Raw genomic sequence first — 68,623 nt, 5'->3', positions numbered from 1 at the left:
AGCAACACCATCTTCCTTACAGGTATCGTAATAACTCAAACAAATTTTCATCTAATGGAAGAGGTTTTCAGGCACAACAAACCCGAGATGAAGGACAAAACCACAATGTTGATACTCCACAACAACGACGTCCTCCTCCATTAGGAGAGCGTCGTATGACTCTAGTGGAAAGAAACCTCTACCGTAATGAAAAATGCCAATATTGTGGCTCCACAGGTCATATTGCCAAAATTTGCTGGTGGGTGCCCAAAAAGTCTACAAAACTTGATGATATCCCACAAGCCCTTGCTGCACTCACTCTTGATAACACGGTAGCAGAAACTAAATGGACATCAGACACAGGAGCATCAAATCACATGACAGGTCAACCAGGTATGTTGTCCAATATTCGCGAATATTATGGCACAGACTATGTTATTATAGGAAATGGCTCTTCCCTACCAATTCTTGGTATCGATGATACTCTTGTTAAACAAAGGAATATTGCTTTGCCTCTCAAGAATGTTTTGTTTGTCCCAGACTTGAAAAAAAATCTGTTGTCAGTAAGTCAACTAACTACTCAATTTCCTGTTAATTGTGAGTTTTCTGATGTTGATTTTTGTGTTAAGGAACGAGCAACTGGACAACCAGTAATCACAGGACGACGCAAGGGTGACCTTTATGTTCTGCACAACTCACCAGAGCTATATTTTTCCCATCGTTTTAAATCTGGATCAGCAGACATTTGGCATCAACGTTTAGGACACCCTCAATTTTCAACTTTGCAGTTATTAAAAAATAAAGGATTGATTGATGTCATAGGAGCAATGAAAACTGAACATCTCTGTGATAGTTGTCAGTTAGGAAAACTCAGTAGATTACCTTTTTCTAGTTCTGAACACTCAAGTACTGATATTTTTGAAAAAGTTCATTGTGATTTATGGGGACCTGCCCCTGTTTTATCCATTGGAAAATTTAGATATTATGCTTGCTTTGTTGATGACTTCTCTAAGTATACATGGATAATCCCTCTCAAACTTAAATCTGAATTTACGAATATATACTTAGCGTTTGAACAATATGCTTAAAGACAATTCAACAAACAAATCAAAGTTTTTCATTCAGATGGAGGTGGGGAGTTTGTCAACTCAAAACTCTCCTCTCATTTTCTCTCCACAGGAGTTATCCATCAGGTATCATGTCCGTATACTCCTGAAAAAACAGGTATGGTCGAACGACGCCATCGTGTCATACGAGAGCTAGGTATGACCATGCTATTTCATAGTTGTGCACCCTTATTTCTATGGGTAGAAGCATTTACTACTGCTGTTTATCTCATTAATAGATTGCCCTCATCATCAATTAATTTTGAAACTCCATATTTTAAGCTACATCATACTCATCCTGATTATTCTTCACTACGTATCTTTGGCTCCAAATGTTTTCCCTACACTTGGGACACACGAGTCAATAAATTTGATCCCAAAACTGTTCCTTGCATCTTTGTAGGATATAGCATTACTCATAACGGATATAAATGTTTCCATCCAAAGAGTAAAAGGTTTTTTATTTCACGACATGTGGTCTTTGATGAATTACTTTTTCCATATAAACCTGTCAGTAATTATGCTTCTACTCCTCCTTCATAACTTGCTCTTAGCATATATGATGCATGGTTGCCTTGTACTAACATTTCTGCAGAATCACTTGAGCCAGCTGCAACACCACCATGTCAGAGCTCATTGCCCACTGTTGACACATCTATACCAGCAACCTTTGGTGAAACAGCTTCATCTCTTGCTCCTTTAGCTCTCCCCACTGATGGCACCACACATAACTATGTGCAGGAAGAGGAAAATGTTTCTCCCAAAACCAATGCAACATCTGCATCCTCTACTTCTTTAGTTCCTGCCATTGTGTGCACAACACAACCCGACAGTTTTGTTGAACACACAATCACACCTATTGATTGCACAATACAGCAGACCGTGAGGCTTGCAGATACTCATCCTTCAGGATTTGAATCACAGATACAAGATCAAAAACAGCAACACCTGCAATCAGTGGCCTATCATCCCCCACCTGTTGTGCCTCATGAGGAAAGTCAATTTGTTCTGCCTGAATCACAAGCATTGACAGCTCCTATGCCTATGCTTCACCCAAATAAGCATACCAGTTTACATCCACATCAAACTGCTCTCACTGATGACTCACCTAGTCCAAATCAGTCTCCTCAGGTCTCTATCCCTTCATCCATGACCACACGCTCACACCATGGGATTGTTAAGCCAAATCCCAAGTATGCTCTGTCCATCATATACTCTCCTTCTATCCCATGAGAGCCTCGGACTACACAGGCAACATTAGCTCATCCAGGCTGGCGAGCAGCAATGACTGAAGAATTAACTGCTCTGCACCAAAACCAGACATGGATACTGGTTCCTCGCACTCCTGATATGCATGTTATCGGATCCAAATGGGTACTCAAGACAAAGCTCAAACCTGATGGCTCTCTAGACCGACTGAAAGCAAGGGTTGTTGCCAAAGGCTTTCATCAAATTGATGGCATTGACTTTACTGAAACGTTCTCTCCTGTTGTCAAACCAAGCACCATTCACATGGTCATTACAATAGTCCTTGTTCAGCAGTGGTCCATTCGACAACTTGATGTAAAAAATGCTTTCCTATATGGCTTCCTCTCCGAAGATATATTTATGGAACAACCACCTGGAATGTCAGATTCCCAATATCCACAGCATGTCTGCAAGCTTCAACGTGCTCTATATGGCCTTAAACAAGCACCCCGTGCTTGGTTTGATCGGTTCAACACCTTTTTGCTTAAATATGGTTTCTTGTGCAGTCTAGCAGATCCTTCTTTATTCACATATCATGCTGATCATGGCTCACTAATTCTTCTCCTCTATGTTGATGACATATTACTCACAGGTTCAAATGCACCACTTGTTACAGATTTTATACAAATCCTCAGCAGTGAGTTTGCCATGAAAGATTTGGGACATGTTCATCATTTCCTTGGGATTGAGATATCACAATCACCGGATGGACTTCACCTCTCACAGTCTCACTATGCCCTTACCATCCTTGAACGTGCGAACATGGTCGACTGTAAACCCATGAGCATGCCCCTTGAAGCAAAGACTAAGACCTCATCAGCTGACACTCCTTTGGACGATCCAAGCTATTTTCGAGGCCTTGTTGGCTCTCTACAATACCTTACTCTCACACGTCCAGATCTTTCGTATAGTGTTAATTTCGTATCTCAATTTATGCATGCCCCAAATACCACACATTTAAAAATGGTCCATCGTATCTTACATTTTGTGAAAGGCACATTATACTCTAGGCTACATTTTACTTCACATACTACACTTGATCTCTCTGCTTTTTCAGATGCTGATTGGGCAGGTTGTCCTTCCACCAGACGCTCTACTACTGGTTACTGCATTTTTCTTGGCAAAAATCTTATCTCTTGGTGTTCAAAGAAACAACATACAATCTCTCGCTCAAGCACTGAAGCTGAGTATCACTCCATGGCTAACACAACAGCTGAAATTACTTGGTTGACATTTCTTCTCAAAGATCTGCACACCCCACTCACTACCCCTCCAGTCCTATACTGTGACAATCTGAGTGCACTACACATGACAATTAATCCAGTGTTTCATGCTCGCAGTAAACATATTGAGTTGGACTATCATTTTGTGCGAGAACGAGTTGCTATTAGACATCTTATCACCCGACATATAAACTCCAGTAATCAGATCGCTGACATCTTTACCAAACCTGTTTCAAAAGCTGCCCTCAATTATTTTCAGCCCAAACTTTGCCTCTTGCCCCGGCCAAGTTTGCGGGAGGATGTTAGCACAACACAATCTGACAGCAAGCATTGTGAGAATTCAATGGAGAGATAAGGTTGAAAAAGCTACTGGAGTAATAAGGCAGAACTCTCCTACGATGCTGCTAGTGGATGCCTACAAAATTGGCACCTTTTGCTGGAGAAAAGTTAGGGATAAAGATGCTTCAATGACAACAAATTCAAGTCAGAATGGTATTCTAACAAGATAAAGAAACTGCTGTGATTCTCCTGAAACTAAAAGGATTCTATGATGATAAATCCGGATGCCACTCTATACCTTTATCCATGCAGAACAAGATGATTGCTATCAAACTGTATAGAAGATAATCCCTATTCATTAGCTCTTAGAATCCTTGTAAATGTCATCTTCAGTACTCTTTAAATACCCTCCTACCATCACTGTAAATAGTGTAGAGATCTATTGCTGTAAAACCTATCAAGCATTGTATGCTCACGTTCTTCATAAATAAAAAGAGCAAAACAGAGAAAGTCTCCACTTACATCTACAATTTTCTTCTAGGACAACGTTCGAACTTTCTCGTGAAGACATACAGAAGCTTCGGAAAACGATAAACTCTCAACTTGATAAGCTTGGATCTAAAGAGGAAGCAAATCAAACAAAGCCAATATATTTGTCGACTTACGTGCTTGTATATGCATATACAATGGTTTGCATGCTTGAAGCAAAAGGCATAAATAGCAATGATAAGATTAAGATTGTGATTCCGGTAGACTGTAGAGCCCGTTTAAACCCTCCATTACCTAAGAATTATAATGGTAATTGTGTTAGCTCCTTTGATGTGGTTGTGGAACGAGAAGATCTCATGAAAGAGAATGGGGTTGCGTATGTTGCGAAGAGGCTTACTGAGATGATAAAAGGATTAGAGAATAGATCAGTTCTCGTGGGAGCAAAGGAGAGGATACCATACACTGATTGGGAGAAATTTACTCAAACGGTTCGAGCTGTTGGGACAAACCGATTTGGGATGTATGGGGCAGATTTTGGATGGGGGAAGCCAAGCAATGTGGAGGTCACAGCAATAGCTAGAACTGGTGCCTTTTCTATTATGGAGAGCAAAGATGAAGGTGATGGAGTTGAAGTTGGTTTAGTCTTGAAGGAGCATGAGATGAAACTATTCGGTTCTCTATTTACCAGAGTTAAGATTTCTCAGTCTACATGTTAGACAGTTGTCAGTGGTTTCTTACCGCTTAGTCAATAAATCCCTATTGCTAAGGGATGATTGTTTCATTGAATCAGTCGTACCATGATAGCCAAGTTTGTTCAATAGAATAAGATATATTTTAATTTTTAGTTTTTTTAAAAAACAATAATGTATTATTTGTGGATATTATTTCAAATAAATTTTTGGTTTAAGTTTTAATTAAATTGTGCTTCTTTGTAATGATATTAAACATGTTTAGTTTTTAAAAAGATAAGTATGATTTATTTATAGTTTTTTTTTATTTTATATAGATTAAAATTTTTTGAAGATTAATTTGTTTATAAAATTTTTAATATGTGTTACCTTACTTTTTTTTTTGTTTTTTTAATTATTGTTTAATAAATTTAATTTGTTATATGCAATCATGTATTGTATTGTTTTTTTTATATAATTATTATTCAAAAAAATTATATATTATATATAGGCATGTATTGTTTTTGTTTATAATTATTATTCAATAAATTTTATATGAATTTTAGAGGATGGTTAAATAATTTATATTATCTGTGAATCTATACACAACAAAGACGCTTGCCATCTATCTAGTTTTTATAACTTAATAAAGTTGATGAATAGTACACTCTGGTTGTTGTACAAACAATGTCGCTTAATAATGATTGCGACGGATTGGTGAAAAAAAGCATGGATTGATCAATTTTCACAAAATAATCAATTACCTGTAAGTACAAATCAAATGCATGCGCATCGTGGCATTAAAAGTTGAGAAATTTCACTACACCATTAACCAGTTTTACTGACGGACTAATTCCATTGATGTCAGCAATGAAATCCGTCGATGAAATAATTACCATCGGGCTCACCGATGGAACACGTCCGTCGGTATACCAGTCGTCAGTAACTCCTATTTACATCGCTAAGTCTGTCGCAAATAAAAAAAACACCTACCGACGTAACACCGACGGTCTTACAGACAGATACGCAAGCGCTAAAAAAAAAGTTTCCCGCGGGAACATTACCGACGGAATAAATCCGTCTGCAATTTCAACGGTAATGACCGACGGACTTACCGACGGAAATTCCGTCCGTAATTATGATATGGCTGGTAATTGTTTTGCAACTCTCTGTGAAATACCGACGGATATTATCCGTTGGTAAATCCAACATATATTCCGTCGGTGATCCCGTCGGTAATTATGGCATGGCTGGTAATTGTTTGGAAACTCTATGTGAAATACCGACGGATATTATTCGTCGGTATATCTGTCGGTAGGTATTTAAAATATATAAAAAATAATAATTTATTAATAGTAAAAAACCTTAATAAACAAATAAAAATGGATTAAACATTAAAAATATAAAAGTAATGTTAAATAATATTCATTACAAATTTAATGTGTTTAAAAAACAAAATTAAACTAGAATAGCGGCGAAGCTGGAGGAGGAGGAGGAGGCTGGTTGTTCTCGGAACCATACGGCCAAAAAGAAGTTGCACAAGTTTCGTCACCCATCTTTGATCTCATCTCCATGACTATTTGACGGAGCTTATCATAATGCGTCGAGAGTTGTTGATATTGTTGTTTCAATGCAATGAACTCCTCAGACTGGGTGTTCGATACTGATGGAGAGCTTCCAACAGTTGAGACACTACGAGCCGAACACAAATTTTCAGCCGTAGTGTTGGAGAGCCCGTATACCTGATTTTTATTGGGTCCACCAGACGATCCTGCCTCCATCCACAAATCTGGATCGAAATCTGGATGGGTCGACGGATTGTCCCCATATCTCTCCCTCAACCGGCTATTATAGGTCTCCTGAAAATTCCGTCGGTAAAAAAATCACGAAGTGCTGAGCACGGTTGTCCACGAACTATTGCACCCCCTTTTGGCGGTCTTGACTCCGCACATGCGTCTCTACGAACAGCTCCATTGGACTTGGTTCACGTCCAAGAGACGCAGCCTGTAAGGAAAAAATGGGTTGAAAGTTAAATATATTATAAGGAACGACAAATTAATTAACGATATATTTCATTAAAATTAATCTTACCATCCGCTTTGCGTGTGCGCTGAATGAGACAGATCCGCCAGTGTGCGTGGCCACCGAACCATGAATTTGCCGGTTCCGTTTGTTGGTGCCGGACTGTGAGCGCTGTGAGAACCGCTCTGAGGTCACGTGCTCAATATATGCCGTCCATATTTCCCTCGAGATGAATGGCGGTTTGAATTCCTGCCAAATCGCCACCTCATTCCATCCTTCAAGACCGTTATCCCTCGCATGTCTTTTTGATTTTTTTTGGGTTTCATACCAAAAATCACGCAACCTACTTCCATAGTAACAAATTAGAAAATAAAATTATATAAAAAAAATAAATATTATTTTCGATGTTACCTAGTTGCCGCGTGATTCTCCCATACCCTCCTCACAACACTATTGTCTGCCCTATCCCACTCAAATCTGTTCTGTGTATATAAATAATTCATATAAAATAAAAATAGTACAAGATATAAAATTATAAAAATCATTTATTAAAAATAAGCTAGAAATTAAAAATTAACACCAACCTGAAATCGCTTAAACCATGCAGCGATATTAGGTTTCCACTCAGGATGTCTGGAAACCTGGCTCCATTGAAACAATGGAATCTCCATCGACGATTTAAACGCCAATGTTATAATCCTTACAGCCTCAATGTTTGTGAACCTGAAATTAAATAAAAATAGTAATATTAATTAGTTGTTCACAAATTATGTTATAAGTATATAAAAAAAAACTAAAACCTAAACAAACTTACATTGAGAGGTCATCCTTCCATTATGCTTGGTACTTGCGGGTGAATTGACCCCGCTGTGAAGGCACACCGCTTCTGCGCTGTGAAACCGCGCTAGAAGAGGCAGCATCATTGGCGTAGATTCCTCGCCGTGATCAGCACCTAAGGATACATCCTCCTCGCTGTTAGAAGAACTAGTTGCAACCGTCTTCTGACGACGTACTATAGATTTCATTCTACGCATCTACACAAATTTATACGAATAATTACATAATTAACTTCGATTATTTTAAAAAAAATTCGACAGAGTCTCCCCTGTACTGGGGGGTCCCAAGTTGTCGACAAAATCATATTACACTTTCAATTTTATTTCACATCCCGATCCAATCATCCTGGATCTCAACCCAACTCATCATCATCAACACAACATTTTATTCAATAACATCATATAGAATTACAACTATGAACATTAATTGTTAAATTGGTACTTAGAGTTACAAACATTAGATTAAAGTCATACATTCAAATTTACGGATTAATATTACATTTCAAGTTTTAGGAGACAATACTCTTAATTTATAAATAATTACATGGTCAAAAGCAAAAGATAACTAAATCAATATCATTCCTAACACGATCGACCCTAATGGACCTCAAAATAGAAATTAACGTGTACACATAAATATAAAAATGTAATAACAAGCAATAACAATGACATGGAAACAATAATATCCTAAATTAAGATAAACTAATTAAATGTAATTCTATATAAATAAATTAACATTTTTAACATAAATTCAACAATAACAATTATAGCAATACAAACAATAATATCCTAAATTAAGATAAACTAATTAAATGTAATTCTATATATATAAATTAACATTTTTAAAATAAATCGACAATAACAATTATATATATAAATTAACATTTTTAACATCAATTCAACAATAACAATTATATATATAAATTAACATTTTTAAAATAAATCAACAATAACAATTATATATATAAATTAACATTTTTAACATAAATTCAACAATAACAATTATATATATAAATTAACATTTTTAACATAAATTCAACAATAACAATTATAGCAATACAAACAATAATATCATAAAATTAATAAATAAAATTAAAAAACTAAAAAACACTACACAAAACAACATAAACAAACAAACAATACACAAAACTAAAAAACAATATATCAATTCAAAATAAATTTGGGAATAAAAAATGCTTACCTTAATAGAGTGTTGAATTTAAGATTTTATCTACAAACAATACACAAAACAAAGAACACCAAAAAAATAATCATAATTAAAATAAAAAAAATACAAAGATAAAGAAAAAAGAATACATACCTTTTAAAACTACCACCAAAACAATAAAATCCCTTCTAAAAGCTAAATATAAACGATAGAAGAAGAGAAAGGGAGAAGAGAAGAAGAGAAAGGGAGAAGAGGGGAAAATGAACCAAGTGGGGGGATGGGGCGGTATATATAGCAATTTTTCCGACGGTATTACCGACGGAAATTAATTGTTGTCGGTGGCATTAAATTTCGTCGGTAATTCCGTCGGATATTAATTGACATGCGCACCAAAAAAAGTTTGAAAATCCCGCCAAACTTTTTGACCCGTCAGAAAATCCGTTGGTATTCGTGTAGACGGACACGTGTCAAACATGCGTGCGCTTCGGGATGTGTGTAAATCCATCGGTGATTCCGTCAGTATTGGACGTCGGAAAATCCATCGGTATGCTTGCAGATGGTCGCGTGTCAGACATGCGTGCGCTTCGAGATGTGCGTAAATACGTCGGTGATTCCATCGGTATTTGACGTTGGACAATCCGTTGGTAAGCCCGTCGGTGAATGTGGCACAATCCCGTAATTGTTTTGCAACTCTCTGTGAAATACCGACGGGTTATAGTCCTTCAGCAAACCTGTCGGTGATTGTGGCACAATCCTGTAATTTTTTTGCAACTCTCCGTGAAATACCGACGGGTTATATTCCGTCGGTATACCCGTCGGTGATTATGGCACAATCCCGTAATTTTTTTACAACTCTCTGTGAAATACCAACGGGTTATATTCCGTCGGTATACCCGTCGGTGAAACCGTAAATTTTTCTTATTTTTTTTATGTAACCATGTTAAAAAATCTTGAATTGCAATCTTACAGCACACACAACACAATAACAAGGGTTGACCATTAAAGAAGAATAAATATTTCATGTTTCAAATTATTACATTATAAAATAAGGCTTTATAACATGTTTAGTTAGTCGCAATTTTCATCTTCGTCCTGTATTGAATTGTTATCATCAGCTTCATCACACTCTTCAATTTCGTTATCATCTTCTTCAATAACATTCTTTTTTCCACTAGTAGATCTCAGAACAACATTCAACTCCTCTGCGTCAACATCAACAAGACTATTGTTGAAAACATGAAAATTCAAATTTTCTTCTAAGTCAATTGACGGAGCAACTCGGTATGGTTCAATCAACTCACTAGCTTGAAAGACTTCATCTATCACACTTGTATCTTCGTTTTTGTCCCGAACAACCTCGACACGACCTTTGGGTTTTGTTTTTAAAACGGATAACCAATCAACTCTTGATCGGTCCTTTCTAAAGGAAGGGGTGTATGTGTAATAAACTTGTTAGTATTGCTTTGCGAAAACAAAAATGTCGTTTACGTTGCGGTGTCTAGCTTTTGAGTTGATTTCAACGAGACCATAGTGAGGATCTACTCTGATTCCTCTATCAGTTGTGTCATACCAATAACATTTGAATAAAAACACTCTATTTTGCTCGCTATGATATTGCAGTTCGATGACCTCTTCCAATCTACTATAGTAGTCAACTTCAAACTCACTAGAAGTCGATCCCTTAATACAAACACCGCTATTGTATGTCTTTCTTCCATGCTCGTATTGTTTAGTATGAAAGACATATCCATTGACAAAATACCCATTATAGCACTTGACTTTTCTTTTAGGGCCCAGACATAGTAAAGACAGTGAAATAGCAGCACTACCTCCCATTTGATAAACCTAGCTTGTAAATTAAATACAACAATAATCAATAAACAGATATTATATAACATTGACTACAATTAATTACATTGCAAGAGATAATGAGTTTGTGATAGGACTTACATGTGTTTTAAACCATGTGGCAAATTGTTCATCTTGTAATTGAAAGATCTGGGATTCGTTCAGCTGTGAGTTATTGGACAGTAAGTATCGTCGATGTTGCCTGCAAGGTTGTTCCAAATTATATGAGTGTATGGTATCACAAAACATAAATAGTATACTCTTGACAAAGTTTAAGTCGAACATCTACTTACTTAATAAAAGGTCTCAGCTCATCACAGTTAAATAGGACATAATTGTGTGCTTGTCTGAACTCTATTTCAGACAAATATCTTCCCCTCACAACATTTTTAGGTGTGGGTCGTCCAGGATTGGAGAATATTGACAAGTTCCCACTTGAATGCACTTCACCACCATCATCATGTCATGGAACATGGTTTATCCTCGTTCTCAAATGAGGTTCGAAATAGTATGAGATAAATGTTGAGATCTCCTCAACAATAGACGCCTCATATATTGACGCCTCAACATGCGCCTTGTTCTTAACCTTTTTTTTAAGATTGAACAAGTACCTGCATATATATATATTAATAAAAAATTATCAATTAAAAACATTAAAATAAAAATAAAAACATTTAATTATAAATGTCATAGCAACTGTAATATCTAACCTCTCGAATGGATACATCCATCTGTACTGGACCGGTCCTCCAACTTTTACCTCAAACGGTAAATGTACGGGTAGATGTTCCATTGAGTCAAAAAATGATGGAGGGAATATCATCTCAAGTTTGTATATTGTCTCGACGATATTCTTTTCAAGCCTTTCAATGTGATCAACATTCAACTTGCTGGAGCATATATCTCTGAAGAAATGACTAATCTCCGTTAGTGCATCCCATATCCCCTTTGGCAACAAATCACGAAAAGCTAATGGGATGAGTGTTTGCATAAACACATGGCAGTCATGACTCTTCATTCCATATAATCTGCATTCCTCCATATTAACCAGCCTTGATATGTTCGAGGCATGTCCATCGGGGAAACGCAAACTCTTAAGCCATTTGTAGACTAGTAGTTGTGCGTTCTTCTCTAGCACGAAGCTTGCTCTTGGTTTTGCGACCCGTGACCCATCACAAACCAACTCTATATTTTTACGGTTACAGAACAGCGCTACATCCAATCTAGCCTTGATGTTGTCCTTTGTCTTCCCCTTCACATCCATGACAGTGTTAAAAATGTTATCAAACACGTTCTTTTCAATGTGCATTACGTCAAGGTTATGGCGAAGAAGATTGGTCTTCCAATAAGGAAGCTCCCAAAACATACTTCGCTTCACCCAATTATGGGTCAAACCAAAACCAGGAAACTTCTACTTACCTGATTGGAGACCAAACACAATTTCACCATACTCTGACACAACATCAAACAATTCTTCACGGGAAAGACGCGGGGGTGCAACATCATTTTCAACTCTGCCAAAAAAGAAATCCTTTTTGTTCTTCCTGTACTTGTGGTTATGTGGCAAGAAACGACTGTGACAGTAAAAAAAAAAGCTTTACCCCTATTTGTTAGCGTGAATGCCTTATTGTTCTCCATACAGTATGGACATGCTAGCTTTCCATGCGTGCTCCAACCAGAAACCATTCCATAAGCTGGGAAATCATTGATAGTCCACATCAAAGCCGCTCTCATAACAAAATTTTGTTTTCTTGAGATGTCATAAGTCAAAGCTCCAGAGGACCACAATTGCGTCAACTCATCAATCAACAGACGAAGACAAACATCTATATTCCGCCCTGGACTGTTCGGACCTGGTATGACCATAGATAAAAACATGAACTCCGGCCTCATACACATCCCCGGTGGCAAGTTATAAACCGTCAGTATGACCAGCCAACAAGAATAAGGAGCAGCAAATGACCCGAATGGGTTGAATCCGTCTATACACAACCTAATACGCACGTTCCTTGATTAAGCTAAAAAGTGAGGATGTATACTGTTAAAGTGTGTCGCACGTGTGTGGCGTCGCGGCGAAATAATATGATTCTCACTTTAAATCTAAAATGTAAATCTATTTGGCAAATATGGGGAGACAAGAAATTCTTGTCTTTTATCGGTGGAAAATGGAATGGGAGTCGCCACCTAGTATTTTGGTCACTAGGAACCCTAACTGGTCTCAAAGATCGGGTACGGGGACTGGTTGCGTAATGGGAAGGTATTAGCACCCCAAATACGTCTTACCTAAGGTAAGCTGCATTGTTTGATTGTCTGATAAAAAGCTAAGGTGTTATCGTATTTCTAGTTGTTGGTCTGTCTATGGTTTAAGAAAAGTCCTCCTCAGTAAGGAGGTCCTTATCTTATCGAGTAATTATTTTATCGGGTAAAACCTAACCGTTCTAACGTCTATATAAAAAATATATATATATTAATATTAGGAATACATTTTATGTATAAATTCGTAATTCCCAATACCAAAAGGAAGACAAAAAGATTTTTTAGAATTTTTGAAATATTGGCCTAGTTCTCGTGGTTCTAACAAACTTGTTGTTAAAGCTAAAGTGCATGCTAATACATATATATATTTTTTGTTAATATTGGCCTAATTCTCGTGGTTCTAACAGACTAGGCCGTATGCATTAAAACAAAAACATCCTTTTATATATATATATATATATATATTTTGATGTCTTGACGAAAATCGGGTATTTTAATACTGGATTTGTATCTTTACGGTATAAAAATACAAACCAATATTAAACCATTTTGATGAAAATATGTAGGAAAATCAACAATATTTTCAAGGATTTTTCAGGATTTTTTTTTAAAGCAAAACATTTTTTATTTACAATTTTTCGATGTTTTTTGACGAAAATTGGGTATTTTAATACTGGATTTGTATCTTTACGGTATAAAAATACAAACCAATATTTCAATGATTTTTCAGGATTTTTTTTAATTTTTTTTTGATATATATCTATATATAAATAATGTATAAAACATTATAATAAAAAATAAATAATGTTAGGTGGGTTGGGCTGGGCCGACCCAACTAACTGGGCTGGACTCAGCCCAAAAAAAGGGTTGGGCTGATCTCGGCCCATCAGGGATTTGGGCTAATCTCGGCCCAACAAAGTCTCCTATTTCCGTCTGACTCTGGCCCACAAACACATCAGAACTGGGCCAGAACCAGCCTGCCCCAGTGAAGGGAACCCATCAGTGCTGGGCCAGAACCGGCCTGGCCCAACATTGGAAAACCAACCAGTGGGGGGAATTATTTCCCCCCCATCCTCCTGCATGCAGAACGTTCGTTGTGCATGCAGGAAGAAAACGCAGACAACCAAAAGAAATAAATGGGGCAGAAAAGTGTACCTAATGCGGAGGAGGCGGTGCCCTGCTGGTTGAACTGCTTCGCTGGCGGCGCTGTGGTGGCTTCACTGGTGGCGGTGTGGTGGAGGCTGGTGGCAGTGTCGTGGCTCATGGACGGCAGCTCCAAGCAATAACTTTACTGTTTCGAGCGGTGGAGAAAGCGGCTCCTGTTCTTCCCCTCTCCTCCGTTCTCCTCCTCTTGTTCTCCTGCGTTTCCTTTTCCCTTTGTTCTGGTTTGGGTGATGTTTCTTTCCAAGACCCGACCTCGTCAGTACCTTTTTTTTTTAACCCTCACGGTCCACTCTCCTTTACCTCTAACTGTCCCTCTCGGTCGGTTCTTTCTTTTCCCTTTCGGTTCGTTTTCCCTCTCCTCTAACCCTCACAGTCCCTCTCTTGTTTATGGCTTTCCCGGTTTTCTTTCCTTTTTTGGTCCATTTTCCTCTCTTCGGTTTGTGCCCTTCTCTCTTTTCCTTTGTTATTTCTTTCTGCCTATCCCCTTTTTTTCCCACCCCTGCGTGCTGGCGTTGTGGTGGAGTATTTATAGGGCAAAAGGAGCGGGGGCTCTTTATTGCTGTGCATGGGGAGCAGGGCAGCGCCGGGTTGGCCGGCCAGTGAGCGTGGCTGGCAAGGTGCAGCGCCCCTGACTTCTCATCATCAAGGCTTGGAGTTCGAGACTTCTGCAGGGCTTGCGGCTCGCAGGAATTAATGAAGAAAGAGGAAGAAAATTGTCTACCTTCCCCTGCTGCACGTCTAGGGGAAAGAGAAAGAAGAACAGTGTCGCTCAAAACGACACTGTTCTGCCTTTTTTTTTTTTAACATGAAACGGCGTCGTTTTATACAAAACGCGTCGTTTCACTTAAATGTGGCGCCATCAAATGTTTTCCAAATGAGTCCTTAATTTATCCTTTGTTCTTTTAAGTCCTCACAATGTAATTTGGATTTTAAGAATTAATTCAATTGCATCCCTGCCAATTTCAATAGCCGCCCCTAAAGTTGGCCGCCTTTTTTATTTTGGTCCTTGGTCTCTAATTTATGCAATTTGACCCTCAATTGACCAATAAACTTCTAATTTTTTCAATTTGGCCCCTAATTGGGTTAATTACAGCCCCTCTATTTATACGCCTTTTCCAATTTGGTCCTTGGTTTCAGATTTCCTCAATTAAGTCCCTAATTGGCCATTAAACTTCCATATTTATGCAATTAAGCCCCTAATTTGACCAAATCAACTCTTAAAAATTATAATTTGACCCCAGAACTTTAATTTCTTCCAATTAAAGCTCAAATTGACTTAAAAATCAATTTTTCTTGCAATCAAACCCTCTATAAATTTAATTAAACCTTCAATAAAATCCAATTAAGTCCATAAACATCCAATTTTGGACTTTTCTCTTCAAATTAAATTTTCTTTTCCTACAAGGCTCTCATCATTCAAGTATATACTGTAAAAAATTTCAATCCTTGTATTTTGAACCTCCTTAATCATTTTTTCTAATCCTTTTCTGAGCGCTCCAACCTCCTACTATTTTTCTAATTTCTTCTGGCTATATATTTATATATTTATTTTTATTTTTGTGTGGGGACCCAAAAATGAGTTACAACAAAGTGTTTCCAGGCTTCACCGTCAGAAGGATGAACCATCACTCCATCAACCGCATGGTGTGATTGGTGCCATGTCATGTGCTCAGCAGTCCTTGGTGACATGAATAACCTCTGCAGTCTAGGTGTGATTGGGAAGTATCTAAATTTTTTATATGCCACGAGAGTCTTCCCTCTACCAGTTCTGGGTTTGTAACGGGAATGCCAGCATGTCATGCACTCGGTCATCTCAACATTTTCAAGGTAGTATAACATGCAGAAGTTAGGGCATATATCAATTTTCTAGTATCCTAAACCGAGGGGTTTCATCATGGACTTGGCAGCATAGAAGTTCTCTTTCAGCCTGTTCCCTTTAGGTAAAATGCTTATCGCCCATTCAATAATCTTTTCATAACCGGCCTCACTCAACCTGTGATCTGACTTGATGGTGAACACCTGTGCTACGGCTGATAATTTACTGTGGTTTGTGCAGCCATCCCATAATGGTTCGTCAGAATCTCTCAACAGATCAAAAAACCTTGCTACATCTGCATTAGGTTCTTCTTCTACGATTGGACATTCCCTGACATTACCTTCACTCATTCTCATTGCATCCATAACCATATTCCTTTAAGGATTAATGTTCTCATTTCCAACTTCATGCACGTTGCTAGCACTAGGAGTTGACCCAACCACCTGTTACAAGCTCAGAAACCCGCCAGAAAGGAGCTTGAAACCATAGATTCAGGCAATGAAAAAAATAAGAGAAAAATTAAAGATATGGATGACATGATTGCTAAATCTAGAGAAGGAGAGAATCATGTCCAAATATTGAAGGAATTGTCTTGAAAGAAGTATAAGTTGAGGTTAAACCACAAAGTGTTCATTCGGGTTGAAATCTGGGAAGTTGTTGGGATTTATGATGAGTGACAAAGGGATAGAAGTGGATCCCGACAAAGTAAAGGCTATTCAATCTATGCCACCTCCCAAGACTGAGAAGGATGTGAGAGGTTTCTTAGGAAAGTTGAATTACATTGCTCGGTTTATATCCCAATTAACCACGACTTGTGACCTGATCTTTCGTTTGTTAAGGAAGAAGAACCCTGGAATTTGGAATGGAAAGTGCGAAGAGGCTTTTGAGAAAATCAAGCAGTACTTGTTGAATCCACCCCTGCTTGTTCCTCCTGTACCAGAAAGGCCATTGATATTGTACCTAACAGTAACAGAAACAACAATGGGATGTGTGCTTGGGCAACACGATGAAACCGGAAGGAAGGAAAGGATCATTTATTACCTAAGCAAGAAGTTCACGGAATGTGAGTCTAGGTATACTGTGATTGAGAAGCTGTGTCGCGCACTGACATGGGCTGCAAAGAGATTACGTCAGTATATGTTGTATCACACTACGTGGTTAATTTCCAAATTAGACCCGTTGAGGTACATTTGTGAAAAGCCCTATTTATCGAGCCGAATTGCAAGATGGCAAGTTCTATTGGCTGAGTATGACATAGTATATATGACAAGGAAAGCTGTAAAAGGGAGTATCATTGCCGATCACCTGGCTGACCATGCTATGGAAGATTATGAGTCATTAGACTTTGACTTTTCTGATGAAGATGTGCTTGCAATCGAGGAAGAGAAATCAGATTGGTGGGTTATGTACTTTGATGGTGCTGTAAATGTATGTGGTAACGGAGCGGGTGCAGTGATAATCTCCCCTGATAAGAAGCAGTATCCGATTTCAATTAAGCTGCAGTTCGGGTGCACCAACAACACAATTGAGTATGAAGCTTGCATTCTCAGTTTAGAGGTTGCATTGGAGCTAAACATCAGAAAGATAGATGTGTATGGAGACTCAATGCTGATCATTTACCAAGTAAAAGGAGAATGGCAAACTAAGGAAGAGAAGGTTAAGGCCTTACCAAGAATACCTGTCTAAACTGGCTGGAGAATTTGAGGAAATAGAGTTCACCCATCTAGGAAGGGAAGGGAACTAGTTTGCAGATGCTTTGGCTACACTAGCATCTATGGCCAAAATAGACTTTGGGCACAAGGTACAACCAGTACACATCAATATCAGAAATAACCCAGCTCATTATTGCTCAGTCGAAAGAGAAGTGGATGGAAACCCTTGGTACTATGATGTCAAGAATTTCATCCAAAACCAGGCATATCCCATGGGGGCATCCAAAATCGACAAGAAGACCTTGAGGAGGTTGGCATTGGATTTTTATCTTGATGGGGAGATTTTGTATAAGAAATCATCCGACGGGACTTTATTGAGATGTTTGGATGAATTTGAGGCAAAAAGCGTGTTACGAGAAGTCCATGAAGGGATTTGCTCAACCCATGCTAATGGACACGTGATGGCTAGGAGGATACAAAGAGTCGGTTACTTCTGGATGACATTAGAAAAGGATTGCATCGACTATATCCGAAAATGTCATAAGTGCCAAGTATACAATGACAAAATCAACGCCCCTCCAGCTCCTCTATTTAACTTGACATCTCCATGGCCCTTCGCGATATGGGGAATTGATGTAATTGGACCTATAAACCTAAAAGCCAGCAATGGTCATAGGTTTATTCTCGTGGCTATCAACTACTTTACAAAATGGGTAGAAGCCGGGTCATTTGCTCATGTGACGCAAAAAGTAGTGAAGAAATTTATTGAGAGAGATTTGATTTGTCGATATGGTCCACCAAAAAAGATTATCACTGATAATGCCCAGAATTTCAATGGCAAGATGATAATAGAACTTTGCGCTAAATGGAAAATCAAGCATTCCAACTCTTCGCCGTATAGACCAAAGATGAATGGTGCGGTAGAAGTTGCTAACAAGAATGTCAAAAATATTATTCAGAAGATGGTAGTCACCTATAATGATTGGCATGAGATGTTGCCATTTGCCCTTCATGCGTATCGCACCACAGTCTGAACCTCAACAGGAGCCACCCCGTACACGTTGGTATATGGAATGGAGGCGATTATGCCTTTAGAAGTTGAAATCCCCTCATTGAGAGTACTGGTAGACTCTGAGCTGGAAGAGGTAGAATGGGCAAAAGTTAGATATGAACAGCTGAATCTGATAAATGAAAAGAGGATAGCTGCAATCTGTCATCATCAACTTTACCAAAGAAGGATGGCCAAATAATACGACAAAAAGGTTCAACCTCGAGGATTCCACGAAGGAGATCTTGTACTGAAGAAAATATTGCCTTTACCAGGAGAAGATCAGAGTAAATGGGCGCCCAACTATGAGGGCCCTTACGTGGTGAAGAAAGCATTCTCGGGAGGAGCTTTGCTGTTATCTAGAATGGATGGAGAAGATCTAGTTAGGCCAGTGAATTCTGACTCTGTAAGGAAATGTTACGCTTGATGTATTCCGTAATCTCCCAATCAATAAAATAAAGTTTGGCCATGAATTTTCTCTGTAAAAAAAAAAACCTTTCTTCATAAAAAGCATGATCTCATAGCATTTGAAATCTTTTACTTAAACAAACTTTTTTTTTCTTTCTTACACATGACTAAGGAAACAACTCCATCAATTGGAGGGAACCAAATCAAATCTAAACTTGGCATATTTATGCACACCACACTGGGGGCAAGAAGTGTACGAAGTGCACATAGGGGTCCATAGTGAACCAAAGCCCAAAGGGGTATATCATAAAACTTCTAAAAAACATCTTTTATGAGAATTGCTAATTGCATTGAAAGTTTCAGTTTTCATGAACAAAACCAAATCTTTTGAGTTTTCCTTTTGAAATAATAATAAAGGACAATACTCAATGGAGCAAGAAAGGGCCCCTTAAGGAACCAGAGATCTCTTCAACAAGAGGATATGAAGTATAGTGTGCGAAGCATATTCCGATTCAAGAGAAAAGGTTGGACAAACAAATGGAAACAAGAGCTCGAAGAAGTTTACAACGAAAGGGGGGCCTATGTTTCCAAAGATAGGTAACAAAAGCATGCATACTATATTATCATAAACATTAACCTGGCAGGAAAGGTGTGGCGAAAGCCAAAATAGTTCCAAGTTTTTGGGAACCGCTGAGATACCGAATCTCAGGTCAACGTAGCTACGAAAAAGAATATGAATTGTGAACCAGCACTGTTTCATTTCCTCGAGGTAAGATGTTTTCTTTTGAAATTCAAAACGGGCAGGTCTCCAGATATGGAGACCCCTTTCTAAAAACCTTTTCTCTTACATCTGGGTAGGTCACCCATCATAACGAGACCATCATTTTCCACTTGGGTAGGTCACCCATCATAATGAGACCATTATTTTTTCTGGGTAGGTCACCCATTAGAATGAGACCATTCTCCATTTTTTTTACGTGGGTAGGTCACCCATTATAATGAGGCCATTCTTCCCCCTGGGTAGGTCACCCATAAGAATGAGACCACTCTTTCCCTTTTCCACTTGGGTAGGTCACCCATCACAATGAGACCATTTTTTCTGGGTAGGTCACCCATTAGAATGAGACCATTCTCCATTTTTTTTACCTGGGTAAGTCACCCATTATAATGAGGCCATTCTTCCCCCTGGGTAGGTCACCCATAAGAATGAGACCACTCTTTCCCTTTTCCACTTGGGTAGGTCACCCATCACAATGAGACCATTTTTTCTGGGTAGGTCACCCATCACAATGAGACCATTCTCCATTTTTTTTTACCTGGGTAGGTCACCCATAAGAATGAGACCACTCTTCCTTTCTCTCCACTTGGGTAGGTCACCCGTCATAATAAGACCACACACAGGATTTTGGTTCTAGTTAAAGAGGATCGCCAGAAGGGATCTCAGGTTAACCCAACCGTAATACCGATTTTAGCTTTGGCTAAGGGAAATCGCCAGATGGGATTTCAGGTTGGACAAACTACAAATATGACTTTTTAGAGATCGCCAGAAGGGATCTCGGATGGAATTCCATGTTGATCAAACTGAAGTGAGAATTCGAAGGAGATGGCCAGAAGGGATCTCAAGATGACTAAATTTTGATCATAGTTTTTGGGGGCTGAGGAGGATTGCTGTAAAAGACAAGTTTCAGATCAATCAAACTTCGACCAGATCAGTTTCGGGAGTTCCGTTTTGGGTTTATCTTTATAAAACTTACTGCGCAAAACCCTTGCTCCGTAAGTATTATAAAGAGGGGGCATCTGTTGTAACCCATTTTTGGGTCCCCATAAAAAAAAAAAAAGAAGCCAAAGAAGGTTAGAAAAATAACAGGAGGTAGAAGCGCTCAGAAAATGGTTGGAAAATTGGTCAAGGAGGTTAAAAATACAAAGATTTGATTTTTGACAGTATATTCTTGAAGGATGAGAGCCCTGTTGAGAAGGAAAATTTGAATTTTGAGGAGAAAAACCCAAATTTGGATGTTTATGGACTTAATTGGATTTTCATTTTTTAATTTATAGAGGATTTGATTGCAAGAAAAATTGATTTTTAAGTCAATTTGGGCTTTAATTAGAATAAATTAAAGTTCTGGGGCCAAATTATAATTTTTAGGAATTTATTAGGTCCAATCAGGGGCTTAATTGCATAAATATTGAAGTTTAATGGCCAATTAGGGACTTAATTGAGAAAATCTGAAACCAGGGACCAATTTGGAAAAGGCGCGTAAATCAGAGGGGCTGTATTGGATTTGATCCGGGGCCAAATTGAAGAAATTGAAAACTGGAGGACTGATTTGAAAACGGCGCAGGGAAACCAGGTGACACGTCGCCTGTTGCTGTTCACTTTCTTCCTCGAAAAGCTGCCCGAGTGGCTGCTTTCCAAGCGCATTTTCCGGCTCGTCTAGCCTTCAAATCCCACAAAACATGCACCAACATGTCCACCTGAAACCCCTTTATCCCAGAGAATGGTCCGGTCGGGTCGACAAATTTAGAAACGGCTCCGTTAAGTGGCTCAAAGTGGCCACCTCGGGCAGTTCACAGCCTTGAGCTGCCAAATTTGGCAACTCGAGGTGCACACTTTGAACCAACGATTTGGATTCCTCGAGTCGAATCAAGTGCTGAAAATTTTCCCCAATATAGACAATATGGCCCTCTTATACTGCCTATAAATAGAATCTCTGTTGAAGACCTGGAGGAGGAGAAAATCAGGTCCAAAGTCAGCCAAAAAACCAGCATTTTCGCCCAATTTCTGCAGATTTCTTCCTTTACTTCCAACGCCGGCCTCCACCGCTGCAATCACCGGAAGCACATCGTCATCCTCAGCCACCGACCACCGTCACAGCCAGCCGCCGCGACACCAACACTACCAGGAACAGAGCACTTCCTCTCCACCGCCACCAGGTTTGCCCCCTTTGTCGTTGTACATTTCCTTGCATTTCACTGTTCAAGTGAAATATAATTCACTTGAACAGTGAAATAACATTTCACTGTTCACTTCAAAAATAATTCAATGAAATGTTATTTCACTGTTCACGTGAGGCCTGTTGGGTTCAGCCCAGCCACGTGGGCCCAGCTGGGTCCAACCCAAAAAACAATAATAATAAAAAAATAAAAATTCTTCAAAAATTATTTCAAAGAATTTGTGATTTTTCTGTAATTTTATTACTGTATTTTGGTCAATATCGGTTTTGTATTTTTATACTGTAAAAATACAAATCCGGTATTAAAATACCCGGTTTTCAATAAAAATGTTTATTTAAAAAAAATGTTTTGTTTTCATGCATACGGCCAATACCCTAACATTGTTTTTTTACATTTTTTATCTAGAAAACAAATATTTGAAGTTTCAAAAAATGTGTTTTCGCATGGATTTTTTAAACACAACAAAAAATCATTTTTCTTGCATTTCTGGATTTTACAACATGTTTGTAAAACTTCAAAGGGTATTGGCCAATATTCCAAAAAAATATAAAAATCTTATTTTTGGGGAATTCATCTATTATTCACCACTAATGTTTGGATAAAGAAATCCCTAAAGGACGAATATCCAAAATATTATCGGGGATAATTTGTTATTATTCACCGCTAATGTTTGGATAAAGAAATCCTTAAAGGACGAATATCCAAAATATTATTGGGGATAATTTGTTATTATTCACTGTTAATATTTGGATAAAGAAACCCGGAGTGGTAAATATCCAAAATAATTTTCTAGGAATAATAAATCTGCACACATCCTTGAAAGAAGCCTTGATTATAATCGAGGACATTTCAAATTTTTTTTACTCCACGGTTTGCGAGCCGTGAGAGTATAAAACACTAAGACAAAAATAGGTTTTTAAAGCACCCTAGATTTCGTTCATCAGAGCAGACTTATCCTAGGAAACTGATGGGATTAGAGAACATCAACACCATAACAGTTATAAAGCAAATCAAACACCAAGCAGCTTACCTTAGGTAGGGCGTACTAGGGGTGCTAAAACCTTCCCTTTACGCAACCAGTCCCTTGCCTTAGAATCTCTGAAAGACCAGTTAGGTTTCCTAGTGACCATAATACTAGGTGGCGACTCCCTTTTTTTCACAACAGAAAGACCCCAACATCAATCCCCGCTACGAAGGATGGGTCGCCGCGACGTCGAGCTCTCGGGAGGGTGCGACAATAACAATTAAACAAGACTCGCTAAACAAGCTATTAATTATTTATTTCATCTCAACGACACATTTAATTCGGTGTAATTCAAATAAAATTTCAACAATTTACAAACAAATATAATTTGACAAAATCTAAAATAAACTATAACAACTACAAAATTATACATTCATACTACAAGTTTCTTTGACAAATAACAATTAAACAAGTACAAACGTTAACAAAATACATATACTAAAACAATAAAATTCACAATTAAATATTGAAACTAAAAAGGATAGATTTACTTTCAAAAAAATGATAAAATCTACAAGAAACGGATATTGTGACCACGTACAAGATATAAGAAACTTGAGTGCTCGTGTTGAGAATAGTGGAGAGTTGGGATGGGTGTTTGGCTGCAGTTTGGGAGGGGAGCTGCAGTTTGAGAGGGGGAGAGGTGGGATGGGAAAGAAGAAGAAGGAGAAATAGAGGAAGAGAGTGTCGGCAGATCGGTGGGCATATAATGGTTTTTTCCGATGGAATCACCGACGGAAATAATCCGTCGGTGATTCCATTGGTGATTCCGTCGGTGACAGTGCCACGTCACTGTACGACTATCTCAGTTTGAATCCCTCGGTCATTCCGTCGGTTAAATCGCCTGACGTCACCATGTCGTTGCATATTTCCATACAAACTGTATACCCCGTCAGCAAAACCGTCAGTATATACCGATGGTTTAGCCAACAGGTTTGTTCCATCGGTATATACCGACAGATTTTGAGATGAAATTATTTTTGTCGGTAATAATTGCCGACGGAAAAATTCTGTCGGTAATTCCGTTGGTTTTCTCCGGTTTTCTGGTAGTGTTTCAGTAACGATAGTACTATATTTTAAAATATTTTTTATTTATAAAAATATTAAAATAATATATTTTTTATTTTTTAAATTATTTTTAATATTAATACATCAAAATATTTAAAAATAAAAAAAATATTAATTTAAAATAAAAAAATAAAAATTTAGAATATTAAAAAATTTAATATCCTATGAATGAATTATAGACTCTCCTATAAATTAATGATGTCATGTCATTAATTTATTCTACATAAATAACTCTCATCAAATTAAAATAATTGTTTTTAATTTTGAGGGGCGTAACTTAATTGGTAAAACTCTGAGTTTGCTTTCCAGTTCGAGTGCTATAAACTTCAGGACCATTGGAGGTTTACATGATCATTAACTTCAAAGCATCGGGGAATTAGTCGAGATACGCGTAAATTGGTCCGGACACTCACAAGTAACAAAAATAAATAATAAAAAAATAATTCTCCTGAATTTTCTATCTTTCCTTCTCTCAGATTTAAAACAAATTACCATAATAAAATAAAAACAATTCTCTTCTCCCTTTTCTATTCTTGTTTCCCACAGATCCCAAATGATAGTGAGGCCATAAAGCTTGTGTAGAGAATTTGTGTTCTTCTCAGAGACCTTAACAGTGACTCCACGTCAATCAAACAAACCCAGCCGAAATTATGGTTGTTTTATCAACCCTTGTCGGTTGTCATGTCAAAAGGAGGGGCTTTGATAGTGTCTCCATTAGTAAGCCTAAAACACCTTGAAATTACCTTACCATTTTAACCTCTGCGTGCTTTTTATTCATAAAAGTCTAGTTTTGCCTACAAGAAACGCTGCATTAGATCTACACAAATCATCACTACAGACTTTGGAGAGTTTTCATACACAAATCTTTATGTTTTCTTGATGCCAACAACTCTTTTTTCAGCTTAAGTTTGATTATGCAATGTTTCCTTAGATCAACAAGTTTTTAAACATTTTCTTTCCACCTTATTTTTCAGCTTCAAAGTATTAACTGGTGTTCTCTAAAAACAAACATATATTAGGTGAAATAAAGAGTTGACAGTTTGATGCAACAGTAAAAGTAATTTTTTAATTTCACTATGATATATTAATAATCTAATGCACAGTAATATAAGTAAAAAATAATATATATATATATATATAGATAATTTACTAGCAACATCACTTTCAATAACAATTTTAATCAAATATTCTTGAATAATTATTTATTTAATAATAATTTTAATTATAATTTTAACCAAACAAATATTTTAACTCAATTAACCATAATTAAAACTAATTTTTTAAAATCAATTTTGTAAAATTATAACCACAAAAGTCACACAAATACAGAGAAAGTACATCTTTCTAATGATGCTGGCTTGTCTTTCTGAAAATCCTCGCAGGAAAAAAACGATTTTTTATACAGTACTCTATGGTCATACCCATAATTCAACTATGGAAAAACCTGGTCTTGTATTCCGTGAAAGTAATAATTGAGGAGAGTGACAGTTGTTTTTATTTTTCAATTTTATAGTGCTAATTTTAACATCTCCTTTGTTTTTGGATTTCTACAACGTAGGCATAAGTAATCTATAACAAACTTTCAAACGTTGTTTGTTTGTTGGGAACAACCATTCAACAACTATCAACATTCTATCTTAAATTAACTCCTGCTAAAAATCAATATGACAGATCTTACATCCGTATTGAAAACAAATCAATGCCCATAGTAGCCACGTACCCCTCTAAAAAATGCAGTATAAAAGCCTCTTCTCTACCGGATATGAGATAAGAGTTATATTTTTACTAGCTTATATACTAATCTATGATAAGTGGTGTAAGATGACGTTGACTTTTTTTTAATTATTATTTTCAATGATTAAAGATATTTTCAGACCAACTTGTACCTTCACCATCTTTGCCAATTACCTTTTAGGGTTATATCTTCTTCTTCTCCTTCTTCTTCTTCTTTTTTTTGTTTTTTTTTTTAATTCAAGAAATTATGAATAATTGTCCATATCTGCACGGTAGTTAACTTCCCAAAAAACAAAAAACCAACTATATTTATTATGCAATTCCTGTGTATGAAATGCTTTACCTCCATATATATATATATATATATATATATATATATATATATATATATATATATATTAAATTCATGAAAAAAAAAATGAATACATAACTTAAACTTTATCTATTGATTTTCCTCTTTAAAAAATGATAAGGTAATTTATTTCATAAGGATTTCTTTATGTTATAAATTAATCATTCTCTTCAAAGAGGGTATTCAATTTCCAAACTTGTTCTGTTCTCTCTCTACATCCATCTCTCCTTTGTTAAGTGTCATGGCATCAACCAAGCCAGTAAATGTACTCGAGATCTGCCATGTTAGTCCGTCCTCTACCTCACCCGAGTCAAGCACCGAACTATCTCTGCCTCTCATCTTCTCTGATATCTTCAACCTCAAATTCCCTCCGGTTCAAGGCATCTTTTTCTATAAACTCCCCGGGTTAACCCCTACTTTCTTTAACTCCGTAATTCTTCCCAAGGTCAAGCACTCACTCTCTTTAACTCTTTCCCACTTCCGTCCTCTTGCCGGTAACCTCACTTGGCCTCCAAATTCCATCAAACCCGTCATCACGTACAATACTCACTATAAAAAAAATGGGGTATTAGCATCTGAATTTAGCAACGGATAATTCCGTTGCTAAATTCAGTAACAGATTTGCAACGGATTACACATATATTATGTTTTTAATATCAGCAACGGACTTTAGCAACGGATAATCCATTGCAAAATTTACGTTGAATTTAGCAACGGATTTTCCGTTGCTAATTAAAAAAATAATTATTTAAATTTTAATATAAAACCAAAATTACGAACACCGTTGATTACATTTACAAGGATTAAATCCCAATCGTTTATTTTTCGCTGGCCTTGGTAAATCGACCCCAGTGCTCTTCCCCCACACCGAAATGCAAACAGATCTAGACGAAATGAACAAAACCAACAGATCAAAATTAATGATCTTCCACTCTTCCAGTCTCCTTCGTCCCTAACAAAATCAAACCAGAACTGTAGAAAAATCACCCTCTCTTCATCGATTTGATTTTCCTTTATCCCAAACATTTCATCTTCTTCGTGTCTTCAGCATCCCTAATTTCTTTTCTTCATCTTCTTCTCCTTCATCAGAACAAAATCGAACCAGACCCATCATTATCACCATCGAACGTGCTGATTTAAGGTATCTCCTTGTAAACGGGTTGGGTGTTTCACGGTTTTCTTCAATAGTTCAGGTAAGTAATTAAGGGTTTTTGTTTTTGTTTGTTGCAATTGAACTTGCACTAAAATTGTTTCACCTAACTTTCCCAATCCAGGTTTCTTTCTGTCCTGTAGAATGATCTCGGTCACCTGTAACTCAAGAACACAGATAATTTTTTTTTTCAATACTTTGAATAATGGTTTTAGGCTATTAATTCGGTAATATAGGGGTTTATGAAATGTTTTTACCATGATCTATAACCTAATTATGCATGTGTAATTGAAAATTTATCAAAACCCCCAATTTAATTTTTAGGGTTACGGTTCATAAATTTTTTGATGTCCCAGCAGTTGAGCTATAATCATTTTTGCTTCCCTTTGGTTTCTTTTTGCCAGTAGATAGTTGTTTTCCCCCATGAGATACCTCCTGTGATTTCTTCTTCTATAGCAGTCCAAGTGTTTCTTTTTTTCTTTTTTTCTTATTGTGATTTGATTGAGCATGCTTGCAGAGTTTTAGTGCTGCCTTTTAGTCACAGCCAATCCAACTTACTAGGATGTGGTGGTTGCTGATTCGTGTAGATATTATTTCAAAATATGCAATTATTAGTTTTAGTTGCAAAACTTATACGCATTTACCACATCAAAATAGCTGTCACTGGATATAAAGGGAACATAATGATAAGTTAAGGTACAAGAATTAATTTTTGATTAGAGGTTGTTTATGTTTATGTTCATGATGTTGAGTTTAATTTCCACACATACCTTATCATTACTATCACAGTTGTAAAGAAGGCATAGATGCTTTTGATATCATATACTATGAATCTTTTTAGGTTAAACAAATTGATGTAGTACTGAACAAAAAGCCTAGGGTGATTATTCTGCCAATTTTGGTAATATCTGTGTTTGATCTCCAACTGTGACAATCAACGCATCTTTATCTGGGCAGAAAGACACCCAGCCTTTCTTGGAGTAAACATGAAATTGCGATGACCCATCACATATATGCAAACACAAGGCATGGGAGTAGTCAGTTCCCCTTATTAGCATGCTGAACACATCATATCCCAAGGAGTTAGCCAGTCGATCAGCTGGAATGTCATGTCTATGCCTATGAAGGCATGGGACTGTTTTTTTTCTTTCCTTATTCAATTCAGAAAAAAATTGTTATGAGAAGACAATTGCCATGAAAATATGAAAACTAAACAGTACTTTAACTTGGATATTCTTTCTGTTTTTCATAGTTTAACTTAGATTTGTTTTAAAGACTAGCAATTGATAAAGCTGGATGGGTTTAATATACTGTTTATGTTTTTTATTTTTCCAGCAATATGAATGGCTTATTGGATCACAATATAAATCAATAGAGTTGGCTAAGTCTGATTGGGTTGCAACAAAGAAATCTCCACCTTGGGCCATTGATTATTGGGGCTTTGGTAAGTCAATTTTGCTTCATTTTTTGATGGTTGCTTAATTAGATTATGCTTAATTTGTCTGCTGGGCATGCCTATTGTAATCTTTTAAATTAATTGGAACTCTGCTTTTCATTGGGATAAGATTAATCATATTTAAATTTATTGTCCTTGTAGATCCTAGTATGTGAACAAGATGCTGGGATTATATTCAATTAACTTTTCTGGGCATAGTACTGTCTTTTTTATTTTTGCTTTTACATATTGCTTCCTGAAGTTCATGTTTTTGGTGTTTTTCCTCTTAAGAAGAATAATTAATGCTTTTTACAATAAGCTGTGGGGGGGAACATTACAAGAGTAAAAAGAATGGGGTAAGAGGTGATAAGGACATATTTAAGGGCGGAATCTTATGGGGAAACTTTATTTTTGCTAGTGGAGGGTGTGGTGACTGTTTAAGGATTCCTTAATTTGTCTGTAAAGTCGTGGTGTTTTGTAGCTTTGAGGTAAAATTGGATTTATAATTACGGGGAAAGAAAATAAAATTATTGGTTGACAGCAAGCTGTTGCGCTGTGAATGGATGGTGGAGGAATGAGGAGATGTTTTGGATTGTCACAATGCTACATTGATTTATTTATTTATTTTCCACTGTAAAGATATTTATTTTCAAATTAAGTTGTATATCAACTGGAAAGTAAATCTCTTATGTTACACGGGCCTCATATGACATCATCATAAATGAAAGTATTGTTGTAAATTAAAGCACAGACGTCAATTGTTTTTCCTTCCATTTCATGTAGTAACAAATAAGAATTGGATTGAATAATTCCAAGATAAAAGAGACCTAAAGCAACGCTTTTTCCTGATGTACACATTCTTTTCTATGTTAAAAATCTGTCTCGTCAGACCTGTAACCAAAAGAATGTCTCGGCCATTTCTTCTGTTGACAGACTAAAGCATACAGAAGTTGTTTGGGCATCAGACCTGTAACCACTCAAGTCTAACAATATAGAAATATAAAGGAACAAAATTAGCTAACAAAAATGTGAACAGTAACCAAATTGATAAGAGGGTCAGACTCTATAATTAGCAACCCCAAATGGTAGAATCATCAATGAACACTCCTGTGCGAAATTAATTGGTCAAATGGATATCAGACATCCACATCAGACGTAGTATAGGACTGCTTCAAATAAAAAGTAAACTGAACTTGAGTACTCCACATAAAATCAAAAGCGTAAACTGAAGAAAAAGGAAAAAAAAAAGTTCCCCATTCAGGAGTTACTAACTAGTGAAGTTTTATTGCAAGTAATGATTTTCCATTTGAAAAGGAGATGTCTGCTTTTTTCTCTTGCTAAATTCCAACAAATTCCAATTAGCTAGCACATATCTGGAAGACCTTGTCTTCTGGATCATTTCAAGCTTTTTACACAAAGCAAGCATTTGATTCCTCTGTGTATTTTTTTCCTTTCATGTCTTTCCACCCTCTCAGACGCATCCTTGGAATCAATTTCACTTGGATTTGTTTTAAAGACTAGCAATTGTTATAACTTGATGGGTGTAACATACTGTTTATGTTTTTTATTTTTCCAGCAATATGAATGGCTTATTGGATCACAATATAATCCAATAGAGTTGGCTAAATCTGATTGGGTTGCAATAAGAAAACCTCCACCTTGTGCCATTGATTCTTGGGGCTTAGGTAAGTCTATTTTGCTCCATTTTTACATGGTTGCTTAATTATATCGTGCATAATTTTTTTGTTAGGCATGCCTATTGTAATCTTTTCAAGTAGTTGGAACTCTGCCTTTCATTGGGACAATATTGATAGTTTGTATAAGAAAACTAATTGAATGATTTTCTTTTATTAAATCTGATATTGAGTTTATTTTTTATGGAAATTATGAGACCAAAATGAAACCTAGAGGTGGCTGAATAATATATCAATTAATTGCAAATTTAAATGTCGTGCTATTTGTCAAGTCTTGAAACATATTGTGACGTTGAGATTGAGAAGACAACATTTCTCTTACGGTCTCCTCATGTCAATTAATTAATAATAATATTATGCTCCATACGTATTAAAAGAAGAAAGAAGGCAACAAATCTACTAGTACATGAAATTAACTAATTTGGATTGTGCTTAAAGAATTTATAAAACAAATGTATTTATATTTTCATCCACCAGTATTATAATTATTATCTAATTATTATTTCACTACGACATAAAAGATAGATACAATGTATATGATAAGAGACAAAGATACAAATGTGAGTAACTATTATAACCCATAATAAATTATGTTTTTTTTTATATTGCATTTTCATCTTTTTAAAAAAATAAAAAAAATTCTTTAATCTTGTATTACCTCGCATGTTTCTGATTTCATTTACCATTTCTTAGTTGGGCAAAAAAAGATCCGAATAAAAATAAAAAGTTTGATGGATCCAATAAAAATAAAAGGATCGAAATAAAATAAAAAAAACTATTTCAGGTGGTAACAAAAGTTAGAAGGACCAATAAAAAAAATGAACTCCAAAACTATTATAAAGATAAATTTATTTAATATTTGTTCAACTAAATATTTTTTTTTCTTTATCCATTCATTCTGTATAAAATACTAACCGAACATAATCTAAAAAGTATATTTTTGTCACTAGTTAGAAAATATAAATGACAATATGAGTGTGTGGGAATTCCTCACACACTCATATTGTCACACTAAACAACCCATATATTTAAAAACTCAATAAGAAAAAGTAAAAGAAAAACAGTTATCCATTTTTTAGCTTCATATATGTTTGAGCTGGACAAATAATTAAACTTTATTCATGTGGTACATATTTTATTTCAAATGATTGTTTAAGTACTAGTAGTTAAAGAAGTATTCGTATTTTAGAAAAATGCTTATTGGTGTTGTCATGTTAATTAGATTAACATGGATGATCGATCGTGGATGTATCGTCGTCTTATGGATGGTCGCCTTCGTCCTGAATACATTACTGGTGTTAGAAGATTTATCAATTTTGCATTTTCAATTGATAAAAATATATCTGGGGGAAAAATTAGATGTCCTTGTGTGAGGTGCAAAAATCAAAAGTTTTTAAAGGAAGATGATGTTTATAAACATCTATTGACAAAAGGTTTTTTGCCTTGTTATGAAAATTGGACTGTACATGGGGAGCCTTATGTCACAGAACCAATATTGGCTGGACCTTCATCGATTATAATGAGTCATGATGTGAATGATGTTTGTCTAGAGAATCCATATAGGAATCTGGTTATGGATGCAATGGGGGTTGGTGATGCATTCTATAATGATAATGTGTCTAGTCCTATGGTAGTAGGGGAAATTCCAAATCCGGAGGCAACTAAATTTTTTAAGCTTTTGAAAGCTGCGGAGGAGCCGTTGTGGGATGGGTGTACCAAGCAATCCAAATTATCTGCTTGTGTACAATTGCTTAATATGAAGTCAACTTTAAATTTGACTCAGAATGCCTTCAACAATTTTATTGACTTTACAAAAAGTTGCATGCCTAATGATGAAAATTTGGTTTCAAATTTTTATGATGCCAAGAAATTTATGCGGCCACTTGGACTTGGTTATGAGAAATATGATGTGTGTCCTAATTACTGTATGTTGTACTATGGGGCAGATGCAATGAAAATAAATTGTGATTTTTGTGGAAGTTCACTATACAAACCTAGAAATCTAACTAGTAAAGGTTCCAATAAGGCAGAGAAGCAACTGCGATACTTTCCTCTAACACTAAGGCTTCAGAGACTATTCATGTCTCCATATCATGCCAAAGATATGACATGGCATCATTTTCATAAGTCTGATAATGGGGTTATGGTGCACCCATCTGATGGGGAGGCATGGAAGGAGTTTAATCGTGTCCACTTAAGCTTTGCATCAGATCCGAGAAATATTCGGTTAGGGTTGTGCACTGATGGGTTTTGTCCATTTGACATGTCTTCAAATACATACTCTTGTTGGCCAGTAATTGTGACTGTTTAAAATTTGCCTCCGTGAAAGTGCATGACTAGACCATTCATGTTTTTGACAATGATGATTCCTGGGCCAAAGAATCTGGGTAAAAAGCTTGATGTTTTTCTAAGACCTTTGATTGATGAGTTAAAGAATTTGTGGTTTTTTGGTGTTGAAACATATGATGTATACAGAAAGGAAAATTTTCAATTAAGGGTAGCTTTGATGTGGACCATTAGTGACTTTCCAGCATATGGCATGTTATCGGGGTGGAGTACTCATGGAAATTTGTCTTGTCCTTATTGTATGGAGCATAGCAAGGCTTTTAGATTAAAAAATGGGGGGAAAACTACATTTTTTTATTGTCATCGACGATTCCTACCCATGAACCACCCATATAGATTTCAATCTGATAAGTTTTTGAAAGGAGTAATTGAAAGGCTTCCTCCTTTACCTCGTCCATCTGGTTTGGAAATGTTAAACGAAGTGTCCAAGTATACTGAGGGACATAATGGAGGTTCATCATATAATGATAAAATTCCTGGCTTTGGTGTTAAGCACAATTGGGTGAAGAAGAGCATTTTCTGGGAGCTTCCATATTGGCATACAAATTTGATTCGTCATAATCTTGATGTCATGCATATTGAGAAAAATGTCTTTGACAATATTTTTTATACAGTAATGGATTGTCCAAATAGAAGCAAGGACAATTTAAAGGCTAGGTTGGATATTCAATTGTATTGTCATAAGCCAAATTTACATTTGCAACAAGATATGAGTGGTCGGGTTTACAAACCTAAAGGCACTTATTGTCTACACAAGAAACAACAACAAGAAGTTTTGTCATGGATGAAGGAATTATCATTTCCTGATGGTTATGCTTCAAGCATTTCACGATGTGTGAAAGAGGCACAATGTAAGGTTTCGGGGATGAAGAGCCATGATTGTCATGTCTTCATTCAAAGACTTCTTCCAACCGCTTTCCGACCTTACTTACCTAGGCCACTGTGGGATGCATTAACTGAACTGTCCGTATTTTTTCGAGATATTTGTTCAACAAATTTAAATGCCCAACACATGGAGTTAATGCAGATGAATATAATTGAAATAATTTGCAAACTTGAAAGGATTTTTCCTCCATCCTTCTTTGACTCCATGGAACACTTGACGATACATCTACCTTACGAGGCAAAAGTTGGTGGACCAGTTCAATATCAATGGATGTATCCATTTGAACGGTATGTTTTCATACTATGTTAATTTTATTCACTTTTTATTTTTTAAAAATAAACTAATTGACAGAAATGATATAGGTATATGTTTTATTTGAAGAAGAAAGTGACCAATAAAGCTAAAGGTGAGGGTTCCATATGTGAAGCATACTTGATTGATGAAATTACCAATTTTGCATCTCATTATTTTGGTGATGACGTGCAAACAATTTGGAATCGAGTTCCACAGAATGATGATGGTGGCCTTAGAAGTGTAGATGGATGTCTTTCTATTTTTTCCTATCCAGGAAAAAAATTATCCAAAAGATTTTATAAAAGACAGTTGTCACATGCTGAAATGCAAATTGCGCATAACTATGTGATATTCAATTGTCAAGAACTGAAGCCTTATTTAGAGTAAGTATGAAATATTATTTTGTACTAAATTTATAATAATTTATTATTAACTTTTACATTTTAAAATTTTAGGCAATGTCGACAAGAGCTAAAGTCACAACAACCATATGTGAGTGATGGTGAAATTGAAAAATTATGCGAAGCAATCTTTCCAAATTGGTTAAAAAATAATGTAAGTATTTTAATAAAATTAATTTATATTTTATGTCAATTAGCTACTTTAAAAATATTATTAATCATTTTTAAATCATTATTTCTTATGGAGTTAACTATTATGCTAGGTGGAATACCAATCTAATGGAATTGAAAATCAGCTCTTTGGACTTGCTATGGGCCCTTCAACTTCAGTGAAATGTTATAATGGGTATTATGTGAATGGTTTTAAATTTCATACTCAACATTATGGCCGTTTTAAAAAGACAATGAATAGTGGAGTTTGCGTGAAAGGAAGTTGCTATGATGATAATGAACGTGATTATTATGGAATGCTTAAAGAAGTTGTTCGGCTAAAATACTTGGGGAGTAAGTGCAAGTTATTTATGTTTAAATGTAATTGGTATGATACAAAACGAGGGATTAGAGTGCATCCTTCGAATGGTTTGGTTGAAATCAAGCACACATCTCGACTACATGGAAATGAAGATTTTGTGTTAGCACAACAATGTCAACAAGTCTACTATACATATCCACCTGGTAATAAATCATAAGAATGGTGGACGGTTATTAAGACAACTGCTAGAAGTCGTTATAATGTTGACATGGGTGAATTTATTGAAGATGCCAACAATGTGAGATCATTTGATGTTGATCAGTCAGATGAGATTTCTCAACCATGTCGTGTCCTTCCTACTACAACACTTGATGATCCAAATATACTTGTTGAATCATCTTATTATAAAGAAATCAGGCAACATGAATTGATTCAACTTGACATGAATTGGGGAAACAAAGATGATGAAGATGAAGATGAAGATGAAGAAGAAGATGGTGATGGTGATGGTGATGGTGAAGAAGAAGAAGATGATGATGATGAGGATGATTGTTATGGTGGTGATGGTTAGGAATGATGATAATAATGAGTAGCACAAGTTAATTATATTTTGTAGTATATGTAATGAATTATCTTTATTATATGTATGAATGATTTCATATTATTTGACAATATTTAGGCTTTCAATGTTTTTTTTTATTATTTTATTCAAGTGTGTGTTATGCATCACATTACATAAATCATTTTCATTCACCTTTGAAACCATTTATAACCTTTCAAGTATCAATCTTTAAATTGTGATTCTGATGTTATATTTTATTTTGTGATTCATTTTCTTGCTTACAGATGCTGAAGCGTGAAAGAAAGGGTTCTTCCTACTCAATGTTTTGATTTATAGGACCAAACATTAAGGTAAGCATACTTATAAATTTTGATTTATGTTTAATTAATTATTTAGATTTTTATTTTTATTATTGTTTGTGTTAACTGGCTTTTGACAATTTAAACTTCATGGTTGAGTTTTGTCATTGCAAGGAATGCTTAATGAAATTGTCTTGATGTTATTTATATATTTGGTTTTGTTACAGTAATTATTTTATTTGAAGTATAATATTTTTCGGAGTGATGACTATTAAGTGGACAATCCATACTGATTTTGAACATCATAAACTAGATATTGTTTGTAATGAATTGGGAAAAAAATGAGATTTAACAGTTTGTTTTCATTCTAGTTATGGCAGTCTTGGGAAAATATCTGTGAATTTTTTGTTCCTGATGGTTTAAATATGAGCTAATTTATTGTTATGTTGTATATATTCATATTAAATGTTAGTTATTTTTTCTGGTTTTAGCATGCCTCGACGAGGATCCATATTAGATTCTAGGAGTGACAGGTCTACTTCATCCAAGTCATTTCAAACTACATCAAGGCATAATAACAAAGGATCCACATTTCATCAACCTGTGTATCAGAACGTAAATGAGTATTATATACCCACTTTGGGGAGTACACATCCTCCTCCACATGATTATGGGAGGGTTGATGCATATCAATATTGTGAGGGCTTTCGTTTTCAAGATTTGCTTCAAACTCAAGGAGGTTTCTCTCGAGATAACCAACTTGTTTATGGAGGACATAATTTATATGGGACTTATGGGAGAGTTGATGGTAATGATGATGATGTGAACATTAGAAATGAAGATGAGGGAGACGGTAGTAATGAGAGAGGTGTATGTGATGAGAGAGATGTATGTGATGAGGATCAAGATGGTGTTCCATCATATCACGGTTCAACGTCTTCTCCATACAATTATGATCAAAGTGTTAAAAGGAAGGGTTTTGACACGCCAATAGATCCAATAACAAGAAAAAAAGAGCTTTGTTTGTATGGAACAACAGAGTGAGTTCAAACTTTTAATAACTAACTTATTAAGGTTATATTTTCAAGTATGAAAAAAATTACTTATTATTGTGTAATTATTTGTTTAATATAAGTTTGTTATTATATATTTTCAGGTTTAATAACGCATCGTGTGGCCGTGCAATCGGAGATATTTTGAGGTCCAATTTTAAGGGAGCATGGCACTCTTGGGAAAAAGTAGATCCAATGTGCAGGGATGAACTCTTTAAAGAGTTTAAGGTAAGAACCAACACTAATTGTCATAATATTCTTTTCAATTTTGATCACTTTAATGTAGAATTATGAAAATTATCAACTGAATAGCTATGACTGATTTGTGTTATAATTTGTTCTTATTTCTTGTTTACTCTTTAATATCATTTAATTTCTTTAGTTATTACATCATCTTGCAAATTCTGAACAAGATTGTTAATTATTTATATAATTTGAAATTTTGTGCACTCTTTTTACTTCGTATATATATTATTTGGTAGAAAAAATATTCCTTTCCTGAGGAAGATGAGTCGATTGTTCGTAATATTTGGGAAGATAAGGCTAGGATAGCTTTGAATCAACAATTGACACGAGCTCGCAAGAAAGCCATGTCAAAAGAAAACACTACAAATATTATAGATTGTCTTGATAAAGGTCCTGCCTGGATAAACAATGATAACTGGAATCAAATGATCAAAGATGTTTGGTCCACCCCTGAATTTCAAAGGAGATCTGAATCTGCTAGGAGGAATCGATTAACCAAAACAGATGGCAAAATAAGCACTCATTCTGGAGGAACAGTGTCATTTGCATCATATCGAGCTAACATGGTATGGATTCTTTTTTATGCTTAAGATAATAAATTAAAATTTGTATATTTATCTTTTATAATATTTATTAATCTTGAAAGCAAGAGGAAGCTGGTGGAAAAGAACCTCCATGGGATGATGTCTTTTCAGCTTTGCATCAAAGTATTAAGCAATCTGGTAGCTTCGTCGACAACAAGTCTAAAAAAGTGGTTGTATGTATTTTTATTTGATTATTTCTTAATATAACTTAAGTATTATTCAACATTCAAATTAATTTATTATTGCATGTATTTTATTTATAGGAAAATTATAAAATGGAGATGATTTCAAAGTATGGAACTGATCGGGAAAATCATCCTTCATTTGATGGAGCAGCTTGGTGTGTGGCTTCAGGAGGAGTTACAAAGGGTAGGGTATATGGTGCACCTCGTATGCCAAAATCAAAAGTTAGTACAAGCTCTTCATCACATTCCTACTCGGTGGAGTCATCATATCCCAGTTCATCGTATCGAGCATTGCAAAAGGAGATAAAGGATAAAGAAGAAGAGATAAAGAAAAAAGATGATTTTATTCTTGAAATGAAACGGCAGATGGATTCCATGAAAGAATATCTTGTGAACAATCTTGGATACCATGGTGGGACATCAAATATTAATCAAGGTATGCCACCACCTTTGACTCCATCAATATCGCCACCTATGGCTCCTCAGATAATGACACCTATAGGTCCCGCATCTCAACCAATTTTTCGACCTACACCTCGACCTTTATATCCTGATCAATCTTGTGTTGATCCACAATATCATGATTCGTCTTCGCAACCAGCACCATGATTGTATCTTTTGTTGTTTTTTTTTATTGTATTTGAACTTAATTGTATTAATGCAAGTTTAACTAAATTTTTATAATATGAATATTATTTTTATTTTGTTTTTTATTAATGATATAATTATTTTTAATATTAATTAATTTATGTTGGTTATATAAATTCTACAACTTTTAAAATATCCATAAATAAATAAATAAATAAATTAAAAGTGATTTTAATAAATAAATAAAAATTAATTTAATAAAAACAAATGCAATCACCAACGGATTCTCCGTTGGTGATTGCAACTGATGAATGAATCTGTTGCTGATTCACAAAACTAGCAACGGATTTATCCGTTGCTGATTTGGCAGCAACGGATAATCCGTTGCTAGTTTTCCGTTGATGATTCCATTGCTAAATTATTTTAGCAACGGATTTTAGTATTATTTGCAACAGAATCGTCCGTTGCTAATTACTCCATTTTTTAGTAGTGCTCCAGATGATGGTATTAAACTTACAGTTGCCGAGTCCAGGGCAGACTTTGACCATCTCTGTAGTGAAGTACATGATGCTATTGAGTCACATCATTATGTGCCAAATGTATCAATATCTGATACTATAGCCTCTACACTTGCTATTCAGATCACTTTATTTCCAAATAAAGGTTTTTGCATCGGCCACACCACTAACCATGCTGTTCTTGATGGCTTGAGCGTATCCTTCTTCATGAATGCATGGGCTCGCATTTGCAAACAGTTAGTCGATGAAAATATGGAAAACCCTAGCTTGTTACCGGAAGAATTAACCCCGTTTTTCAATCGAACAGCTGTTCAGGATCCAGAAGGGTTAGACATGTCGTACTTGAAATTCTGGCTGGGAGTGAAATCTCCAGGTTCTGATAACAATCCTAGGAGTTTGAAATTCTTCCCAAGGGTTAGACATGTCCTCGAACTTTCTCGTGAAGACATACAGAAGCTTCGGAAAACGATAAACTCTCAACTTGATAAGCTTGGATCTAAAGAGGAAGCAAATCAAACAAAGCCAATATATTTGTCGACTTACGTGCTTGTATATGCATATACAATGGTTTGCATGCTTGAAGCAAAAGGCATAAATAGCAATGATAAGATTAAGATTGTGATTCCGGTAGACTGTAGAGCCCGTTTAAACCCTCCATTACCTAAGAATTATATTGGTAATTGTGTTAGCTCCTTTGATGTGGTTGTGGAAAGAGAAGATCTCATGAAAGAGAATGGGGTTGCGTATGTTGCGAAGAGGCTTACTGAGATGATAAAAGGATTAGAGAATAGATCAGTTCTCGAGGGAGCAAAGGAGAGGATACCATACACTGATTGGGAGAAATTTACTCAAACGGTTCGAGCTGTTGGGACAAACCGATTTGGGATGTATGGGGCAGATTTTGGATGGGGGAAGCCAAGCAATGTGGAGGTCACGACAATAGCTAGAACTGGTGCCTTTTCTATTATGGAGAGCAAAGATGAAGGTGGTGGAGTTGAAGTTGGTTTAGTCTTGAAGGAGCATGAGATGAAACTATTCGGTTCTCTATTTACCAGAGTTAAGATTTCTCAGTCTACATGTTAGACAGTTGTCAGTGGTTTCTTACCACTTAGTCAATAAATTCCTATTGCTAAGGGATACTGTTTCATTGAATTAGTCGTACCATGTTACTCTTTGGTTTCAGTTTAGGCTATATAATAGCCAAGTTTGTTCAATAGAACAAGAGATTTCTCCCAGCTGCATTATATATCTTCTTCATAAGTTTTTCTGTCTTAATAACCAGTGGCCTTAAAATGTGAACTGTAATCGTGTATACCTCTCTAAGACATGCTTATACTCTTCTTTTTTTCCTCTAATATTTATGCTGTGCTTCAATTTCTAAGACTTTTGGAGTTATTAATGTAATTTTATTTGCTACTTGTTGTGGAAATCTGATTATCTATTACGTACTAAGATAAGGTGTTGAATATTACAACATGGCAGGGCAGAAGATTCACTACAACATTAACAGTTTTATGGACGGTTATTTTCCGTCAATGTAAGATTATCATTCTGTCGGTAAAAGTTTCACTACTAGAAAATTAGAAAAAACCAACGGAATTTTTTCATCAGTAAAAATTACTAACAAAAATAATTCTGTCTCTACTTCTGTCGGTATTTATCGACAAACAATTTTCATCGGCGATACTATCGGTATATACCGACCGTATCGGCGACAGTATAAGAAATCGCCCATAGTTTTTTTAAAACATTGCAACGGTATGATGACGTGGATTTTTTTCAGATGATTTTACCGATGGGATGACCGAGGGATTCAAACCGAGATCGCCATACAGTGACGTGGCACAGTCACCGATGGACTCACCGATGGGTATATCGACGGAAACGTTCCGTCGGTGATTCCATCTTTTTAATACAGTCACTCAAGTTTCTTATACTTTTGTACGTGGTCACAACATCCGTTCTCCGAGCAATTTATTGTGGATTTTATTATTTTTTGTAAGTAAATCTATCATTTTTAGTTTTAACATTTAAATGTCAATTTTATTATTTTTTATTGGTTTTTTAGTATATGTATATTTTTGTTAACGTATGTACTTGTTTGAATGTTATTTGTCAAAGAAATTTATAGTATGAATGTATAATTTTGTAGTTGTTATAGTTTGTTTTAGATTTTGTCAAATTGTATTTGCTTGTAAATTGTTGAAACTTTGTTTGAATTACATTGAATTAGATATGTTGTGAAATAAATAATAGCTTGTTTAACGGGTCCGTTTTAATTTTTATCAATTCTATTGCGAAGTTGTGATTTCTGTATATATATATATATATATATATACATATATATAGACGTTGATAATTGATAATTGATAATGAATATTTAACATAAGGGTTTTTTTAGTTTGTTGGATAATGTCGAGGCAAATCAATATTTTTGCAAATTTATTTACGTAACATAAATACTTAATACATGTTGTCGTTATAATTTTATAGAGGTTCTATAGAAGTCATGGATGATCATTCATGATATATCGGGACTCACCCTAAGGATTGCAGATGATGGATTATTGTAACAGGGTTTAGGGTTTTATTAATTTCACAACATCTATTCCGAGGAATTTTACTGATGACGATATTAGGTGTCCATGCATGAAGTGTAAAAATAAAAAGTTTCTGCATCAAGATGTTGTAACGATGCATCTTTTAACCAAAGGGTTCATGGAGGATTACCTGTGTTGGTATGCCCACGAAGAACTATTTGTTCCTAATGAGAGCATGGTAGAAAGGGTGGTTGGGTCAACTTCTAGTGCTAGCAACGTGCATGCAGTTAGAAATGACAACAGTAATCCTTACATGAATATGGTTATGGATGCAATGAGAATGAGTGAAGGTAATGTCAGTGAATGTCCAATTGTAGAAGAAGATTCTAATGCAGATGCAACATGGTTTTTTAATCTGTTGAAAGATTCTGACTATCCATTATGGGATGGCTGCATGAACCACAGTAAATTATCGGCCGTAGCACAGGTGTTCACCATGAAGTTAAATCACAGGTTTAGTGAGGCCGGTTATGACAAGATTATAGAATGGGCGAGAAGCATTTTACCTAAAGGGAACAGGCTGAAAGAGAACTTTTATGCTGCAAAGTCCATGATGAAACCTCTCGGTTTAGGATACCAGAAAATTGACATGTGCCCTAACTTCTACATGTTATGCTACCTTGAAAATGCTGAGCTGACCGAGTGCATGACATGTGGGCATTCCCGTTACAAACCCAGAACCAGCAGGGGAAAGACTCGTGGCATATAAAAAACTTATATACTTCTCAATCACACCTAGATTACATACGTTATTCATGTCACCAAGGACTACTGAGCACATGACATGGCACCAATCACATCATGCAGTTGATGGAGTGATGGTGCATCCTTCTAACAGCGAAGCATGGAAACACTTTAACAGTGTGCATTCTCACTTTCTAGCTGAATCAAAGAACGTGCATCTTAGGTTATGTATAAACGAATTCAACCCAGTTGGGTTATTTGCTGCTCCTTATTCTTGTTGGCCGGTCAAACTAATGGTTTATAACGTGCCACCGGGATGTGTATGAGGCGGAGTTCATGTTTTTATCTATGGTCATACCAGGTCCGAGCTGGGCACTGTTGGTAAGTTATAAACATTCTGGAAGTGAAAAAAAATACCAACCGGAGTTCTCGTTGGTAAGTCTGTTGGTTTTAGTTGAATTTCTAGTAGTAATTTTTCCATGCCGATCTCTCCATCATGTCCATGAAGAAACATTCTTGTTATCCTACTCTCTAGTTATAAGAACTTATAAACCGTGTTTTGTTTTCACTTAGCTGAGCACTGTTTACACACTCACTAAACATTGAACATTGTGGATTTACTGTTCTTTTTCTAATAATTCATTTTGGTCCTCAAAATTTTATTTTGTGCGATTTGATCCTAATTGAAAGCTAATCGCTTATGATTTCTTAGTCAAGAGGTAAATTAAAAGAATAAGAACTGAAATGAAAAAGACCCCAAATATGAATGGCGTACCAGAGATGCTATGCAAAATATACTTCGGTCCTCGATCTTTAAAAATAACATAATTTATACAATTTAGATACCTTAACATTTTAAAAAAATCACTTTCAATACACAAGTTTACTTGTATTATTTTTTAGTCTTTGTTTAGAGAGAGGAGAGAGATAGGTGTTGTTGGATTCTTACAATTTAGATGCCTTAAAAAATTTTTAAAATCACTTTCGATACACAAGTTCATTTGTATTATTTTTTAGTTTTTGTTTAGAGAGAAGAGAGAGATAGTTGTCGCTGGATTCTAGTGAGGAGAGAGAAAGTCACCATTCACTCCATTTCCAGCCATGAAAATGAGTTTTATTAGTGTCCACGAATTTGTAAACACTTGGTCAAATTTTTTTAATTAGTAATTTATTAAAAAGAAATTATGAAAATTAATGAAATTAAAAATATTTTTTTATAAGAAAATTTAAAAAGAAAGATAAATGAACTGAGATTGTTTGTTTAAGGCATAATAGTTTGTTCTTGTTGTGATCCTGTTGTATTTATGATTGTCTTGTTTATTTTCCATGAGTGTTGTTATTGTGTAAATTTAATCAATGCTTGGTGTGTTGTTGTAGGGGTGATCATTTTTAGTTCGGTTCAGTTTTTACCAAAAACAAGTAACCAAAATCGGTTTTTTTAAAAAAAAACCAAAACCGATTCAAACCGATTGGTTTCGGTTTGGTTTGGTTCGGTTATTTTAGGGAAAAAACCGGTTCAAACCGGTTAGGCTCAGTTTTTTCCGGTTTGGCTCAGTTTTTATTCCAGTTTGGTTTGATTCGGTTTTTTTGGTTGCAGGCTTATAAATCCAAAACCGAACCGAACCAGTTGGTTTTTTTTTCACGGTTCGGTTTTTTCAGTTATTTTTTTTCCAGTTTTCTCGATTTAATCAGTTTTTTAGTTTTTTTGCTCACCCCTATGTTGTTGTGCTTGATTGTGATTAGGATACTCAATATGACGGCTTTGAGTTATCATTTTTACATTAAAAAAAAAACCACATTTCTTCTATGAAATTGAGTACTTAAAATGTACGTCATTGTGATTTGTTTGCGTGAAAACATTCAATAAATGGATATCTATGATACTTTCTTTGTATTTAAAATAAAAACAATCTCAAACTTTTTTTCATATTTTGCTCATGCTTTGCTTAATTTTTTGTTTTTATCCAACTTTATTTGTTATTTTATTTCAATGTTTGTGCTATGATTTTTTTTAGTGAATTGTGTAAGATTGTTGTTATAGCTTGTTTGTAAAATTGTTCAAAATTTGATCCTTCAACAGTTTTGCTTTAATTTGAATATATAAAAAAAAATCTCGTATCCAAGTTACATCAATCAATTTAGTTAATGAAGGGAAATCTATTGAACAATGAAAATATTCCTAATTCCCAATAAATATCCAGAACGCTGTCCTATATTAACTTCAATAATCTGGTTTATTAGTTGTTTCCTGATGATTGAACACCAGACATCCAGAGGTATGGAAAGAGCTGAAGAAAGGTGCAAGATGGAGAGTCACATTAATACTCTTCCACAATTAGGTGAAGACCAAGGGAGTTAGAAACCCTAACTTTGGAGGAAGTGTTGTTAGGGCAAGGGCTTCAATTAAATTATCTTTACAGTTCATCTAAGCTAAAAAGAGTTATCTCACTGGATGAATGAAATAAGGAGCAAAAGTAAAATACTTTTCACTTGTCTTCTGCGAGTCTAAGACTGTCACGTCTTTGTGGCTACTCAACTTTTGCAAGTCCTTATCTAAAAATAAAATTCCCTTTATATCTCCTTTATCCCATAGTCAAATCTAAAATAAAAAAAGAATCCACCAATAGTTCTAATGTGTCTCCTAAACGTTATTAGATTTTTCTTATCATATTTTGTTTAATGTTGTGGCTGATTTTGCTTGCCGATTCATTTGCATGCTTTTTTATGTGTGTTTTTACCTGTTTTTGCATGTATATTTAGTATATGAAAGAAAGTCCTTGATGGTGATGATCGAGGATGATATTTTGGATGCATTTGTGTCAATTTTTTATCTATATATTTCATTTATCTATGTGCACTATCAGGTTCTTAGCCCACCATTTCCCCAAGGATAATATTTATTTATTTATCTTTGTTTATTTTTATATTAATATAAACACGAGGCAACATAATATAAAACACAAAAAGCATCCACTAGAGTAATTTTTATAGTTCTTTTGAGGTAACCATTTTCTTATCTTAAAATCGATGTAAGACCATGTTTAAGGTGTTCTAATTACCTTTCAATCTAGATGATGATTTTTTTTAATTTTTTATTTCTTTTACCTTTTCTCCCTTTTGGAACACCAAAATGTCCCTTGTGATTTTAGGATTCATTGTACAAAACTCATTAAGGTTAGTTAGATTTATACCTAGAGTAATTTTTTTCTTTCCTTTCACATAATCATTTCCTTATCTTAGAATCGATGCAAGACCAGTTTTAGGGTATTCTAGTTACCTTTAAAACTAGATGGTGACTTTTTTAAAAAAAAAAATTCTTTTACCTTTTCTTCTCTTTGGAACACCAAAATGTCCCTTGTGATTTTAGGATTCATTATAAAAAATTCATTAGGTTTGTTGTGACCTATTTTTGGGTCCCCGCACAAAAAATAATAAAATACACAAAAAATCAAAAAAATATTATCACAAAAAAATAATAGCAGTGAGAAGAGGATGTCAGAGCGCTCAGAAAATGGTCAAAAATTGGTTGAGGAGGTTTAAAAATACAAAGATTAAAATTTGACAGTATTTTATTGACTGGTGAGAGCCCTGTTGACAAAAAAAATTCAATTTGAGGAAGAAAAGTCCAAAATCAGATATTTATGGACTCAATTAAATTTTATTGAAGGTTTAATTGAATTTATGGAGGTTTTGATTGCAAGAAAAATTGATTTTGGAGTTAATTTGGGCTTTAATTGGAAGAAATTAAAGTTTTGGGGTCAAATTATAATTTTTGGAAGTTAATTTGGTCAAATCAGGGGCTTAATTGCATAAGTATTGAAGTTTGATGGTCAATTAGGGACTTAATTGAAGAAATCTGAAACCATGGACCAAAATGAAAAAGGCATGAAATAGAGGGGTTTAATTAACACCGAATCAGAGGCCTAATTGAAGAAATTAGAAGTTTATTGCTCAATTGAGGGTCAAATTGCACTAATTCAATACCACGGATCAAAGTGAAAAAGGCGGCTAACTTCAGGGCTGCTATTAGATTTTGGCAGGGATGCAATTGCATTGATTTTTAAATTAAAATTGCAATTTAGGACTTGATTGAACAAATAACAAATTGAGGATCAATGTGAAATTTAACACATTTTGCCACCTTTTCCTTTTAAATAAAACAGCGCGTTTTGTCCAAAACGGCGTCGTTTCATTCACTGTTCCCAAAAAAAGAAGAGAAGATCGAAACAATGCCGTTTTGAACGGCACCATCATCTTTTTCCCCTGGACGTGCGAAATAGGGGAAGAAGATGATTTTTCTTCCTTCCTTTGTCACCGCCCTCAATCCTTCCAAAAAAGACGCCGACACCTTCAAAAAGACGCCGACACAACCCACTTTCCACGTGTTGAAGGGGCGGTGGAGAGGGGGCAGCACAGTGGCCACCCCAACCACGTCTCCCTCCCTTATTTTGCCTATAAAAACAGGGGAAGGGGAAGAAAAAAAAACCAAGAGGGGACGAAAAAAAAGAGAGAACAGAAGAGAAAGGGCGGAGAAGAGAAGAGAAAGAAGAGAAAAGAGAGGGGGAAGGCCGAAAGAAAAAAAAAGAAGTAGAGAAGAGAACGAAAAAACAAAAGAGAGAGGAAGAAGAAGGAGCAGCACCGTCGGCCGCCGCGAACCACCAGCGCTGCTGCCTGTTGACGCCATCAGCACCGCCTCGACGCCACTTCAGGTCAGCCTTCTTCCCTCTCCTCCTCTACCTCCTTCTTCTCCTTCTGCGTTTCCCTCTCTACTATTCACGTTGCATATGAACAGTGGAGGTCCATTGTAATGGGCTGGCAGCACCAGCCCAACCCATGTAGTTGGGCCAGGTTCAGCCCAGCCCATGTATTTGAGCCTGACTGGCCAAATAAAAAAATTCCAAAAAGAAGAAAAGAAAAATTCAAAATTCAAAAATTTTTTTCGGAAATTTTGCAAGTTTTCCGCATAGTTTTTATGTCATTTCCATTAATATTGGGTAATATTTTTATGTTGTAAAAATACAAAATCCGGTATTAAAATACCCGATTTTCGTCAAAACTTCTAAAAATACAGAAAAAATTGAAAAAGAAAAAAATGTTTTTGTGCATATGGGCAAGTGTCTCAAAAGCTAAAAAAATCATATTGTGTTTTTCATACATCAAAATAAACAATGTTTTAGCATACATTTTGACTTTAATAACCAGTTTATTAAAGTCAAGAAAACATTGGCCAAAATTTCAAAAACAACAAAAATTTTATTTTGTTTGTTTGTCTCTTAGTATCCGGGGTATGACATTACACGTAATGCGTATTCTGTATATTTAATTCTTTTTTGGGGACAATAGAACCCGGGGTATGACATTACACGTAATGCGTATTCCGGATATTTAATTCTTTTTCGGACAATAGAACGGTTAGGTTTTACCGCATTAAGATAAGAATCTCCTTATTAAGGAAGGCTTGTCTCGAACCTTAAACAGACCAACAATTAGAAATCACAACATGACTTTAGATTTTATCAGACGAAACAATGCAGTCTACCTTAGGTAGGGCGTATTTGGAGTGCTAATACGTACCTTTCCTTTACGCAACCAGTCTCCATACCCGATCTCTGAGACTAGTTAGGGTTCCTAATTACCAGAATACTAGGTGCGGACTCCCAGTCCATGTTTTATTGATAAGAGGCAAGCATTCCTTGCCTCTCCACCTGTGCCAGATATAACCACATTCCATTTTACTTGAGAGTGGTGGGCGATCGTCGCGACGCCGCACACGTGCGACAAAGTTTAGCTAGGCTTATACCTATGTAAAAAAAACATATATATATTTAAAAAAATATTTTTATTTCTTTTTAAATTATTATTTTTTCATATTTTATTATGATATCAGATCCTAATTCATAACTGGCCACCCTAGAGAACATGTCTTCTTCACAAAACTCTTCAACATCCTAACCCAAGACAACACAACCCTCACTGTCGCTAATTGTTCCTCCGCGTAATGCTACCAATTCTACCCTACAAAAAATTAGTAACAACTTTATTCAACATGCCTATCATTACCTTCCTATAAAATTTATGAAAAACAATTATATTTTTTAGAGCACATAATTTCATCCTTTGTGTATTCATCCTTTTTTGACCATTCAGACCACTTTAGCATTGGTTTTGACCTCTCCCTTCATGATACAAACCATATCTATCCTTACTTCTTGTTCATCAGTCTTTTATAGATAATGATATGTTTTTTGAATTCCATGGTAATTATTTTCTTATCAAATATTGTATTTCCAAGACTATAGTTTTTTCCCATACTGCCAAAGGTGGTCTTTATCTTCATCATGCTTCATCTTATCTACCAGTACTCTTGCCTTTTATGTTGTTAGTGTGTCATCTAAACCCTGGCACCATTGACTTATCCATCCTCACTCTCATATGCTACATCATATAGTTTCCCTTAAAAAGTTTATAATCTTGCCATTTAGGTAAATCTAGCAAATTATCATCAAGTTCTTCTAAACATATAAGCACTACTCATTTGGATTTGGTATTTAGTGATGTTTAGGCCTTTTTCATTTACCCTTGATACATAAGTAGAGTTACTTTGTTATTTTTGTTAATCATTTTAATAAATTTATTTTATTTTATCCTATGTGTGTCAAATAATAAATATATGATATTTTTATTTAGTTTTAAAAACTTGTTGAAAACAAATTTCTTTCTTTTACTAGAAGCTTGCAAACTGCCAACTCAATACGGACAAGGCGTCACCTTCAATCATTAATGTCACTCACTTTCAAATATAGTTTTGTTTTCAACCATTCAATAACATACCAAATATTCTACGATTCAAAACCTAACCAAACATTCAAATACATATGAAAAACAAATCAATGCCCTTAACAGCCATCACCCTTCTACGAAATTTTTTAAAAAAAATTATAAGTCTTTTATACCAGTGGGTAATCCCACTTTCTATTCTTTTTCTACGTTTAAAATTATTTTTGAATCAGCTTATATTTTCATCTTTTAATTCAACCAATTATGCATTATTAATATAAATATAATTTAAATTAGTTTGTACGTGTGTGTGTTTTACCTATTCATCTTTTCTTATTTAATAAATGCTGAGAAATTTTAATTTAGAAGAGGTTAATTATCTTACAAATTAAAAACTCGTATTATTACATGCATGCATTATACAAAAAGCAAAAGAATGGAAAACTAAAAAAAGAAGAAGCAGCGTAACTTAACGTGTCCATGAGACAAAACTTTTAACAAGATTGAATAATTTTTCTGTTTTTATTTTTTATTTTTTATTTTTTTTAATTATGTAAAAGAAAATAGAACTTTAACTCAAAAAAATATTCAAAATTTGTATTTATCGTAAAATCTTTTCTTTTTATGTAACAGAAATTTTTAGTTAAGCAAGTTCACATTCTAATGAATTTCGTTTATTTAATTATTATATAATGGAGATTCCAATGAAAAAAAAAAGGCAAAGGAAAAAACAAGGTTAAATTTTAGAGTACTCCTAGATCTACTTAATGTGTCCATTTTAAGGAGATAGACAAATACAAAAATGAAAGAAAAAAAAATCAAATCCAAACTTATAAGAAATAATAAGAAAATTTTCATTTAGCCTCCAAAATATTTTTTTCTACAAAATCCTCATAAAAACGCATGTGAAAGTTACTTTTTTTAGAAGACCAATAATTTAAATTTTGGATATACCACAAGTTATTGAGATATTCTCAATTTTGCACACACTATTTTTGCATAATCTTACAATTAAACTATTTTGATTTTTCAAATATGTACATAAAAAATGAGACTATTCTCACAAAAAAAAAATAGAATTTTGATGAAAACATGAACGAAAAGCTTTAAAAAATGCACTTTCAAGTTTACAAACATTGATGAAAATTTCATTATTTCAATGGAGTGAGATTTTCAAATATCCTGAATGAAAACCATAGGTCGATGTATGGTTTTCAAGGTTTAAGGTTAGTATTAACTTAAATATTTTTTTATTATGTTAATTCAGTTAATTTATTGAAATTACTAAAATTTTTCATTTATAAATTTCTGCTGCAAGGGAAAATTTGAATGAGAGAGAACTAATAATAATATTGCGAGGATGGTTTGGGAAAATCACACTGCAACTAAATAAGATCGAAATCAAGATAATTTTTTTCAAATATTAAAATTTTATTTTTTATTTACTAACAGAGAATTCATTTGTATCATATAAGTTGGGTGATTTTTTGTATGAGACGCAAAAGAAAGCCCAAAAATATAAAAAATAAAAAGAGTTTCTAGACTGGAATGATGTGGTGTTTGGAAGGATTTCAGACCGCCATACATCTTCGAGGTTGTATGGATGGAATACATTTAGCACGTGATGTCTGCGCGTTTCACGCGACGGTCAAAATTCAGTGCAGAGAATCAGAACCAGCATGTTCGCGATTCCATTATCACGCATACCAACAACTCAATTCTATTCGTTTCCTATGTGAAGCAAATGGTAAGACTTTTTTTATTACATCCATTTTTTTTAATTTTTTTGTATTTTATAAATACATTTAACTAATAACATTTTTATCTTGCAGGCTAGGTTCTTGGACGCAAATTAAGCTCGATGGATTTTTTGTTAAAATACACATGTGGAGTGATGATTGCCAAAAATAGGTTCAACAGTTCGTCGATATATAGCCGAGCTTAACACTTTATGATATGTTGGTTTTCAACAAGCTTTTTCTCTCCAACACACACATATTCTAAAAGTTTAGGGATTGTTTAAATTTGTTATTATAGCCTAAAACTAAAGTTGCAAAGAGCTACAATGACCCTTGATTAAAACCAAAATAGACTGAAACATCAAAAGAAAAATCATAAATTTATTACTTAAACTCTATCTATTGATTTTCCTCCTTAACAAAGATAAGATATTTTGTTTCATATGTAGTTTGTTCGGGGTTCTATAAAAGGCATGTTAAGAAGGTGTTCGATTTCCGAACTTGTTCTGTTCTCTCTTTATATCCATCTCTCCTTTGTTTATGTGTCATGGCATCAACCAAGCCAGTAAACGTACTCGAGGTTTGCCACGTTAGTCCGTCTTCTACCTCACCCGAGTCAAGCACCGAGCTATATCTGCCTCTAATCTTCTCTGATATCTTCAACCTCAAATTCCCTCCGGTTCAAGGCATCTTTTTCTATAAACTCACTGAGTTAACCCCTACTTTCTTTAACTCCGTAATTCTTCCCAAGGTCAAGCACTCACTCTCTTTAACTCTTTCCCACTTCCGTCCTCTTGCCGGTAACCTCACATGGCCTGCAAATTCCATCAAACCCGTCATTACGTACAATACTCCAGATGATGGTATTAAACTTACAGTTGCCGAGTCCAGTGCAGACTTTGACCATCTCTGTAGTGAAGTGCATGATGCTATTGAGTCACATCATTATGTGCCAGATGTATCAATATCTGATACTATAGCATCTACACTTGCTATTCAGATCACTTTATTTCCAAATAAAGGTTTTTGCATCGGCCACACCACTAACCATGCTGTTCTTGATGGCTTGAGCGTATCCTTTTTCATGAATGCATGGGCTCGCATTTGCAGACAGTTAGTCGATGAAAAAATGGAAATCCCTAGCTTGTTACCGGAAGAACTAGCCCCGTTTTTCAATCGAACAGTTGTTCAGGATCCTGAAGGGCTAGACATGTGGTACTTGAATTTCTGGCTGGGAGTAAAACTTCCAGGTTCCGATGACAATACTAGAAGTTTGAAGCCTTTTCCATTTCCAGAAACTCCACCAAACCTGGTAAGAACAACGTTCGAACTCTCTTGTGAAGATATACAGCAGCTTCGGGAAACGGTAAAGTCTCAACTGGATAATTTTGGATCCAAAGAGGAAACAAATCAAACAAAGCCAATATATTTGTCGACTTACGTGCTTGTATATGCATATACGTTGGTTTGCATGCTTGAAGCAAAAGGCTTAAATAGCAATGATAAGATTAAAATCTTGATTACGGTAGACTGTAGATCCCGTTTAAACCCTCCATTACCTAAGAATTATATTGGTAATTGTGTTAGCTCCTTTGATGTGGTTGTGGAAGGAGAAGATCTAATGAAAGAGAATGGGGTTGCGTATGTTGCGAAGAGGCTTACTGAGATGATAAAAGGATTAGAGAATAGATCAGTTTTTGAGGGAGCAAAGGAGAGGTTACCATACAATGACTGGGAACCAGATATTCGACAGGTTCGAGCTTCTGGGACAAACCGATTTGGGATGTATGGGGCAGATTTTGGATGGGGGAAGCCAAGCAATGTGGAGGTTACGACCATAGATAGAGTGGATGCCTTTTCTATAATGGAGAGCAAAGACGAAAGTGGTGGAGTTGAAGTTGGTTTAGTCTTGAAGGAGCATGAGATGAAACTATTCGGTTCTCTATTTGCCAGTGGCCTTCGATGTAAACTGTAATCTTGTGCCTCTCTAGGACATGCCTCTGCCTGCTTCTTTTTTTTTTTAATGTATGCTGTGCTTTAATTACTTGGAATTTTGGAGTTATTTATGTAATGCTATTTGCTTGTGCTTGTGAAATTTTGATTATCTTTTGCTAAAGCTACGTTTATAATAACTTTTTATAAATTCTCTCACAGTAGATTTTTTCCATAAATTCTACCAAAAGTTTTTATATATATATATATATAGACACACACACACCCACACCCACACCCACACCCACACACACACGGAAATGGTTAATAAGGAGTGTTTATCTAAAATTATTATCACTTATTATTTTCATAAAATGTTTTTAAAGATAAAAGATAGCAAAACAAGAGCTTCAAAAATTTAAACAATATCAGTTAAAGTTGAAATGAGAAAGCAAAGTTGAGGAGACAAATAAAACTAAAACATATGAGGTCATGAGTTTAAAGAGGAAAAATAAAGTGAGCCTTAAAGGAAAAAAAATTGAGGAGAGAAAAACTCAGATTCCACTAAGGGAGAAAAAAATCAATTAAAGTCGGGATTGAAGAGAAGAAAATAAAAATGAGAAAAGAAGAGAGTGTAGAAAATATAGGTAAACATTTGAGTTTCTATTCAAAAGAGAGAGATCAAAAGTGCTTATTTTTATGACATGCCTACTATTTTACTTGTGTATAAGGAGGCATATTTTAACACTAACAATCTTGATTCTTTTATTCCTAGTATTGCTATATCTTTGTTTTAGGATTTCGAGAATGATACAGGACAATCAAATTTGAATTCGAGCTTAATTTATCCTATTACACATATTTACATCAACAAGCATATTTTTCGATCCAATCATTGGATAAAGCTGAAATGTTTCCAAAAGTTTTCAAAGATCTTTTTTTTTTTATCTTGAGTTAAAATTCCAGGATGATCGAAGTTTGGTAAGACTTTATGATAAATAGTCGAAGTTGTTGCCCAGATCTTGCTATGTTTTTCATGATAAGATCCACAATGGTTTGCTATTGATAAAGGTGCAATAAAAAATAATATGATAAAGTATAGAATCTTATCTTTAGACTTGATGATATTCTTAATGAGTTGCATGGATCTTGTTTGTTTAGTAAGATTGATTTGAAAATTGGTTATCATCAAATTAAGATGAAAGAAGGGGATAAATGAAAAAATTAATATAAGACTAAATATGGATTGTTTGAATGATTAGTCATGTTGTTTAGTTTACTACTATTGCACATAATAACTTAATGAGATTGATGAATCATATATTAAATGCATTAATAGGTAGCTTCGTTGTTGATTACTTTGATGATATTCATAGTAAAAATTTAGGTGAGTATATTGAGTATTTATGATTTTTGTTTAATATGTTACAAAAGAAATTGTTATGTGCTACCTATTAAATTGAAAAAAAAAATTATTCACCATTTAAAATAGTTATGGTTTAACCATACTAAATTTGACTTCTTTACTTGTTGATGAAAGGGTTAGACTTGATGGCAATAAAAAAACATAGTTGATGAAAGTATTGTTTAAGAAGATACAACAACATTTTAAGGGGAAAAAAAATTGAGAAGTCATTTCAAGCAAACAAAAGATGAAAAGGGATTGTCTTTGAATCAGGAGATTAGGTTTGAGTTCATATGCGCAAAGCTTGGACATAGGAAATCAGAGTTGGTGCTTAGAGAAGATGATTCATTCAAATTCCTTGAAGGATTCAATGCCTCTAAAATGAATCTACAAGGTGAGTATAATGTTAGTGGTATATTCAAAGCTTATGATCTTTCTTTATTTGATATAGGTGATTATTTGAGGTCGAACCCTTTTGAGGAGAGAAAGGATGGTGTGATCCTGGCAACAACAATATCAAAGGATCCATTAAGAGTGTTCATTAGGTCTATTCTAAGGCCTAAAACAAAGTGGATCTAAGAAGAGTTCAATCGGCTAAGTCAGACATGGGGTAAAAAGGTTTAAATTTGTCAATTTGGACTTTTGTCTACTTTTCAAGTCATAACTAAAGCTACAAGAGGATTTTGGATATGATTCTAATTGGGTTGAAAACTAAGCATCTATACTTTTTCAATAATATATGGTAGGTCCACTAATTCATCTAGACAAGAGAGAATGACGTATTCGAAGTTAAGCCTTACAAGATTTCATATCAAACAACAAGAATTAATTTGTTATAAATTAATTCTTAATGTACAGGGCATCAGGCTTTTGTTCAACAAGGATTCTTCAAGAATTATTTCTATTTGGTGTTTTTCACTATCATTTGCAGAAAAGTGTGAAAAATAATCTTGGACTATTGTTTTATTTATTATTATTATTTTAAACTTTATTTTAATTAGTTTGGGTTTTATTTAAATTGGATACATGTCTGACCGATTAGTTTTAGAATTTACATATAAATACTCTTATGTAAGGATTTTCTCTTTATGTGGTTAAGTGATTCTCATACTAAGTTCTTGATTGAACTTGCAAACTTCTTGAAAGATTTATCAACTTTGTTGTGATTTATACTTCTCGTTGTAGTTGTAAGGTGAAAGTGATCAATTGCATATAATTATGGTTCTTCAAGGCAAGGTTCTTGTTGAGTCAAGTTGCAAACTTTTCTTCAAAACTCAAATTAGTAATTTAAAAGACAATTTCACATCAATCCTTGATTTATTTATTTTTATATGAGATCTTTGGTTATTGTTTCACGTTCTTTTTTTTATCAATGTAGTTGAAAACATTTATAAAATTTTGTTATTGTTGTTTTTCTCAATACTACTAATAATAAAAAAGAGTCTTTTAAAGTAAAACATTCATAATTTATGTTTATGCCTATATTTTTTATTTCTATTTATATCACATATAACATAAATAAAAATAATAAAATTATATCAAAATTCAAAAAATTATTAAATTGCAATTTTATATGGACATTAGTTATTTTCTTATGTTATTTTTTACTCTTTAAGAAGAATTTATTCCTTTTAACAAACTCTACTCGTATTGAAAAAGACTCCTCAGTCAAAAGGTATAATAAAACTATTATTTATGTCTATGTCTTTAATATTTGTATCACGTATATTAAAAATGAACTTTAAATAAGAAAAAAATATATAAAAACTATAATGCTAATATAATTATGTTAAAATTTAATAGAATCTTAAATAAAATTTTTATTCTCATTTAAATTGAATGCAATTGTTTTATATATAGATGGTTTTATTCAAATTTGATTCCTACTATACATAGTATTTATTGATTTATTTTTCATTCTTTTAAAATTAATTTTAATATTTTTATAAGATTTTTATTAATACACATGCAACATATATGCCAAAATATTAATATACTTTAAGTTAATTTGTACTTCAAATGATTAGTTGATTGGTGGATGAATAAGTGAGCTCCTTATAAAAGAAAAAAACTTGGGCTTCAACAACCGGAAGGAATCAAATTTATATCTTATTGTAATATTTATATCTTACATAATAACACAATTAAAATGAACTCACACACTTCACTTTAGATGCATTATAGGATTGCTAATAATCAGATGAAATTTACATTAGATAGTTATAAGAATTCACTTAGGTAAAATTGTTAATTCTAGAATCCTACATGAATCGGTCGACCGTTTAGGGTTGCTAAATGAATTGATCGATTGCTTGTTCATCAGTGATGAACACTTTGAAATTTTGTAAGAATCAATCAATCAAATGGCTTGACCAATCTAAACCAGTCAACCATTTTAGCTGTTAAAAGAACAATAACAGCTATAAACAACTATTTTTCTTATAAACATATATATAGCATGTCTAATTGCAAAATTAGCAAAAGGATCTGAATATATATAATGTACAAGCTATAAAAACCAAAACCAAAATAATTAAATACTATAGGCTGACCTATTCTAGGCAGGAATTATGGGGGGGGAAATTGGCCCTAAGTTAACCAAAGAGGGGAATAAGAATAAGGATAACCAACACCCAAACACTCCCATCCCATTTAAGAGGGGTATAAATGAAAAGGGGGGAAAAAGAGATGACTTTTTCTCTTCCCCGAAACAGGCAACAACCCTAACTACAGCAGCCTTCCCTCTCGCAAAGAGAACCCACCCAAATCAACTTGCATGCCATCTTTCTTGAATGATTGAGTGAATGAAAAGTTAGAGAAAGGAAGGGAGACTGAAAATATGAAAGAAGGAAGAACCTAGAAGGTCGGCTGGAACAATAGAAGAAGGAGAGAAAAACTAAGAGGAAAAGAAGAAGAAAACCATCAAAACCTTCCCAAATTTTGTTTAAAGTTGTTTCTATATCACTCGTTATTTATTGCTTCATGATTTTAGGACAGGGAGAGGGAGAAAACTCAAAATGAAAGATTTAGGGTTCTTACATTTGTTAATTAAAAAAATAAACAACTAAATGAGAAGATTGAAGAAGAATTGGTAATGAAAGGACACAAGTGTAGAATTTTTACTAAAAACATTGATGAACATGGATGATTATGGATAAATAAACCCTAAATAAGGGCCGACCAAATTCAAAGGATGAAAAGAAAGTGAATTGAAGTGATGGATTGTATAGATTGTTATCTTGTTAAGCCTTTAGAGATATGTTTGAGCTGAAACAAAGATTATGCTATGTTAATGCTTTGATTTTGTTTATGTGATTGATGACCTTGCATGATTATGAACTAAGTAAATGAATATGTGATTATAACATGTTTTTGTGGGCATACTTGTGATAGAAATGATGAATTGCATGTGTAAATTAGAAAGAAAATGGACAACAATGTCCGACCAAAAAGGAGGAAACTATGATGGAGACCTTGCATGATGAACACTTTTAGGGAATCAAGATATGGAATGAAAATAAGACTTTTGCATAATGAATAATTCCTATTAAAATGTGTTTGATAAGTTGGAATGATACAATTATGAACAATAGTGAGAATAGTTATTGACAACACTAGGCTCGGCCATAGACCAATAGGTGGGAGAATCCTTGGAAAAATGTACATATGTTGGATTAATCTTGCATTGTGTGACAACCTTATGATAAACTTGATGAATTATGGATAGTGTGTATTCCTTACTCTCGTTCATGTCTATTTGGTATTGGTTTGAGTTCTGCAAGAACCGCAAAAAGGTGAGATGAGAGGTGTGAGCATGTAAGGATATTAAGAGTGTTTGAGCAAAACACGAGGGATGTGAGGATTTTTTTTACCACTAACCAATTTTTGCAAGTAATGTCATGTCAACGCAAAACAACACACAACCCCCTCCCAATGTAGAACTTAAATTCCAAATGCATGTCATGACAAAGATGATGGAAAGAATTAATTTTATAATGGGGAACGTGTGTGACAGACTTGCGAATGTGGGAAAACATGGTAACGTGGCTGGAACATGTACCCAAGACATGAGAAAATTTGGGCTCAACACAAATCTAACAATGGCAGTGGGGCCGAAAGGCCAAGGTGGGCTTATTATAAGGATTTTGAGGAGGATGTTGATGATATTGGTGATGGCGGTTTTAAGGATGAGATCATAGGCCACCGGGAAGGTTTTCGACAGCCTAGAAACTAAAGGGATTTGATGTATTCTGATGAGGTGTTATGGCAAAAGAAAAGGAGGATTCAAAATGAGAGGTGGTATCAAATGGAGAGAAATAAAGAAATTAGTGTTTTAAAAAAAGAATCCAATAATCTATCTCGTATTCTAGGGGAGATGAAGCAAGAACTTGATGTGTTAACAGCATCAGTCAATGCCTAACAAGCTTCAGAAATAGAGGAGAAAATACGCTGCAATGATGATATACGAAATAGAACTACTGCTACTTTCATCCAAAGTTGTTGGCGATGATTGTTGACAAGAAAAGAACTCCAAAAGCTTCAAAAAAAGGCTAAGGAATTGTCCATTCAACTTATTGGTGATTCTAGGACGAATCATCTTGAAGAGAGAGGGAATGATACGATCCAGGAAAGGTCAAATTCGGATTTTGATGTAAAATATGCAATTATCTAGTTTTATGACAACAATCATAATTCTCAATTCGACCATTGGATCAGATTGAAATTTTACGTAGAGTCTCTTGACATGTTTTGCTACCTTGGGTTAAAATATCAGGTCAATCAGAGTTTGGGAAGGCATCGAAACACGGGTCAACATAGGCAATATTTTGTTATTTACTTCCTTTTGACTTGTAGACTTCCTATTTGGCTAAGATTCTTTTCCTAAAATGATGTGGCAGCTTATTTTAGGAATCTCCTATTTCTACAATGATTTTTAATGGGCTGCAACATAGTTTCCAAGTGTGGCAATGATTCATAAATATTTTAGAATCCTTTTCTTACTAGGATTCCTTATCCATCCTAGCTACAAAAAAAGGAAAGAACATTTCAGAATTAATTATACCTTCAGATTTGATTCTCCTAGCTTATATGGGACTTCTAAAGGGCAATAAATCTAATCCTATTATATTTAGGATATTAAATTCAGATTTATTGTTGTTATTATTATTTTCTTCTTAGTTTAGGGTTTATTTATATTATTTGGGTTTCATTGTAAATGGACATCATATAAGTCCACATAAGGGGTCCATTAGGGTTTACTTTAGTTTGGAGTCACTATAAATAAGGGCATAACTAGACATGTAAGAGCAGACAATTCAGATTAATAAAACTTCTTGTTTACCGCACTCTGTGTGTGTATGTGTTGGTGAGATAATCTCCCTTCCATGGTTCTCTAAAGAACTAAAAAACGACTTATCGAAGAACAATTGTCTTCGTGACGTCATCCTTATACTTCTCATTCGCGAATCAATATTCGTCGGGTGGGGGTCTTCGTTTCCAATAGTGCTAGTGCCTAGGTACAAGTTATCTTTGTGTCACACTCTTATCAAACCTGATTTACTTGGCTTTCCGGGAATTAGTGTCTTTGCGTGTGGGTTACGTGACCATGTGATCACGAGGTTCGCATTATAGGTTGTACAGAATAAACTAGAATGCCTAAGATGTATTTTACCATGCTACGATGAATGAGAAGTGATGTTAACATTGAGGAGAATTGTAGTATGCCAAAAAAGGAAGTGACAGGGCTACAACTATTAAAGAAAGGAATGTCGATCAATAAGTTATCGCTAATAATATGTTTCAGTACAAGCTATCGTTATGAAATAGGGACACCCCCTTATAACCTTTACTTTGTAAATTTGAATATGATTTGATTATGGTCTATGCTTGAACTAGGTTGAAGCGACAGAAGGAAAAAACTTGACACGGGTCCTAGGTGTAAACTAGGAAAAAGTAGCATCAGAAGTGACTTAGTTTTCGCTGACGATTTTCTATGTCAAAAGTCACTTAGTTTTCGCTTTCGCTGATGATTTTCTGTGTCAGAACTAACATAGTTTAAGTTGACAATTTTCTGTGTTGGAAGTGACTTAATTTTTGTGGACGATTCCAATGTCAGTTAGCCTAACCCCATCATGGAACACTAGAATTAAATCATAGGATTTATATGGGTAACCTATATTTAGAATTAAAAAAAATGTCTGGATATGATGATTTTCATTATATGATTATATCATATGAGGAACACTTGAATGTGAGCTTGTGCATTCTTGGAATATATGTGGTATTAGTCTATGAGATTGTTGAATACAAATATATTGATTGATGATCATTGGTGTATTAGGAGGTGCGACTGAGATTGGATCTTTGATCGGACGAGGACACCCTACGAAAGGAGTAGGTAGGTGGTCTCCACCCTTTTCCGTAATTATATTAGATCCTTGTAATGAATGTTATATAAAATTGTTGCTATTCGGATATGATTACTGGAAATTGCTCATGAAATAGCTGATTGAATAATGTGATTAGCTTCGACTAATAATATTCGTAATGGATGACCAGGATTGAATATTGTGATTAGTTATGGCTAATGATATTCATAATAGATGATCGAGATTGAATAATGTGATTAGCTATGACTAATGGTATCTGTAATGGATGACTGAGATTGAATAATATAACTAGCTTCGACTAATGATATTCGTAAGGGATAACCGAGGTTCAATAGAGTAATTAGCCTCGACTAATGGTGTATTTATTAAATGATCAAGATCAAATGATGGAATTACATTTAGGTAATGACACTTTGGCTTATAAACCAAGGGAGACCAGGGAGCTAACTTCAATCTCTAAAACTCAAATTGAAATAGATGTACAAATTAGATTAACATAGTTCGATAAAATCATAGTGATTGTATTATATGAAGTTAATGAAAAGAATTTACTTACCTAGGTTAATAGTGAAATTTGCAATTATATTTTTCTATTCATTATTTTTATAATATTAAAAATCGTTTTTATTTCTTATAATGCATTTGAACTACAATTGGGACATCACACAGCCAAGGCACGTAGGAACTCCATTCCATGGTTTCATATGCTTTGATATAAACTATGTAATCACATGTTTAGGGTGATATGCATTTTGTGTAAAAAATGTAATAGTCATGGATTTGTCGATCAACACTTTTGTAAAGACTTGTAATGATGATTTTCTAGAAACAAGGATGTGAACTAATATGTATGATGACATAATGAAATGAATATGTTGTTTATGTACTCTCTACTATAAGATGTTGGATTATATGATCATATGGGTGTCACACTATTATAACTGGCGATGCTTATATGCTTGATCTATAAACATGGTTGTACAAAGCATCAATAGGTGAGATGAAAGAAAAAGAAAAAAAAAATAACCCATTTCATGTCATTTGACTAATCAATGTGTTGGGAATTAATGAGAAACCTTGACCTATTACAGTTGGTATCAGAGCATGATTAGTACTTGCAAGTGTATTTTTATCAAAGTTTTATATCATAATTTTACACTTAAATTATCAATATCTCCTTAACTTGAGCATGTTTTATAATAACATGTCTAATAATATAAAATACCTTTAATTTATGGTACATGTTCATCTTAAATGCAAGCCTATCACATACATCAAAGGATTGATTGATGAGTTTAACTACTGAAATTGAGAAGACAAATAAAAAGCTAAGCTTAGAAAGGAGATGTTGGTTCAATCCAAACTAGAACACCATTTGGTTATTAGACCATAACTGGAACTGTAGAGCTTGGATTTAGGTCTGGTTTATATGTATGGAAAGCTAAGACATAGACCTAAAACTTTGATAAGAGTCCAAGATTCAAAAAGACCATTTTCAAGTTCAAATTGTAGCAACAACAGAGAAGTCAGAATCTGTCCTACAGACTAGATACTATTCAATGTTCAGTTCATATCTCAAGTTCTAGAAGTTCAAATGCACTTATTCTTATTTTGTTGGAAAGCTGAGACAATTTCTCAGAACTTTCTTACGGATTATCAAAGTTTTAGGCCTATGTCTTAGCTTTCCATACATATAAACCAGACCTAAATCCAAGTTCTACAGCTCTAGTTATAATCCAATAATCGAATGGTGTTCTAATTTGGATTGAACCAGCATCTCTTTTCTAAGCTTAGCCCTCTCTTTGTCTTCTCAATTTTAGTAGTTAAACTCATCAATCAATCCTTTGATTTATGTGATAGGCATGCATTTAAGATGAACATTTACCATAAATTAAAGGTATCTTATATTATTAGACATGTTATTATAAAACATGCTCTAGTTAAGGAGATATTGATACTTCAAGTGCAAAATGATGATATAAAACCTTGATAAAAATGCATTTTGAAGTACTAATCATTTAGGAATTTTTACATTTAGTGACCTTCACTTTTTTTTCTGCCCGCTGGAGAAAGGATAGCCGACCATGATGTTTTTATGATTTTTAGTCTATGATATACATGATATAAAGGCGTGCTCCCCAATGTTTTCTTTTTGTTTGCATGAAATGAGTAAGGCAGGTCTCAACTTAGGAAAAAAGGTAAGGTTGTGAGGCATGGACATAGGATTTTGAGTTCAAAATCTGGGTTTCAGAACTTTGGCTCCCTTGGGCATACAGACTTGTTTTTCCAGTTATAGAATTTTAAGTTGAAGTAGACGAGCCGAACCCTGTTTGAGTTGAGTTGGCTTTGAATGTTTTTTTTTAAGTTGCTTTAAGCTTTTTATAAATCTTAGAATATATATGATGGCTGGTTAACTTTTATTGTGATGTTCGTGTTTAATTGTGATGTTTGTGTTCTGATAAAAAATAAAAGTTTTCTTGTATGTTGCATGCAGCTCATACCCTAACATGTTTTAACAATTTTTTTATATAAAAAAAAACAAATATTTGAAGTTTTGAAAATATGGTTTCACATGGATTTTTTAAACACAACAAAAAAAAATTATTTTCTTGCATTCTGGATTTTACAACATGTTTGTAAAACTCCAAAGGGTATTGGCCAATATTTCAAAAAATATAAAAATCTTATTTTGGCGGGAATTCATCTATTATTCATCGTAAATGTTTGGATAAAGAAATCCCAAAGGGATGAATATCCAAAATATTATTGGGAATAACTTGTTATTATTCACTGTTAATATTTGGATAAAGAAACCCTAAGTGGTAAATATCCAAAATAATTTTCTAGGAATAATAAGTCATCACATATCCTTGAAAGAAGCCTTGATTATAATTAAGGACATTTTAATTTTTGACTCTATGGTTTACGAGCCATGAGAGTGTGAAACACTAAGGCAAAATAGGCTTTTAAAGCGCCTTGAATTTCCTTAGATTTCTAAATTTTTGTCCCTCCTCCTTACAATTTACGAGTCACAAACTCTGGAAATACTAAGGGAAAAATAAGCTTTTAAAACACATGGAATCTCCTTAGATTTTTATCTTAATAAATTTAGTTTGAATCAAACATAGATTTCAAAAGGTCTGCATTTGTTCTCATTAGCACTTTGTAGATATATCTAAAGGTATGATCCATATTAGCCAACGGTTCTTACTTTTAGACTTTGAACCCAAATTCATTCATCATAGTAATCCTATCCTAGAAAAACTAATTAAGAGAACACCAACACCATAACAATTATAAGGCAAACCAAACATCAAGCAACTTACCTTAGGTGGGGCGTACTAGGGGTGCTAATATATTTCCTTTTACACAATCAGTCCCTTGCCTTAGAATCTTTTAAAGACCAGTTAGAGTTCTTAGTGACCATAATACTAGATGGTGACTCCCTTATTCACAAAAAAAATTGAAATCAATCAAGGGTCGTCGCGATGCCGTGCTTTGCCGTGAGGGTGCGACAGTTGTAATCAGAGTTTTTTTTATAGATTTTGATTTTAGCAATTATTATTGTGTGTTGTGAGAGATTTCTCATGCTTTGGTTCTTAAAAGAACTTCTCTTGACTTATCAAAGAATTAATCAATCTTCATGGTATTTTTCATGCTTCTCATTTGTGATTCTTTGTAATCACTAGGTGGGGTCTGATGATTATAGTCTTAGTATCTCGATACATGTTATCGTGTGTCAAACTTAATTTAAAACCTTGAATTTTGCTATTTTTAAAAATGTTAATTTGACTATGAATTTATGAATTTTTATATCCACGTAGTTCACATTAATAAGTTTAAAACCTTTTTTTTATTTTTTGGTATGCTCGGTAGAGATAAAGTAATTGATAAATATGAAAATAACCATATTTTCTTCTGGGTCGTTCTTTTATTGTGATACTTAGCACGTGTTAGTGCTCCTCAGCATGTAACTCGAACAAGTACACATGTTTTTTTATCTTTTTACATACTATGAGAGGTGTGCCTCATTCATTCCTTTTCTGAGTTTCATTCCTCATTCATTCCTTTTCTGAGTCATCTTTATGCACATACCTATAACTATACTAATACGGACAAGGCATCGCTTACAATCATTAATATCACTCACTGATTTTCGATGTCCACAGCTTAGTAGAATCTCTATCTAACTTTCAAACGTAGTTTTGTTTTCAACCATTCAATAACATACCAAATATTCTACGATTCAAAACCTAACCAAACATTCAAATACATATGAAAAACAAATCAATGCCCTTAACAGTCATCACCCTTCTACGAAAAAATAAAATAAAAATTATAAGTCTTTTATACGAGTGGGTAATGCCACTTTCTATTCTTTTTCGACGTTAAAAATTATTTTTGAATCAACTTATAATTTTATTTTTTTTATTAACATGGATGTCCATACCAGTTCGCTCGCATCTCGATTAATCTCACGGGTCCTAAAATTAATGACCATGTAAATCTCTAGTCACTTTGAGGAGACTCAAACTTGTGAACATTGAACAGCAAACTCAAGACCCGACCAGTTAAGTTATCTCTTACAGTTTTTATATTCAAGCAATTATGCATAATTAATATAAATATAGTTTAAGTTAGTTTGTACGTGTGTGTGTTTTACCTATTCATCTTTTCTCATTTACTAAATTCCGAGAAATTTTAATTTAGAAGAGGTTAACTATCTTACAAATTAAAAACTCTTATTATTACATGCATTACAGAAAAAGCAAAAGAATAGAAAACTGAAAAAAGAAGAAGCAGCGTAACTTAACGTGTCTATGAGACAAAACTTTTAACAAGATTGAATAATTTTTATGTTTTTTATTTTTTTTAATTATGTAACATGTAGTGTAAAAGAAAATAGAACTTTAACTCAAAAAAAAATATTCAATATTTTTATATATCGTAAAACCTTTTCTTTTTATGTAACAGAAATTTTTAGTTAAGCAAGTTCACATTCTAATGAATTTCGTTTTTTAATTATATATTATATAATGGATCTTCCAATGAAAAAAAAAAGGCAAAGGAAAAAACATGGTTAAATATTAGCGTGCTCCTAGATCTACTCATTGTGTCCATTTTAAGGAGAGAGACAAATACAAAAAAGAAAAAAAATCAAATCCAAACTTATAAGAAAAATTTCATTTAGCCTCCAAAATATTTTTTTTCTACAAAATCCTCATAAAAACGCATGTGAAAGTTACTTTTTTTAGAAGACCAATAATTTAAATTTTGGATATACCACAAATTATTGAGATATTCTCAATTTTGCACACACTATTTTTGTATAATCTTACAATTAAACTATTTTGATTTTTCAAATATGTACATAAAAAATGAGACTATTCTCACAAAAAAAAATAGAATTTTGATGAAAACAGGGACGAAAGGCTTTAAAAAATGCTAAAAGTCCTTAAATTGAGAATTTATAAAAAGTTTAATAATAAAGTTGATATAAAAAAATTTTTAGGTAAGGCTGAAACTATCTATGTAGTTGGAAAGTATGCTTTAGGTTTGCCCTTAATTTACCACTTACATAGTTACATGTAGACATATCAGTGTGTATATAATTTTAATTTTAGAAGTTTGTTTGTATATTATTTTCCTATTTTTTTAACGATCAATGATCTAAGATACTTATTTTTGTTTACTAAAATTCTTCATTAAGTGATGTGGTATCATGTAATTAATGTTTTATCAATAAATCACTCTTATAATTAATTATAATTATTCTATTTAAGATTTATATTTCATGATTTGAAATTATATATTTATCATAGAAAATAATCAATTGGCTAATAACGTCCCTTGTCTTAGAAAGAGAGATTAATATATGCTATTTGATTAAGTAAAACTAGAAACTTGGCTTGCTAATTTTTTAAAAAATATAAAAAAATATTAAAGTATTGTTAACGTGTTTTGTGGAAAAAAAATTAATTATGAAATAAAAATCCAATTTATATTAGACAACACTTTTTAAATATTGAACATCTTTTTTCTCTCTTAAATATGAGACAATGATATATTGAATCAATCAGAACCAACCTTAGTTAACCCGTAAAATTCATGACTTGGATCATGAGATAGCGATAATCGCATGAAAATCAAACAATAACCTTATGAAAAGCAAATTGAAACAAATTACAAAATTCAATTCTCAATAAACCTAATGTTAAAGGCACAAACATCGACTCATGATGTGGGCTCGTCAAGTGCGATGTCGCAACGTCGAGGACGCATCCCTTCACATCTTAATCCATTTACCAGCAAGTATGAGGCCTAGTGGAGGGATGACCTTTAAATGTAAGTTTTGTTTTGCTTTCACAACGACATGTTTAATAATTTTTTTAAAATAATTTCATTTAACAAATGCACTTTCAGATTTACAAACATTGAGGTTACGAGAATAATAACGTCGGCCTTTAAATCATGGATGAAAATTTCATTATTTCAATTGAACGAGATTTCCAAACATCCTGAATGAAAACCATAGGTCGATGCATGGTTTTCAAGGTTTAAGGTTAGTATTAACTTAAATATTTTTTAATTATGTTAATTCAATTAGTTTATTGAAATTACTAAAATTTTTCTTTTATAAATTTCAGCTGCAAGGGAAAATTTGAATGGGAGAGAGCTAATAATAATATTGCGAGGACGGTTTGGAAAAATCACACTGCAACTAGGTAAAATCGAAAACAGGATAATTTTTTTCCAAATATTAAAATTTTATTTTTTGTTTACTAACAGATAATTTATTTGTATCATATAGGTTGCATGATTTTTGGTACGAGACGCAAAAGAAAGCCCAAAAATATACGAAATAAAGAGAGCTTCCATACTAGAATGACGTAGTGTTTAGAAGGATTTCAGACCGCCATATATCTTGGAGGTTGTATGGGTGGAATACATTTAGCACGTGATGTTCGGGTGTTTCACGCGACGGTCACAATTTGGTGCAGAGAATCAGAACCAGCATGTTCGCGATTCCATTATCACGCATACCAGCTACTCCATTCTATTCGTTTTCCATTCGAAGTAGATGGTAAGACTTTTTTTTTACATCCATTTTTTTTTTGTGTTTTATAAATATATTTAATTAACAACATTTTTATCTTGCAGGCAACAGTTCTTAGACGCAGGCCAAGCCCGATAGAGCTTTTTATTGAAATACACGTGTGGAGTGATGATCACCAAAAATAGGTTCAACAGTTCATGGATAGCCAAGCTTAACACTTTATGGTATGTTAGTTTTCAACAAACTTTTTCCCTCAAACACACATATTCTAAAAGTTTAGGGATTGTTTAAATTTGTTAGTATAGCCTAAAACTAAAGTCGCAAAGAACTACAATGACCCTTGATTAAAAACAAAATAGACTAAAAGATGGAAAAAAAATCATAAATTTATAACTTAAACTTTATCATTTGATTTTCCTCTTTACAAAATGTAAGATATTTTGTTTCATATATAGTAGTTCTAGGTTCTATAAAGGCATGTTAAGAAGGTGTTCGATTTCCGAACTTGTCCTCTTCTCTCTTTATATCCATCTCTCCTTTGTTCAAGTGTCATGGCATCAACCAAGCCAGTAAACTTTCTCGAGGTTTGCCATGTTAGTCCGTCTTCTACCTCACCCGAGTCAAGCACCGAGCTATATCTGCCTCTAATCTTCTCTGATATCTTCAACCTCAAATTCCCTCCGGTTCAAGGCATCTTTTTCTATAAACTCACTGAGTTAACCCCTACTTTCTTTAACTCCGTAATTCTTCCCAAGGTCAAGCACTCACTCTCTTTAACTCTTTCCCACTTCCGTCCTCTGCCGGTAACCTCACATGGCCTCCAAATTCCATCGAACCCGTCATTACGTACAATACTCCAGATGATGGTAAACTTACAGTTGCCGAGTCCAGTGCAGACTTTGACCATCTCTGTAGTGAAGTGCATGATGCTATTGAGTCACATCATTATGTGCCAAATGTATCAATATCTGATACTATAGCCTCT

The 68,623-nt window shown here is 34.3% G+C and overlaps 3 protein-coding genes across 3 annotated transcripts; all 3 read left to right on the top strand.

Annotated features, from left to right (window-relative positions):
* Nucleotides 1–31,850: 31,850 nt before the first annotated feature.
* On the top strand, nt 31,851–32,933 carry LOC133700087 (uncharacterized). The gene has a single exon (XM_062123650.1). It carries the CDS (start codon nt 31,851–31,853, stop codon nt 32,931–32,933), a length of 1,083 nt encoding a protein of 360 aa, XP_061979634.1.
* A 2,356-nt stretch (nt 32,934–35,289) lies between these two features.
* LOC133700086 (uncharacterized) lies at nt 35,290–40,138 on the top strand. Its single transcript, XM_062123648.1, has 7 exons — nt 35,290–35,438; nt 36,374–36,922; nt 37,039–37,162; nt 37,417–37,746; nt 37,827–37,937; nt 38,028–38,451; nt 39,057–40,138. The coding sequence occupies exons 1-7, from the start codon at nt 35,290–35,292 to the stop codon at nt 40,136–40,138; spliced, it is 2,769 nt and encodes a 922-aa protein (XP_061979632.1).
* Nucleotides 40,139–51,402: 11,264 nt separating this feature from the next.
* On the top strand, nt 51,403–52,830 carry LOC133700085 (phenolic glucoside malonyltransferase 1-like). Its single transcript, XM_062123647.1, has one exon. The coding sequence runs from the start codon at nt 51,403–51,405 to the stop codon at nt 52,828–52,830; it is 1,428 nt and encodes a 475-aa protein (XP_061979631.1).
* Nucleotides 52,831–68,623: the final 15,793 nt, after the last annotated feature.

Source organism: Populus nigra, chromosome 7 (assembly GCF_951802175.1).
Source record: "Populus nigra chromosome 7, ddPopNigr1.1, whole genome shotgun sequence".
In the NCBI taxonomy this organism is placed as follows: domain Eukaryota; kingdom Viridiplantae; phylum Streptophyta; class Magnoliopsida; order Malpighiales; family Salicaceae; genus Populus; species Populus nigra.
Note: the sequence above shows the minus strand (reverse complement) of the source record. Positions and strands in the feature narration are given on the sequence as shown.

Excerpts from the sequence above, each read along its gene's own strand:
- LOC133700087 (XM_062123650.1), top strand. The coding sequence starts at position 31,851 with ATGGATGATCGATCGTGGATGTATCGTCGTCTTATGGATGGTCGCCTT.
- LOC133700086 (XM_062123648.1), top strand. The coding sequence starts at position 35,290 with ATGGGTGAATTTATTGAAGATGCCAACAATGTGAGATCATTTGATGTT. Across the intron at positions 36,923-37,038 it reads TGTTTGTATGGAACAACAGA|GTTTAATAACGCATCGTGTG; the intron begins GTGAGTTCAAAC and ends ATATATTTTCAG. Across the intron at positions 38,452-39,056 it reads TCAGATAATGACACCTATAG|TTGCCGAGTCCAGGGCAGAC; the intron begins GTCCCGCATCTC and ends TTAAACTTACAG.
- LOC133700085 (XM_062123647.1), top strand. The coding sequence starts at position 51,403 with ATGGCATCAACCAAGCCAGTAAACGTACTCGAGGTTTGCCACGTTAGT.